The sequence below is a fragment of the Clytia hemisphaerica genome, unplaced genomic scaffold (assembly GCF_902728285.1).
Source record: "Clytia hemisphaerica strain Z4C2 unplaced genomic scaffold, Clytia hemisphaerica genome assembly, whole genome shotgun sequence".
Classification (NCBI taxonomy): domain Eukaryota; kingdom Metazoa; phylum Cnidaria; class Hydrozoa; order Leptothecata; family Clytiidae; genus Clytia; species Clytia hemisphaerica.
In genome coordinates, this window is record NW_027104261.1 from 187,510 (window position 1) to 258,971 (window position 71,462).

The 71,462-nt window shown below is 35.2% G+C and overlaps 3 protein-coding genes across 4 annotated transcripts; all 3 read left to right on the forward strand.

Annotated features, from left to right (window-relative positions):
• The first annotated feature begins 6,880 nt into the window (after positions 1-6,880).
• LOC136816628 (DDB1- and CUL4-associated factor 7-like) lies at positions 6,881-17,736 on the forward strand. The gene is made up of 9 exons (XM_067072966.1): positions 6,881-7,044; positions 7,368-7,469; positions 12,212-12,310; positions 12,693-12,806; positions 13,462-13,527; positions 14,396-14,487; positions 15,038-15,155; positions 15,599-15,716; positions 16,443-17,736. The coding sequence occupies exons 1-9, from the start codon at positions 6,901-6,903 to the stop codon at positions 16,613-16,615; spliced, it is 1,026 nt and encodes a 341-aa protein (XP_066929067.1). The 5' UTR covers positions 6,881-6,900; the 3' UTR covers positions 16,616-17,736.
• A 1,769-nt stretch (positions 17,737-19,505) lies between these two features.
• Positions 19,506-45,853, forward strand: LOC136816629 (tyrosine-protein kinase BAZ1B-like). Its single transcript, XM_067072967.1, has 27 exons — positions 19,506-19,662; positions 25,096-25,698; positions 26,045-26,112; positions 26,275-26,352; positions 29,556-29,603; positions 29,856-30,108; positions 30,406-30,577; positions 30,862-30,962; positions 31,718-32,008; positions 32,789-32,851; positions 33,118-33,186; positions 33,585-33,673; positions 34,145-34,259; positions 34,550-34,872; positions 35,440-35,494; positions 36,429-36,550; positions 36,879-37,019; positions 37,370-38,144; positions 38,431-38,622; positions 39,098-39,247; positions 40,448-40,501; positions 41,187-41,344; positions 41,941-42,020; positions 42,211-42,815; positions 43,417-43,500; positions 44,752-44,895; positions 45,661-45,853. The coding sequence occupies exons 2-27, from the start codon at positions 25,108-25,110 to the stop codon at positions 45,751-45,753; spliced, it is 4,914 nt and encodes a 1,637-aa protein (XP_066929068.1). The 5' UTR covers positions 19,506-19,662; positions 25,096-25,107; the 3' UTR covers positions 45,754-45,853.
• A 1,745-nt stretch (positions 45,854-47,598) lies between these two features.
• On the forward strand, positions 47,599-58,589 carry LOC136816630 (heat shock protein DDB_G0288861-like). Of its 2 annotated transcripts, XM_067072969.1 has the most exons (3): positions 47,599-47,897; positions 57,332-57,886; positions 57,944-58,589. In XM_067072969.1, exons 1-3 carry the CDS (start codon positions 47,768-47,770, stop codon positions 58,576-58,578), a joined length of 1,320 nt encoding a protein of 439 aa, XP_066929070.1. In that variant the 5' UTR covers positions 47,599-47,767; the 3' UTR covers positions 58,579-58,589. The 2 variants fall into 2 exon arrangements, with proteins under 2 accessions (XP_066929070.1, XP_066929069.1); XM_067072968.1 differs by having other exon boundaries at positions 57,332-58,589.
• The last annotated feature ends 12,873 nt before the right edge of the window (positions 58,590-71,462 follow it).

Genomic DNA, 71,462 nt, shown 5'->3' on the forward strand with positions numbered 1-71,462 from the left:
TTTTCGTAAGGCTCACGCACTGAGCAGACACGCATTAATATTGTCGAACGTATCCCGAAACTCTTGACATGTGATTTGCCTGTGGTGTTGTCGATCTACAAAAGGCTTCGACACAGGATCACGAAATTTACTTGAAAACGATCACTACGGAGTCAGAGGCAATTGTTTAACCTGGTTCCGAGCTTACCTCACAACCGCTCCCAGTATGTTCTCTTGCAGGCTCAAATTCCCTTTAAATAATTTATCATGGAGTTCCTCAGGGTTCAGTCTGGGGTCCCTGCTGTTCTTGTTGTATATAAACGATCTTACCGCTGTATAAGAAACCTGAAACATATCATTTTGCTGATGAACTCATTTAACTAAATTTTTTCAAAAACTTTGGAGTCTTTGTGGGAGGTTTAATGCTGATCTCAGAGTTTGTCAGCTGGCTTAATGCCAAAAAAATTTTTTGAATGCTAGCAAAACTGAGTTTTATTTTTTCGTTCCACAGAGGATTCTTACTCTTCAAAACAACTGCACTACTCATGACCTTTAGTGGGCCAAGAACGTCTGCCCCCCGTTTGCTGAGCTTAAATTACTCAAAATCTTTGATCGGTGAAATAATAATCCTTATTTATTCAAAATACCTCCAGGGTAATCTCCATCTGATGTCCTATCAACATAATTTTGATGAAATGATCACAAACTGGCACAGGGGCAAAGCTATTAACTACTAAAACTTCTACGTCAAAACCACAAATTTTTGGACTTAACTCGTTCCTCTCGTCTTTCGTCAAAACAATGGAATGAGTTACTAATAAATCACCTGACACTGATTTTCACAACCTTGATACTGATGAACTAAAATCTTAGCTACAAAAATTCTAATTTAGACAAATACAAAGCTGAAAGACAAATAATCTTCGGTGTGTTGTGTGTGTGCGTATATTGTGTGTGCGTGAACTTAGTGTGTTCCCAGGGTGGGAGGGTGGGTGATGTAACAGGAAGACTTTAGATAATCTACTCAGAATTGGTTTTAAATAAAAGTAAAATTTCTTTATATTCACTATTTTGTTGTCTCTTGCTATTATGATCATCGTTTATTCTTTTTTTTTCTTTAGTTCTGTAATAATTTTCAGTTTCTTCTAGTTCCCCATTTGTTAGAGATCTTTTTTTTTTTTAAGGGTTATCCTGCTGTTTGCAGCAAAAATATTCATTCATTCAATTCAATTCGGAAGCTTTTTGAACTTTGACCCTATGCTGCACCGCAAGCACAAAGCCAAAGTCCGCAAAGGCGGGAAAAAATCAGTTTTTGAATTTGCAAAAAAACGCTCATAGTCTATGTCATAGAAGATCATTCTATGTTTCTATGTCAAATCTTCAAATTAAATGAAAAAAAAAAAAATTCAACTTTTCTATTTTTCCTTTTTTTTGCAAAAGGGAATGAAATAAAGGGATAATGATTATTGAATACTATCCATTGATGATCTGCGGCACTATCGTACAGCTAGAATTGCTTTGCGTATATATATTCGCATGAGAAAATGATTGACAGATTGAAGTTTTTCACCCGCACGAGAGCTTGCGTGGAGTTCTGCGAGCGTTCTCGGCTCAATCCCCGGACCGTGCTAAAAATGGTAGACTGAGCTTTGATCGATCATTTCGCTCAATGGAAGTTGTTGGAATGTTTACAAGGCCCTTGACAGAAAATCGTTTGTTTTATTGTCAATGATGACAGTGCGGTTACTTTAATGGGATAAACTTTCCACGCGTGTTCCAAAAGACAAAACAACTGCGTCAATCCGTTCAGCTGACCAAAATGACACAAAAATAACAAAATGACCTGTCAAGACATTCTAATATCTTTTTGTTTGGCAAAGAAACCAATTTTCAAATAAAAAGTATCTTGACAAGGAATAAATAAGCTTTTCATATAGCCAAACAGAATTACCATAGCTTTTACCAAAAAAAATATATCAAAGATTCAATTTCAGCCATTTCCAGCCAAATCCAACTTTTTGTTCTTGCTGGGGCTTCGTGGAAACTTATCCTGTCCATGTGTAAACATTCCCGTATGTTTGTTATGTACTTGACTACCCGTTGATGCTAATAAAAAATTAACCCCTGCTTTGTGACATTTTTGATGTCATCCACTATTTTGCTCATAGAATGAGGCCATCATGTGGCTTACATGTCAAAATACATCCATGGTTAAGCTGAATAAGCATTTTTCTTGAAACTGATAGAATTCCAAATAAAATATCCATCATATCTTCTCTGTGACTTCTTTTCTTTGCTTGTTTATGCTTGTTTGCAACAAGCAAGCCAAAGCAACCGGTCGAACTCACAAGTTTCTTATGACATAAAAATCTAAAATCAGGACTCACTAAAACTGAAAATGTTGTGAAACAGAACAAGGCTATTTTCCGAGTATTGCTTTTAGATCTTTAGTGTCTAATTTCTTCGAAAATCCCGGGAAACATGCAAATCAACCTCAATGAGCTCACTTTTGCAAAAGTTTGCATGTTGCATGGTAAGCAAACTCTTAGTACCACAAAATTAAAAACAAAGACTCGAATTCACAGACCTGCTAACACAACGTCTCTTACGGCCTCATTATTTTCGGCAAAAAGTCAGTAAAATAAATCTCAAGACCCTAAAGAATGATGATTAAATACCGTAAAGTTTGACTCCGGATAATAACATAGACAGAGCATATTACTTAAGGCTCTATCTACAGTAAAAAAAATTCAATAATGCATCGAATACATCTTCCACCCCCGTTTTTTATTTGCGACAAATCACTCTGGTTGGCTTACCATGCAGGCGCATGTTATGCAGGGGTGTCACACTGCCTCTGTTGATTCCCATTAAAGAATCATATTCTGGTTTTCATGTTATTAGATATTGTTTTAGAGCTTTGAGCTAGCCTGCCTTAAGGTGAAAAGACTTCTAAAATTTTAGAAAAGTGCTCAAAAACGTAACCAAGGTTCTAAGCTACCGTGAAGTCGGGTAACTTTCATTAGGAGAGGGAACTTTGCATAGCCATCAAATGACTGACCAATCAAAGCAGCAAAATTTCAAAACAAATGAAAAACGCCAGCAGGCAAAATCGTCGATTCTGTAGAAGTCACGAAATTGCTGAGTACAGACGTCGAAAAGAAAAATTCAAAATGGCTGCCGAGCGAGCACTGACAAAAACAAAAAATCAGGAGTTTTCAATATTGCCTACTCTGTATAGCAGAGAATAGAGACAGAGAAATGATGCAGTAAAATAAAAAGTAAGGTAGCAATCACAAATATCTTCGTTTCGCGTCGCCCGACTGACTCTCGAAAATTCCGTAGAATTGAATCGGTTACCGTAACTTGGTCTAATGTTGACATCCCTCCTCTTATTTCGACACTATCAGCTGAAATTGATAGAAAAGGTCAAAACTATTTTCTTTGCTCAGTGGTCAGAGAGGAATAATCCTTTCTCAATCAGCGATTCAAGCCCTCATATTATCCCTGTCTCTAAAGAAGGATGTCAGAATTAGACGAGGGATGTCAATATTAGACCAACTTACGGTAGTCGGTAAATCTATCAGTTAGTCACATAGCGTCCCGCCGAAATGCGTATCAAAGATAAATACTGTGAAAGTGCTATATTGTTTACTGGACTCGCAAGCAAAAAATGCGCCGCAAAACTTTTAAAGGGATTCATGAAAAAATAACCTGGCGCTTTTTAATGAAATTAACATTTTCAAAAACTATGAGAAATTGCGTAAAATTTGAGCCATAGATTAAAAAATTTGAGCCAAGTCAACCTTTGAAACTAATTTGAAGATCAACTTTCCAAGAAAAAATCCTACGGGGGAGACGAAACCCACCTAGACCCACGCACCGCCCGATAGGCTATTTCCCGGAAATTTTGCCGGACCTCAAACACAGGCCCATTTACATGTGCGGAATTATTTTTACTTTAGCGTATAAACAAGGCCTTAAAAATTGGGGTGCATGTCACTAGTCCGACACTTTCTAGTCCGACAGTAAAATAGTCCGAATCTATAAGATATATTTACAATTTAGAAGTCTTTTTTCCAACGTCACTTTTGTCCGAAAACGAAAGATTTTAGAGTGTCGATGTTGAATAAGGGTTTTTCACTGAGATAAATATTAATATGTTCTTTTTGGCAGCATTTTGACATAATTAGAAACAAAGGAACAATCAAATTTGCGTAAAGATAATTTATAACAAAAAGAATGCACCCTTTTTGCTTGTTCAGAATTATGCTATAAGGATTGTAAAGCACAAACTTTAATTTCACCCCCCCCCCCGCCAAAAGAAGGGTCGTAAAAACAGCTAAATCCAATTACTTGACTCTTGAAAGCCTAAGGGGCCCAACCTCAAAGTCAGAACTTTGGATTTTTATAAGCACGTGGTTGCTTATAAAAGATGTGCCTCCTCTTCGGCGATTCATATTTCGTTTTATATGTTATTTTGGACTCGTTGTCGGACAAAATTGTTTTTGGAATACTGACGCATTCGTCAAATCCAACGTCGGACATTTTACTGTCGGACTAGAAAGTGTCGGACTACTGACGACCTCCCAAAAATTGAAGCGCTGTCTCGGGAATTGAATGACAAAATTTGGTTGGTTGATGCTGCACGTTCGCAATCAGTGATTTTGTCTCATTTTAAGTTTTCAAGTTTTAATTAATTTTCTTGAGAACTTGAACACTTGAACTTGATTCAGGTGATTCTCATCCTTGTTGTTGCAAATACATCCTGTAGATCACTGATGTTGTTTTTCTGAAAGCTTGATTTCCTAGTGTGACTAACTGCCTGTCGGACTTTTTCTGTCGATCACGTTTCCTTCGTTCAAAAATTTTATTATTGCTGATTTTTTGCGAGCAATTTCTAGCGCACTCGTGGCATTTTGACTTTGTTTATCATTACACGCGCCATTTTGGGTAGGAGGTCACAGTGTGCAAAAGTCTTAATTTGAAACCACTCATAACACACAGTTGTTTTGGCTGACTGGCAGTTTGCTTAAAAAATACACTCCAAACCGACCGACCGACCGACTCACATTTTGGACCCAACGAGGACGGGAAATGAAGATATTTGTGATATCTTGCCGCCTAAACAAACCTTGAACCTTTTGTTTGTCAAAATAAAGAAAACATTCTAGCTGTAGTAATGTTTACATTCCGAAATAAATCCATTTTCCACCAGACCTACAACAACCACCAAGAAGGTTTCAAACCACGCTGCGGCATTACAAGCAATGAATTTTGACTTAAAAAATGTTGAATCCAGTTCCCTGGAAAGGGTATGATTACACTTCCAAATGACTTTTTGTTATAATAAAATTTGTCTTCTCACAAATCCAAAAATATATATAGGTTATAAAACCAACATGGGGGTCAACTTTCTTTACAACAAACTGTCAAATCAAACTTTATAAAGATCAACTATGTAAATAACACTTCTTGCTTTCGTAAAATTTAGATAATATTAAAACCTTTATTGTTTATAATTAGTTCTTCAAAACCATTTCCCTTTCCTGCAGCAGGCTTTAAAGTTCATGTTGACCCCTGGGTTTTTTTGCATGATAATCTAGAAAGGCCTTTAGTGCGGAATAAAACAAATGATTTCATTGGTTTAAAAAGTCAAAACATCAAGCTATATCACGTGATATAGCTATACCTTTTTATGTTTCATCTTTATTTTATATATGTTGAACAGTGAAAAAGAATGCGGCTATTATATTATAATTTTTCCCGACATGTTTCGGATTCGGTCCGTTCTCAAGGGAATGATATTTCTATACATAAGTTTTTATACAAAATTTTTTGATGTCAAATTGGACAAAATAATGTCATTTTAGGCGATTTTGGCATTATTTTATATAGTATTTTCAACACTCTCTCTCTGATCTTCACCATATATATCACTATTTTTGTTTTTGATTTAACTTTGTATTTTAATGACCAGTCTGGTCATTTATTCATTTGAGGGATATGCATGTTAGCCTCCACTGGTGCAAATGGTGCGATCTCACGGTAATAGTTCAGACGTGATTAATCAAACCAATCGAACGGTATTCTTAATTGAACTTTGTCAAACTTGTTAAAGTTGGTTTGATATTCTACGTTTGACGTTTGATATTCGTTTGATATTCTCAAATTTTCTTTTTGAAGTTCCTGTGATTTCCAGGGTCTTTCCCAAACTAACTTGATGAACGGAGGTTAGACATCATGTGTGATACTCTGGCTACACTTCATCATAGCAAGTTCAAGCCATTGGGACAATTAGTTTTAGCTAGTAAGTCAAAATTGATCAATTTGCAAAAAATATGAAATCTAATGGGCTGAGCATTGAGATGTACTGCATGAATAACTTTCCTGGTTAAGAAATTAAAGCCTCGGACATACCTTGAAATTTGTTTTCTTGTCAGTTGAGCACGCTGTCATCATACCGGGTGTTTCAAAAGAAGTGTACAAGTTTGAATTAGATTAGACTTTTCACCTTCAGAGAAAGCAAAGGCTAACTTAAATTTTGAGATTATTTTGCTTTAAATGTTCAAAAGTTATAGAGAAAATTTGAAGAAACTCTCTAAACTTTCAATTTCTCTAGAGGAGGTTGGTATCTATCAAATTGTGGTGCTAGTTTGGGAACATGCGACTTTTTGTATTTCTTGAAAAATTCATGAAAATAGTCTCACTTTCCTAATTTGGAAAGTTTTCTTTCCGATTTCTTGTCAATTAATAATGGGAGTTATTTCAAATTACTAAATGACATCATATTATAGTCCTTTAGGAAAACTTAAAATGCATTAACCAGGATATTGATAGAACAGAAAAAGCGATTGCTTATGTAGATCTACATGATGATACAATTATGATAATGTTGTTTTTCAGAGTAAAGGAAGAAAAATGTCTAAGCCTCAAGTTGGCAAAAAGAAAGAAATTTACAAGTACAATGCGCCATGGACAGTTTATGGTATGAACTGGAGTGTCCGTCCTGATAAAAAATTCAGATTGGCTTTGGGTAGCTTTATTGAAGAATATAGTAATAAGGTGAGTTAAAGAGCTACCTAAATTGATGCGGCTAAAATTCTGCTGTGATCTGACAAAAGAAAGTAACCAAAAATTTAAAATTTAAAATCTATGTTTTTTGCAAAAATTAACTCGTACGAGTCCTTCATTTATTCTATGGTACAAAGATGGGGGAGGGGGGTGATTTTGTCTAAACTCTGGACTTTGAAATCTAGAAGTGATTACAAATTAGATAAAATGCATAGCGTAATGTTCCTACTATAATAGTTACAATGTTTTTCACACCACTTTTCAGATGAAATTTCAATATCATATAATTCATAATTAATTTCAAATCAAAATAGGTACAAATTGTTCAACTTGATGAAGAAAGTGGTGATTTCATACTCCGCTCAACTTTTGATCATCCTTATCCAACAACGAAGATTGTTTGGATCCCTGATGAGGTGAGATAACATCCTGTTATATGTGTCATCACAAACAACTTTGTACTAGTAATAACATGGTTTAGAGGGTGATTTGGGATTAATAACCCCGAGGTTCATTGAAAACATTTCAAAATAGCCCGAACGGACTATTTTGAAGTGTTTTCAATGAAACGAGGGGTTATTGATCCAAAATCACCCTCTAAACCATGTTATTTCGCATTAATTACATGGTCAAAAAAAGAATTGAAGAACACTCAATCGCTATTCTTTTCGAAACTTATAAAAACATTCGAAACTATAAAAAAACATTCGACTGACACTCTTATTTTGATTGGGTTAAAAATTTCGTACGATATTTTGTTAACCAATCAAAATATCGTACGATACTTTTATTTCAACCAATAGAAATTTTTGTTTACATCAGGGCGATTACAAAAAAGCGGGGCTATTACGGATTTATCGCCCCGCTCGTCCTTTACAAATCTAAGCTAAATTTAATCAACCATATAATTAAAATACAAATAAAATGGAGCGTTCCAGTAAAGTGAACGATTTTGAACGTTCTAAGAACACTAGAGGTTCTTGAACGCTCGGCTCCTGATCATTCCTTTTTATTTACTAGTTTAAGAATGTCTTAGAACGTTCGGGAACATTGTAGAACCTTCAATAACGTTCCAAAACGTTCTCAAACGTTCTTATTGAGTTAGATATTAACCTTTGGACGCAAAGGATCATTCGCAAACGTTCATTAACGTTCCTAAACGTTCTGAAACATTTTTGAACATTTGGTAAGGGATCTTCTCAAAAATATAATCGATTTTCGATTATTAAGTTCGATTAATGATTCGACTATTTAATCGAATAGCTGCCGTCGTTTAGTCGAATAGGTTCGACTATTTAATCTCCTATATTCGATTATTTAATCTCTTTTATTCGATTATTTAATCCTTGTATTCGATTAATTAATCCTTTTTTGCTTATATCTTAGGGATCCTCTCAAAAATACCGAATTTCGGTAAAATGGTTTTCGGTTAAACTCGGATGTTTCTTTTGGACAATTTTCCCACCCATCGCAAGTGAAGAGGATAAAAAATGCTAAAAAATGATATATAAAAAAGTACAGGTTGTAATCCAATTTTCATCGATATTTTTGCCTTGAAGTTATATCTTTTTTCAACGTCAATTTTAACTTCACGTTTCAATGGAAGCGCAATTTCGAAAAAGAAATCCCTTTATTTTACAAATCATCGACACATATCTACTCATTCTCTTTAGCATTTTTTACCTCCAAAATAAATAAAACTTACTGGTTATCCTTGGGAGTTTTTGATATCCAAAAATGAATCACCATTAATAAAAACAAAGTTTAGATAAATAAAGGCTCCCATCGAAAACTGAATTTCGAAGGGAGGAAAGTCTGTAGTGAAAACTGAAGCAAACAAAGCATTCCATTTCCATACATACATACCTCTTACAACCATATCTAAATGTAATAAATTTTATAACTTTCTGTTTCAAAGTCTTTTCAAAAATACAAAATATGAATAAAATCACAATATTTTAGGTTTAATTTTTAGAAAATGTTTTCTTCTCAAAACCAAACTCACAAATGAATTCAATGTTTTGATTGCAACATTTTCGAATCTTTCGAATGCGTGACGCAATTTGATTGGCAAAAAATAGAACTCGCGCGAAAAACAATGCAACGACTTCATTTTTTAGATGAGAAAAAGTGCAACAACATCAATAATTCTGCGCGATGATTCGATCTCTTATCTAGCCATTAAAAAAAACCTGGATGTAAAATTCGAATCCATTTTTGCAAACAGAATAATAGAGCATGACGTAACTTGTAAGAAAAATATGTTGCATTGACCAATCAAAATGCCATGATTGACGTTTGCGAACAGAACAATAGAGCAAAAGATTGTTTTCTTCCTGCTTTTATATGACGTAATGACGTATTCTTGATCTTGTGAGTGCTCTCCCTTTTATCCTTTTATCTTTTTTTTGTTTTGCCCTTTTTGATTTGAACATGAACACAGCGATGGAGTGCTATTTTCGAATCGAAAAACAATAACAAAGACATAAGAAGCAACTGTGTTGAGAGGTAAGTGCACAGAGGAAAGTGTGTGGAAATTAAAAAGATAGAAAAAGATAGAAGTACTTTATCGTGGAGAGATCGTGGAATTGTTATCCAAACATTAAGAAACTTAAAGATGATGCGATAATGTGATTCACAAAAGGATTATTCTATCATTTCATAATTTATGATGCCCCTTGGTAGATCAAAAATCCTTAAAGGTAAGAAGAATTATGCAGTCATTGGTTGATTTGACTACGGCTTTTTGAAAATATTTTTTCTTCTGTCTTTCAAATCCACAGTAGACTTGTTTGCGCTGTTTTCGATCTACGTAAGAAAAAATAACCGATATTCGACTATCTTTTGGAAAAAATTCGATTATATTTTGGAATCAAAAGGATTAATTAATCGAATCATAAGATCAAATAGTCGAACCGAGGGGACTAAATAATCGAACTGAGGGGACTAAATAATCGAACTGAGGTGACTAAATAATCGAATTTCGATTGTTAAATAATCGAAGTACTTCGATTATTTAAGCGAATTTTTCGCTTAAATTCGATTATTTAAGCGAATTTATTTTTGAGAAGATCCCTAATGTCTCAAGAACGCTCTATTTAATTTGTACTCCAAATCGCTTGTGATGACAATGTATTTGCCCAAAATGAGCCCTTCAAGAATAATGAAAATCCGTTCATAATTAGTATATTATTATTAGATCTACCCTGAGCCAGTCTGGAAAGAAGGAACTTTTATGCTGGAGATATTTTTTCGTATCCAAGAGCTGTGCCACTGCATAAAAGTTTTTGAGGGAAGTCAGAGATTGAAGAAAAAAAACTTTTTTCGCAAAAAACGATTGACCTCATGGATGTGCTTTAGCCATGGAGAAGCATTAATCACTGGACACCCTGCTGGGGAAAATTCACTAATAGTCTTTTAACAAGGGTTGTAAAGACGATTACATAGATGGTAATGGAATTGATTGATATTGTGCTATTCTTTGTTGAAAACTTTTCAGTCCCTCTAGCGGATATTTTGTTATCATCTCTCAAAAAAACTGTCTGGAACGTAGCATTTCATTATAAAAATTTGCTTTTTGCAATTTTTTTCTTACGTTTTCCTATTAGAGATTCTACTTGTAAGCTCTTTTAGTTGGGGTTGATTTGGTAAACAGTCAACTCTCTCTAATTCGATCATCTCTATTATCTTTCTGTAATTCGAACTAAGATATATTGGTTTCCTCAGCAGGAAAATGGTTTAAATTAATCTGTGTTATTCGAATTTTTCTGTAATTCAAATAAAATATTTGGTCCCTTGACGATCGAATTAGAGAGAGTCGACTGTAGTTTTCTTCTCCCTTCAATTATTTTAACTTCCTCCTCTTTCTATCATTCCCAATACACTTTTTGGACCTACCTCCGGGTACCCCGGTGGAGGTCCTTTAAATTAACCCATGTCCGTTCGTTCGTCTGTTCGTCTGTTGCCAGCTTTTCTCGAGATTGGCTCATTAGTTTTTCAGATTTTTTGTACAATGATGCAAAATAGCAATGCCCAAAATGTGACGGAGCCCAATTTTCGGAAAAAAAATTTTTCCGGCCGAAAATACCGGAAATATCCCGGAAAGACTGTTTTTTTTGGCACTTTCTCAAGATCTTATCATTAGTTTTTTCAGATTTTTTGCTCAAAGATGCGTATTAACAATGCCCAAAACATGGCCGAGTCAGATTTTTGAGGAAAAAATTTTTTCCGGCCGGAAATCGCTGTTTTTCTGGATTTTCATTGGACTTTTTCCTTATAATTGGTTGTTTTTTCATTCAAAAACATTATTAATAGCAATGCCCACCATCAAGCATGTTTCAATTTTCAATAAAATTGATTTTTGAAGCCGGAACTATTCAAAAATCGCCGGAACAACCTATTTTCGCCGGAAAGACAGTATTTCTTGAATTTCTCGAGCTGTACTTTATATTTTTTTATGAAATTTTGCACACTGATGCAAAATGACAATACCTAAAATGTGACGGAGCCCGATTTTCGAAAAACATTTTTTTCCGGCCGAAAATGCCGGAAATATGCCGGAAAAACCGTTTTTTTTGACATTTTCTCGAATTTTCATCCTTATTTTTCTCTGATATTTTGCAGAATGATGCGTATTAATAATGTCCAAAACATGGCCGAGTCCGATTTTTGAGAAAAGCCGGAAATTTCCGTTTTTGCAGATTTTCATTGGATTTTTTTGTTTCATGTCTTGTTTTTTTTTCAAACAAAAACATCATTTATAAGAATGTCCACGATTAAGCATCAATTTTCAATGAAACTGATTTTGGTACAGGAACTTGCTAAAAATCGCCAGAACAGCCGAGAATCGCCGGATTCTATGAATTTCTCGAGTTGCTCTCGTATTATTCTGCATTTTCATACTATTTTTCTCATTTTTCAATTGTCTTATTACATCAATCTTCAGGTAGGTCCATTCAGCATGTAGCTTGTTTTTATAAGAACAAAATTTTTGAAGCTTTTGGATGTTCTTACTTAACTTATTGAGTTTTAAGCCTAAAAATGTTCTTAACATGTTCTTAGTTTGACAACTTGTTCTTAATCTTTTGGCCATCAAAGCCTTATGTTCTTATATACTTTGTTCTTATAAAGAAACACGTGTATTTTTCTCATCTCATAGAGAGGACATTATCCAGATTTAGTGGCAACATCTGGTGATTATTTGCGAGTGTGGAATGTCTCAAATGATGAAGTCAAATTGGAAACACTTTTGAATAATGTAAGTGGAGCTTTATAATGGGTTGTTAACCTGGGAGTGCTTCAGCAAAAGAGAGAGTTCTTGGTGTAGTTTTTTTTATAAACTTTTGAAAAGTTTCAAAACTAAGTTTTAAGATATGACTTTGACTGGAATAAGTTCTTAGGTTAGACTTTTTAGATTGGGCTGACCTTTTTGTCTGTCACACCTGAAATTAAACAAGTGATGTCATTTCATATACCTTTAGTATAAAATTTATTGATAACAGAAGCTTCTCGTTGTTCATCTTTGAAATGTATAGATATATATTTTGGTCCTCAACCATCCTAAATAGAGTAAAACTACTAAAAGATGTTATACTTTTTTCGCTCTCTACAAATATTCAATCTATCCACTCTTTTTTTAGAATAAGAATTCAGATTACTGTGCACCATTGACCAGCTTTGATTGGAATGAAGTGGACCCGAACATCCTGGGAACTTCAAGTATCGATACCACATGCACTATTTGGGGATTGGAGGTATGGAAAGTTATTTTTGCTGATTTTACCATTATTAATGTTTAGGGTCCGAGATTGACTGTCGCCTTGGATGGTTAGCAATACGAGAGGACAACCCCCCCCCTCCAATTTTATTTTTTAGGATATTCCATCACGTTGTAAAAGGCTCGTTAGTTGAAATGCTGATATGATTTTTGGACCTTTCTGGAGGTCGTATTAATTAACCCATGTGTGTCTGTTTGTCCGTTACTAGCCTTTTTCTGGATTGAACAATATTTATACGTATACTCAAAATGAAAAAGAATTCGGGGTAAATTTCAGTCGAAAAAAACGCTAAAAATGGTACTTTGTGAAATGAGCTTTTTTGGCATCAGGTCCCATTTGATTTTACGAAATTATCATAGATTTTCTTCAGATAACATTTTTCATCATCTTTCATGGTCAAGTGTCCCTTAGAATAGTACAGTCTTCTGTAATTCCCTCTGTTGGAAAACGGTTTAAGTTATTCTCTGTAATTCGAATCTTTCTCTAATTCTAATAAAAATTTTGGTCCCTTGAAGATCAAGTTAGAGAGAGTCTACTACTATAACCTTGTACTTTTGTTTCTCTAATTTAATCCCTTCACTGTAAGTGTGCACCAATTCTTTTTTTAACGTTTTCTAAACTTTTGTTTTAGACTGGTCAACCGATTGGGCGAGTACAAGGCCATGTAAAAACACAACTGATAGCTCACGATAAAGAGGTAACCACGGCAATACATTGTTTTCCTCTGCTCTTTTTACTCGTCATGTGCATAGCGTCAGCCTGGGTTTAGGTCCCAGGCAAAAATTAGGTCCCCCCTGAGTTTTAAGTCCCCCCAAAGATTTATGAATTTTTTGTTAGTTCCCAGGACTTTTGACCCTAGACACTTTCAAAAAATAGCTGATGTAAATTGCGTTCAATTGTAAATTTAAGATAAAATATTTTTTTAGATTTATGAGCTTCAATTTGGGTAATTGAAGCCAACTATTAAGCTGAATTATTTTAGCCCCCACGTTAAGTGATGAGATTTTAGCCCCCCCCCCCCCAATTGCATAGGTCCCTCCCCCCAAAAAAGTGGTGTACTTCCAGCTCCCTCCTTTTTTGGGAAAAATTTAGGGTGTAACCCCCCCCCCAACTACACGTGACCAGATGTCACACAGATTTCCAATACAACTATCAGCTCTTAAACGCGCGGTCGGCTTTTGAGGGGACTGGTAATGAATATAAAATGTTTTTCTTTGAGAATGTTAATGCAGCGACTTAAGACAATTTGACGCCCTTCTTTCCTTTTAAAATTCAATCCAGTCTTCTCAAGATTTTAAAGGTTGATGGGTGTATAAAGTGGAATTAAACTTGTTTGTTGTTTACAAACAAAAATCTCTAATATTATCTACATATTCAAAATATTTTTGGGAGCTGCGCCCAGCTTCATCAATATACAGCTTTGCTGAGAAAATTCCTTTTCAGGCATATTAGAAACTCAATCTAAGTTTACAAAAACAGCCCCCAGCTCGAGGTGCTTAAAAAAATCCCTGCGTACTCATACCCTCCGAATTTTCATTTTCAAACTAATGATTTTGTCGTTGCAGGTATACGACATTGCATTCAGTCGAGCGTGCAGCGGTCGCGATACGTTCGCTTCGGTCGGTGGCGATGGTTCTGTTCGGATGTTTGATCTCAGGTTAGATTGATACGATTCATTAGAAATGTTCCTGTAACAGTAATTTGTGGACACGATCTGTCTAATTTCAAATTAGGTCTCTCAGAAATCTTGATGTTCATAACATAGGTTATGCTTCTCTAATAGGATAAGATAAATTCGAAAAAATTTAGATGAATTTATCAAGGCTGAACAAGTTCATTGTTTTTTGTAACAAGCATATATGGTCAATTTTAGACAGAACATTTTGTCATTAGTTGATTTTTTTACAATATTTGACTTGAAAATGTGACTGAAAATCGCCTTGAATGAAAAGATGGTGTTGTTTGTTATTATTTGTGATTGTTAACTCCGAAAAGTTCTAGATTCTAGGCCGAAGAAGCAAGCCCAGTGTATTGATTAGCGTGAATATGTACTTGAGGTGGTGAACCGAATTTTTAGACCGGCGATGGGCAATTTTTTTTCGTTCTTTGGACAGGTGAAATTTGCCGTTCGCCGGCCCTGAATAAGACCCCCCCCCACTCCTTTGTCAAAGATGTAATATTTTATGCTCTACCTTTTATTATCATAGACACTTGGAACACTCGACTATTATTTACGAAGAAGCACAACACACACCTTTATTAAGACTGGCCTGGAATAAGCAGGATCCGAACTATTTGTCTACATTTGCTCTTGATAGCATGGAGGTAAGTTGATTTCATATTCTAATACTGTCTTGTTTTTCTTTCTTCAAAAACAGTACATTTTTGTTTGGGCTCTTATTTTCTGGTGCTTTGACCCTCAAATTGTTCTTACCCCGCTCTTATCTTTGTGTACGCTCACATGAAAGCTTTCACTCGGCTAGACACATGACCTTCGAAATTTTAGTCCATCATAGAGCGCGGTGTTTCTGATCACCCATGATTCCTTTTCACTATGAAATGGCATGTTCGGGATTTCTACTACAATGTCTTCTGGGAAATCGAGTATAAAAAAATTATTCATATGATTTCGTGAAGTCAACGCAGTGGTGCATATAATGATTTGCGATGTTATTAGGAGGCATGATTGAAAAATGTTAACGATGTTACGCACTGATCAATTTTCTGATAACTTATTCTCTATTTTTCTTATCTTACTTACACAATAGACGATCATTTTGGACATGCGAATGCCGTGTACTCCAGTGGCTCGTTTGAGTAATCATCGTGCGGCGATCAACGGTATGGCATGGGCACCACATTCTTCATGTCATATTTGCACATCAGGTACGTTTCTTTTTGTACTGTGATTATCAGATGGTTTTGAAGATATATGGCCTGAAAAAGCTAATGTTGTCCTTAATAAGACCTTCAAGCATTTTGGTGTAACTTTTTTCTAATGTTGATATATCACAATCCAAAAAATCTGAAAATGGGTTCTCGTATGTTTCTTACGTTGTAGTTCTATTACTTTCTTACTAAAAGGCGAAAACTTGCAACTTAAGATATTTCCACTTTGGAAAATATTTGGGGAAAAGTATTTTGAATTATGTAGTAAATCGAGTATCCGAAAAGAGATTCTGATTTAATGTTTGTCGATCATTTTCTCTAAAGCTGGTCAATTAGAGCCCAATCCTCTTTCCATGCACTTTTTGACATATTGGTTGATTTTGTGTGTTGACTGATGTATTTCGATATGCAAGGAGATTTGAAAGTCGCGCTTTCCATAGTTCGAACCGGTATAAACGCTCTATGTATCTATAAATACTATGGCCAGGATGGACTTTTGCCAAATATTACAGTGCAGTCTCTTCAACTGAAACTTCTATAACTCGAATATCTTCTTAACTCAAACAAGATTCATGGTCCCTTATGTCAACAATGCCTTATCAACCTTACTCCATAACTCGAACAAATTTGTGTTCTGCCTGTGTTTTCATGTTATTGAGACTCCAATTATTTTCAAAAATCTAATCAAAGTGATTACAAGAAATTTATTTTTATATCTTCAAGCTGACGATCACCAAGCATTGATTTGGGACATCCAACCCATGCCACGTGCAATTGAGGACCCAATACTCGCTTACACAGCTGAAGGTGAAATCAATAATGTCAAGTGGGCCACAAATCAACCTGATTGGATCGCTATCAGCTACAACAAAAGTGTTGAAATCCTACGTGTTTAAGACAATGGACATTGGATTTTTTTAAATGGTTTATTTTTGATAAGCTTGGGTTATCGAATAAAGCAAAAACCAAAGTCGGTCGAGATCCTATGTGTCTATGGACAAAGGACATTGGTTTTTGAAGATGCTTTATTTTTCAAGTTTTGGTCAAGGCGCATCCAAAGGCGAGTGGATTCTTTGTCCAACTTGCCATCTGGCTCGATAATGCAAAGGTAGTTTATCGCTATCAGTTACAATCGGTTTATTGAATATAGCAAAAATCAAAGTTGCTAAAGATCCTCCGCGTTAAAGACAATGGACATTGGATTTTGCAGAAAGCCTTATTTTCTGATAGCCTCGGTTGACTGAATAAGGTAAAAGCCAAAGTTGCTCAAGACAATGGACAATGGATCTTTAGGGATGTTTTATTTTCTGACAAGCTCGGTTTATCGAATAAGGCTGTCTTAAGGTTGTTGATTGGTTGATGGAGCTATCTCCAACACAACATCATTGGTTACTAAGATTCTAAACATGAAAACAACATATGCTTGAGAAACTTGGACAGGGGCGTTGTAAATGAAGAACTCTGAACGCGGCACATTTTTATTGGGTCGTGGCCAGGTCCCACAAAACGTTTAACTTTTGTTTCAAAATATCCTCGAAAGTATCGGTAAATATGTTTGTACGTATTCGCTTTTTAATAGTGTCCTCCTGAAAAAAGTATGATTGAAATGTCTTTCTAGCGTTTTCATCGGACGATGGTTTCAAACATTCAAATTCCAATCTCTCTCTCACTATCCTATTATTTTTTTCAATCAAATGTTAGTAAAACTATGCCAAATTTGGATAATAAGTTAGCATTGAACCAAACTAAATCTCAAAACGGCCATTTTCATCACGTCGTTGTTCACTTCCAAGACAGGTTTGGCCTAAAAGTAGAAATTTCTCTCGGTTTTGCATGGTGTTTTGTTACTGATTGATACTTAATTTTTATCCAGTTTTTTACGGTTCGATGCGTGAGAGCAGAATATTTGTCATTTTTACGCGCAAGCTTATGTAAATAGTCAACAATTTATGTAAATATTTTTCTTAATTTCATTTTTTTCTATGAAGAAAACAATTAGCTTTGAAAATTTACAATATTTCGATTTTGTTTCATTTTTCGTTTTCTTTTTATTTCATTCCCGATTTTACTCTCTGGATTCCCTGCTCCCTCTCTCTTACGCGAGACTCGTTTCCAGGTCTCTTTTATTGCCAACTCTCCATCGCAGATTCATATTTTCTCCTCCGTTGTCTTATCTGGTACCAGATGTGGAAATATGCTACGACACGCTTTGCTCTGAAGGTCGGGCATATTATAACATCTGGAAGGTTTGCATTACGGAATTTGACTTGACCGCGTTTGAACATTTTGTGAGGAGCTTGGAAACGATCAACATAGCAAGTTAGCATCTAATTCCAATTCGGATGCGGGTGCTAGGCAGAAAATAATAACAAATCTGCTGATTCGCATCAGATTTGTTATATTTTCTAGGCTAGCACCATATGCAAATCAATATTAGCACCATATTCGATATGGCTCGGAATCATATTCATGTACCAAACATAAACAATCATCCCTAATTTAGCTTCATTTACATGAAAATACAACTTAAAACATGAATTTATTGCTTTTTCCTACTTACCTAGACATACTCGATAAATATTACACTAACCTTCATAGTTTTCAGGACCTCAAAAGTGAATTTTCAATGAATGTGCTCTGTAAAATTACAAAATTGGGCTGTTCTATTCTGTTGGTACACAAATAGCGAGGTTAATCGTTAGTAAGATGAAAACTACCTATACAGAAGTCTGTAGATCTTTCTGAAGACAAAATTATCTATTTTGTACACATGTTTGTACTGCTGCTAGAGACTTTGACTGTTGTCGGTCAGTCGGTTGTACAGTTGTCTGGCGGTCAACAGTCGTTTTGATAGGACCGCACAAGATTATACCAACATGAAACTTACTGAAAAAGCATAAGGAACATACCTGTTACTGTTTCTTTATGATCTTTGAGTTTGGATTTGAGAAAAATCAGTAAAAGTCAGTCCACCAAAAAAAACAAAAAATAATCAACATTTGTGTGTAAAAAACATCTTTAAAAGGTTGGTGCATTTACAGAAATTGCACTGAATACTAAAAGTAATACTAAGAAAGCATAAAGACATTTATAATGTAAAAAAGTCCACCAAAACAAACCAAAAAACAACCAAAATCCAACAAAAGTTCTTCACTGTACTTGCCCTTCTTGAATCCGAAATTTGCTTTGTCATTGAAGCGCCAAAACTATATAAATAAAATTAGTTTTTGACGGTCGGCGCAGCAGACATTTTCATGCTATTGCAGTCGGGACGAACAATATTCTTGCCCAAGGGAAGATTAAGCCATTGAACCCGACTGTTGTCGGCACATCAAAGGGCCACTACTAAATCTCTCCGATGGTATATTGGTCCGCTCCTTTAGAGCTTTAGCGTGGGCGGCCGCCAATACGCCATCGGAATATCAGATAATCCGTTGTCGAACGCGCATGCGCACGCGCAAAAAATATCACGTTAAAAAGAAAACCTCGAAGCAACCTCGGGCCTAGGCCCTTTTCGTAAAACGTAATTTCACTGACGCTGTCAAAATAGCTAAACGGATTTTTACGGTGCTAGGAAACATTTTTTAATATTTCTAATTGTATTGAAACTATTAATGTGAACAATTTTTTCAAATTAGTTTAATTTTTGACATCAAATATCATATCTGCGATTGTTCAAATTTACGTTTCTTGAACCAAAGAATTTCTTGAACATGGTCCGGCCCCGAGAAGCCGGGCACGAAATGTTGTTCTTTCATCATAACCTTTTCTGTACTTTCAAACTCTGTAGTCAAACTCTGCGAGCGCATCTGGTTAGGATAAAACAAGTACCGCTAAAAGCTTGGTGAAATTTTTCTTGACTGGAAGGAAAGCGCGCACTTCGAAGTTTTTAGCAATGGCGGACCAGAAGTCATGCTGAAGATTTTTTTGGAATGAAATTTAGGTAAAAGAATTTTTCCTTTACTAAATAATTAAAAAAAATATTATGCAGCAGTGGTCTGCAAGGAACTCAGGAAAATCGATTCCAGAAATCTGATCAGGGTCTATTGAAAAGAAGTCTAGCTAGCGTATCAATAACAATACAAAAAAAAATTATCTTTTGACCATTTTTTTGATAAGATTATTAGGTCCAATTTTGGAAAATTTTTGAAACCAGGAGGAAATTCTTGAAATAGACTTTCAGGAATTTTTTCCTGCAGGAAAGTAGCTGGCAGCATGCCAATTGCCCAAAAAGTCTCTTGAAAGAAAAGTTTGGTTGTAATTGTCGGGTGAGTTTTGGATTTTTTGGAAAGTTAAGGTTACAACCAACAGTATGGCCTTAAATTTTGTGGGACACTTGACAATTTTGAACTTGATAAAATCCTGAACATGTGATCTGAAACTTTGCCCGCACATGTCCAGACGATCTCAATCGAACGGAATATCGACGATTGAACCAGTTGAACCAAATCGAACGCAATCGACCGATTGAAATTCAATTGTTGAACGCAATCGAATCTCAATCGAACGTCAAAATTCTGGGTAATATCCGATTTGTTGGATTGTCGTTCGACTACATTCGATTATTGTTTGACTGCATTTGATTATCGTTCGATTGCATTTGATTATCGTTCGATTGCATTTAACGTAAAGCAAAGAAGAGTGTTTGACGCCCTTTGATGTCCCGTCGAGACCAACTACCCTAAGATGAGGGTTATGTTACGGAACTTAACTGTAAAATCTGTGACACAGTAAGGCAAGGCAGAATTCTGTAATGTAGTCGAATCCTAATCAAACGCAATCGAACGTAATCAAACATCAATCAAACGCAATCGAATATCAATAGAATCTGAAAATTGCGGTAATATTCGATTGAGATTTGATTGCGTTCGAGCATGGTTTTATCATTGTTTTTCTGCTGGACTACATAATTATTCAATAGGGTGGCCTCTTTGAAAAAAGGTCTATTATACGATTATAGTTCCATCGCAGTTCGATGAATACGATTGAGGTTCGATCAGTTCGATTAAGATCGATGAAGTCGATTGGTTCGATTAAATTGATTTATACCTTGCCGCTGAATTTTTATTTATATTCCGAGGGCGTATTGGTGGCCGCCCACAGGCCATTCTTGCGGGCCATCCTATACCGTGAGTGGTCCTAAATCCGACAACCCTGCCTAATTCCGACCCCCCAAATAACTGTTATGAAAAAAATTCTATGTTTACAAACATTCCCTCTCCAAGTTGAACAATAAACTTTTGCAAGAACTCTTAAAAAAAAGCATCTAAACAAGATTGTCAAAATGTCAATCAATGTAATTTTAAAAAGTGTGAATTGTAAAAATAATTACTTTTATGATGCTGTTACTGTTGTTGTCATTTATGATGTACATATTGCAATAAAAAATTATGTTTTGTATAAAAAGCAATTATTGAAATTGTTATTTGGTTCAATGTATCAAATCTCGTTTAGTTGACACTTTGGTATCTTCGTTGCGTCACAGCGAAAGGTTTGTTTTTGTTTTAGTTTGTATCTTTGAAAGACCCCATCGGATTTAGGCAGGACTGTCGGATTTAGAACCACTCACGGTATCTATCCCATCGGATAGGACAAGCTGGAGCTTTTACAAGCTCTTTGGTCCTTAATTTGTAGAAGGAAAAGATTTTAATTTTTATTACTTTCTTTAAAGAAAGTGTCATCTCTATCAGTTAGGAACATTTGGCGAGTTCCTGTACGCGGCCGCAATCAAAGAAATCATAAAAAAATTGTGTTTGTGTCTTTTTTTACCGTTTTTTGCCTAGATGATATAGCAAACATAGTAAGTATAAGCAGACTGTGCCTTTAATTGACTGTAAAAAAATTATGTGTTGGTAGAAATTTCTTCAACTTTCAACAATGATAGAACACACCTATTTAAAAAAAATTAACCAGCGCATTTTTCATCTTTCTACTTCTTCATCTTCCATGAAGCTCTCAAAGTCAAATAGAATAAACCAGCTGCGCTGGAAGCTCCGGCTTTAGAGATTAAAAGATGTGAAAGATGAGCTTGTTGAGTTAGTTGTGTTCGAACGTTTCCCACAAACTACTAATCAGACACAGAAAGCAAAGCAATAAATCTATTGCAGAGTGAGTATGAGAAATAATCTTAACGAATAAATAAACCAGCTGGAAGTTTAGCTCTTCTAAGTTATTACACATGCACTTTCTTGCTTAAATAAACAAGCCCATCTCCCGCCCACTCATCCTCAACTAAAAAGTTCAAAATTGGAGCTAAAGGAGATAAACATTTAGAAGTCAATATTTCCAAGTGCTTATAAATTTATTTTTTTCTAAACTTGCCAATAGCGAAGCCATGATGCGCCGTTGATTTGATTGTCTGGATAAAATTTCGTTAATGGGATAAACTTTGCGAGGATTTAATTTCGCGATTGGGCCTACCCGCGAAATTAAAAAATTTGCGGGGACTTAATTTCGCGGGTGGCATTATTGGGTGGCAATATTTTCACGATTTTGTGACTTTAACTGTCAAATCGTGCATTTCGGTTGTTGAAATACACATTATTAGCACTTCTTTGATGCCAGTAAACATTCAAAAAGTATTTGTTTGACAAATTTTAAGTTTTGTTTAGAAATATTTCGCGGATGGCGGATGAGGCCTTTTCAAATTTCCATTGTGACTTAATTTCGCGGATGACACCCAAATCCGCAAAATCAGCAAAATTTAATCCCTGCAAAAGTTTATCCCATTAAGCCACGGGTTTTTAGCTAAGCATTATTTTTTCTGCTGGGATAATACTTGGAGAAGAGTAGGATAAACCAAATAAAATGGTACAATAGTGTGTATGTAATAAATAGTGTTATATTTGGAAAAAACCTGTTTCGGGTTTGAAAAATGTTCAAAAGGAACGGTCGCCCCAGCCAATGAAATTACGACAAAGTCCAAAAAATATCATTTTCAGTTATAACACTGTGAAAATTTCTCCGATCTTGTTCAAATTTACACAGGAATTGTGTTTTAGTATCCTTTACTGAATTCTCATAGTGATATGTTTGTAAAAAATCTGTGTCGGGTTTGGTCAAAAGGAACGGTTGCATGCCGCGACGAAATTACGACAAAGTCCAAAAACGATCATTTTCAGCCATAATATTGTGAAAATTTCTCCAATCTTGTTCAAATTTACACAGGAATTGTTTTTTAGTATCCTTTACTGAATTCTCATTGTGATATGTTTGTAAAAAATCTGTGTCGGGTTTGGTCAAAACAAAAGGAACGGTCACCAGCCGCGATGAAATTACAACAAAGTCCAAAAATGATAATTTTCAGCCATAACACTGTCTGGCTGTGAAAATTTCTCCAATCTTGTTAAAATTTACACAGGAACTGTGTTTCAGTATCCTTTATTGAATTCTCATAGTGATATGTTTGTAAAAAATCTGTGTCGGGTTTGAAAAATCAAAAGGAACGGTCGCCAGCCGATGATGAATACGACAATAACAAAGTCCAAAACAGGATCATTTTCAGCCATACATAACACCACAAAAAATACTGTGTATCAATGGCTGTGTGTTTGAAAGTTTCATTGTCAAGTTTGAAAATCCAAAAGGGACAACCACCAATTTTAATTATATCAGTATATCATCATGAAAAATGACCAAAAGTCCAAAATAGATCATTTTTGCAGCATAAAATCATGAGAAACACACGTATTTGAATTCAGTATACAGTACAACGTACAACGCACCATCAAACTTCTCATAAATCATGTCCAAAACATCATGAATAAGGATGAAAATGATCAATTTCTCACTGAGATTTGACAGTATTTGCTACACAGTCAGCTAGTCCACACTTTCGATAGCCATCTTTTTCTAAATACTTTTCGGCCAATCAAATCACAGTATTATCGGAATCAGTGATCCGTTTTTGTTAAATCGGAATAGATCATTCATCGGATTAGATAAACAGACAAAAAATGTCTTAACCATTGTCGGAAGAGAGAATTAAAGGCTCCTAGGCCGGAGCAATTAAGCACATAAGATATTCTTATGATTGTGTCGTTCGCGCTTTCGCTACGGTGGAGTGCATGACGTAACTCGCGCGGCAAAAAAGTTTACAAGTGTCATTCAGTTTTTACTGGCTGATAGAATGGCAGGATCCTGGATGGTTTCCCTAACTGTCTATTATTTCAAATGAGCAATAATGAGTGAATCATACGGTGCCTGTGTTTTGATTAAACAACCTCGTAATTTTTTGAAAGGTAAAGAAAAGTAGAATCAATCCGACACAATCATCGAACTTTCATCAAACCACATCGAACTTTCATCGAACCACATCGAACATAAATCGAACTCATCGAACAACAATCGAACTTCATCAAACAAAGAACACTCATCGAACTAAATCGAACTTATCAAGAAATTTTGGTAAAGTTCGATAGCTGTTCAATTGAGTTCGGTAATCAAACAGCTATCGTTCGATTTTGTTCGATAAAGTTCAATGGTTCGATAACGAAAATCAGTTCGATAGGGTTCGGTTGACACCGTCTGGTTTGGGCCAGGTTTTCGTAAGGGGTCTTCGACAAAAAACTTTCTAATGTCTTATCTGCATTATTAGACAGATAAGCTTCAGACCCCCTTCCCCCTTGCTCTTATCAGCCAAAATTTTCAAAACAAACTTTTACCTTTTCGGAAAACACAATTTTCTCCAATCATGTCCGTCATCACGTTGATCTCGCCTTTCCCACCTGTCATTGACATTGTTAATCAAAACAAAAGTTGATGGATGGATCCGCAACATTTTGAAGGTAAAGGCCCTGGCCAATGGAAAAAGAGTTTTTTGTATCAAAACTAATTCAAAACTGTACTTCACGTGCGTTTGCGTAAGGTAATGGCATATTTTCTTGCCCAGTACGCTGAAACTCTAAATAAAGACTTTGGGCAAAAATATTCAATCTGAAAAATATGTATGCAGACCGTGTAGAATTTTATTTTAGAGGAACAGGTCCTAGTGCAATGTCGGCAGGGAAGGGTGTCATGGCCGACAACTTTTGGGTCAGGAGATAGATATGTCAAGTTCTCTCAAAGTAAATTCAAATACAAAACTTTTTGGGAAAAGAAAGAAGTATGCAAAACATTATCGTATTTCACAAACAACGTTCATGGATAGGCTCAAAAAAGTCTTAATTTTGTGAAGTTCTTCTTCAAATTACTTTTTAAGAGGCTCAAAATTCAAGAAATTTTTCAAGGATCTCTTCTAGCAAATCTTATTGAAAAATGTACCGGTTGATTTTTTCATAAATCCTGCAGCAGAGACAAAAAAGACTGCAGATTATTGAGACAGACTTTAAATTAGACATCAAAACTAAAATACATCAAAGAATTTTTATGTTTTTAGTTAATAACAGGGATGTCATCTACAAAGTCCAAGAAATCCAAAAAGCTAAAACAAAGCTGTATTAGCTTCCTACCCGCAGCAAACAAAAACATTACGCCAACGCTTGTACCAAAAGGTGAATCTTCCAAGCTTGATACCAAATCTGAAAAGAAAATAAAGGATGCAGATTCTACAAAGATGGTTAAATCTAATAAGATTAAAAACTCAAAAGCGAAATTATCATCTGCAAACAAAGTTAAACTGAAGGAAGTTATCAGGAAGCAGAATTCAAGTTCAAAGGTGAAGGTTAATGGGACTTCCAAATCAACAAAATCGAAGCCAATACTTTTAAGTGATGATGAGGAAGATGTACCATTATCTAAATTGAAGGATAAAATAATGACTCCTACAAAGAAATCCTCGACACCAACCAAAGTTGTTTTGCCACCAAATGCAAGTGCATCCAATATTACTAAAACTTTGAATAATTCTCCAATAAAATCAGTATCTCTTTCTCAAGTCAAACTAACAGCTTCTAACATCCAGAAACTGCTACCAAGTTTGAACATCACCAATGCACAGCAGAAACCAAACACACCAATAGGGGCTGGTGTTATACCACAGGTATCGTTTATATAATTGGCTTTTTGCTTCTCTTTGTTGCTTTTATGTGTTTCTAAAATAATTGTGCACTATGTTGTACCTTACTACAACTTAGTTTGCCCTTTGAAATTTTTATGCAATCCTTGTTTTTTTATTATTATTATGATCTGTTCCCTTTTGATTTTCAACTTTTGGTGATTTTGCCCAAAAAGGTCCCCTTTTATAACATCCTTTCATTCTCAGCAGTCTAGAAACAGGTCTCGTCTAGAAACAGGTCTTGTTTTCTTATCAACATGCTCCTTTGTGATAAGAATATGTATGGCTATAATTATACATTAAAGGATTTAACATTTTACTTCTTGTTCAGGCATTACAAAGCTTATCCAATTCGATCAAGGTACCAATCAAGTCACCAGTTATCAATGGACAACAAGTGTATGTCATAATAGATTTTTAACTCAGAAGTTTCTTTGGAATTTTGATTATGACTATTTCCTTTATGGGAGTTCTCATTTTAATACACAGTGTAAACCCCTGCCATTATCTTGAACAGGCTTCAATCATCTAATCATTCTAAATATACTGTCATTTTTCTAGGCTGCTAATGCCAACAAAGCCTTTACAAGTTCAACCCAAAAACTTGATCATTGCGATTGATATGGATCCAGAACAATGGTAGGGTCACAAGTTTTTATCAACAGCGGACTTGATGTATTTGTTTACTAATCTTTTTATTCATTCATTCATTCATTCATCATATAATCTGTCCTGGTCTGGAAAGTCTGGAAGCCTATTGTTGTATGCTTTTGTTATTCTTTTTATTTTTCAATAACAAAATTTGAAGATTTACTTAGTGAAAACTGATTTGCTGATGCAGATAATCCATGATTCAATGTTTTGCTTAGCTGTAACAAAGTCTCAAAGAATTTTTAATTGAATTCTGAAAGGTTCAGACATACTAAAAGCTGCAGTAAAAAGTATAAGCTTGTATATAGTGAAGATATGTCATTGTAGACGAAGAAAAGTATTGATAGGGTGTAAACTGGAACCATGAAAAAATACTTTTTTTGGATTTTCAAAATTGTCACAATTTTTTATCAAAATTTATCATATTGTAAGACTTCTTGCGCAATTTTGAGGTCCATACGTCAAAAATCCACTGTTTGCCCCAGGGGTATCTGATTCGCGGTAGTAGCAAAAAACGGCAAAAATGGCATTTTTTGTCCATTTTAAGATTATTAAAGGCCAGGAAATGGTCAAAATGGTTTCTAAATGGTGTCTTGTACTAATATTCAACACAAAAAGACAAAATAACCCCAGCGAGATCGCTCAATGTTTCAATTTCAGGCTAAAAGGGCCGATTTTCTCGGATTCTGGGTAGCAAAATGCATGAAAGCAGCATTTTTGAGGACCCACAACTTTTAAACTTTTTAACGTACACACTTGAAATTTTCAGCAATGAAACACTTCAGAGAAAGCTCCAGGAAAAATCAAATTTGAGTTTTCAAATATTTCCTATAAATCCATAATGGCGCCCTATAAATTGAGTTTTCATGCTAAATGCCAATATTTCAAGCTAAAACTTGGTTTTCTCTGGCTAAAATCTCAAAAATGGTTTCAAATGGTGTCCTGAAATCTTTGGGTGTTGAAAGTATTCAGGAAAAACTCTGGGAGAATCAAAATGGTTTGGGTTAGAAATTTGCCAAAGTCCGCCATATGGAATTGCATTTCCACTTAAAAACGCGATATTTAGAGTTAATGTCTAATTTTCTCAGACTAAAATCTCAAAAATGGTTTCAAATGGTGTCCTGAAATCTTTTGGTGTTGAAAGTATTCTGGAAATACTCTGGGAGAATCAAAATGGTTTGGGTCAGAAATTTGCCCAAGTCTGCCATTATGGTATTCCATTTCCCACTAAAACGCAATAATTAGAGTTAATGTCTAATTTTCTCAGACTAAAATCTCAAAAATGGTTTCAAATGGTGTCCTGAAATCTTTTGGTGTTGAAAGTATTCTGGAAATACTCTGGGAGAATCAAAATGGTTTGGGTCAGAAATTTGCCCAAGTCTGCCATTATGGTATTCCATTTCCCACTAAAACGCAATAATTAGAGTTAATGTCTAATTTTCTCAGACTAAAATCTCAAAAATAGTTTCAAATGGTGTCCTGAAATCTTTTGGTGTTGAAAGTATTCTGAAAATACTCTGGGAGAATCAAAATGGTTTGGGTCAGAAATTTGCCTAAGTCTGCCATTATTGTATTGCATTTCCCACTAAAATGCGATTTTTAAAGTTAAAGTCTAATTTTCTCAGGCTAAAATCTCAAAAGTGGTTTCAAATAGGGTCCTGAAATCTTTTGGTGTTGAAAGTATTCTGGAAATACTATGGGAAAACCAAAATGGTTTTGGTCAGAAATTTGCCAAAGTTCGCCATTATGGAATTGCATTTCCCACTAAAACGCAATATTTAGAGCTAAACTCTAATTTTCTCAGGCTAAAATCTCAAAAGTGGTTTCAAATAGGGTCCTGAAATCTTTTGGTGTTGAAAGTATTCTGGAAATACTCTGGGAAAACCAAAATGGTTTTGGTCAGAAATTTGCCAAAGTCTGCCATTATGGAATTGTATTTCATTCTAAAACAATGTTTTGAGTAAGCTTGAGTGTTTTTCCTAAAGAAATGAAATTCATAATGGCAGACTTTGGCATATATATGACCATTGTGAACAACTATGATTTTCCTTGAGTGTTCCCAGATTAATTTCAACACCAAAAGATTTCAGGACCCTATTTGAAACCATTTTTGAGATTTTAGCCTGAGAAAATTAGACTTTAACTCTTAAATATCACGTTTTAGCAGGAAATGCAATACCATATTGGCAGACTTAGGCAAATTTCAAACCCAAACCATTTTGGTTCTCCCAGAGTATCTCCAGAATACTTTCAACACCAAAAGATTTCAGGACCCTATTTGAAACCATTTTTGAGATTTTAGTCTGAGAAAATTAGACATTAACTCTAAATATCGCGTTTTTAAGTGGAAATGCAATTCCATATGGCGGACTTTGGCAAATTTCTAACCCAAACCATTTTGATTCTCCCAGAGTTTTTCCTGAATACTTTCAACACCCAAAGATTTCAGGACACCATTTGAAACCATTTTTGAGATTTTAGCCAGAGAAAACCAAGTTTTAGCTTGAAATATTGGCATTTAGCATGAAAACTCAATTTATAGGGCGCCATTATGGATTTATAGGAAATATTTGAAAACTCAAATTTGATTTTTCCTGGAGCTTTCTCTGAAGTGTTTCATTGCTGAAAATTTCAAGTGTGTACGTTAAAAAGTTTAAAAGTTGTGGGTCCTCAAAAATGCTGCTTTCATGCATTTTGCTACCCAGAATCCGAGAAAATCGGCCCTTTTAGCCTGAAATTGAAACATTGAGCGATCTCGCTGGGGTTATTTTGTCTTTTTGTGTTGAATATTAGTACAAGACACCATTTAGAAACCATTTTGACCATTTCCTGGCCTTTAATAATCTTAAAATGGACAAAAAATGCCATTTTTGCCGTTTTTTGCTACTACCGCGAATCAGATACCCCTGGAGCAAACAGTAGATTTTTGACTTATGGACCTCAAAATTGCGCAAAAAGTCTTACAATATAATAAATTTTGATAAAAAATTGTGACAATTTTGAAATTCTAAAATTCAAAATCCAGTTTACACCCTAGTATTGATGTATAAATAACTCAAACTGATAAAACGAAAAAAGTGAAGAATATATTTTTTAATTATGTATATTATATATGTCAGTTTTTAAGTTACCTGTGGCTGCATCAATTCTTCATGAAATATAAGGCTGAAAAGTAGCTTTTTGATTTTTAGGAAGAAGCTCCCTCTGGCAGAGCAACAAAAAATAATTGCTCAAAAAAGGTAAATTAATTTGTAATTATAAATTAATTCTGTTCTGACTGATCTATTTTTACATTATAAAAACTCTGCCAATGAAAGTCTTTACATTTCGCCTAATAACCCTTTTATCTGCCCTCCCTGCTCGTATAGAATAAATTTATGGCAGATCAGATTGGGTCGGAAGAGCAAAAATGAATAAAATTTTTGTTTATTGTTATAAATTTCTTGTTTGAAGTCTGGCTTAAAGCTGATGTTTTTTATTAAATACTTTAGGGCACAACTAAATAAAACACAACAACAGTTGATCACTATTGCCATAAAGAAACCACCAACCCCAATTGTGCCTGGACAAAGAGTCGTATTGAATTCAGCTTCAGGGTCCATAGGGCCACAGAAACCAAAAATTTCATATCCTAACAAACCACTGGTTCAGCCTCCCGGCATGCCAACTGGATCTCTACTTCCAAAATCAGGAGGTCCTATTGCAAATTCTGGCGCTTACTCCTTTACTGATCTCATTTCTGAGGTAAGTTTAATTTCCATTCTGGGAAATGTGCTTCTAGGTCTCACCCTTTGGTCCCAAAAGAGAGAGATGTAACTTGCTCTCTCAAAATAGCTCTGTTGCAGAATATTTATAATTGCAGAATCACTTCCATCTATGAGGTAGAGACAAGCCACTTGTCCTACTATGAAATAATCAAAAAACAAAAAAAAAGTGATGAGATCAGATTTTCATTTTTCCAAGACCCTCATTTTAAGACCGAACATTTAGTAATGTGAACACAAATTGAAAAATCCTTTTTATCACAAACTCTTGTTCTAGAAAAAGCATGAGAGTGAAGTTTCTGGTTTAAGACCACTACCAAAATTGAAGAAAGTCCATCTACCAGAATCATTAGAATACAAAAGTTTCGGCAGTATTTTAATGATCACAGAATTTGTTGACATTTTCAAAGGATTTCTGATGACTGATGAAAATTTTCCCATCAAAACAGGTATGATTTGTGAAGAAATGCATCAATTCTTGTTTTTTCTATTTCCTCTTTATTTGCTATAGGTTTCTTTTTTATAGGGCTACATTTTTCTTTCTGTTTATTGAAATTTGGTCAGTCAAAATTTGTTACTAGGAATAGGATTGACCTTTTGAATAAGATAGTTTGTAAATTAATTTCTAATCTTCACTGTTCCTTCCAGATTCACCAAAGGATCTAAAAACTCAAGACATTGCATGAAATCCTTCAAGTAACACTGATTTTATTTGCTTTTTGTTGTTTTTCAGATGAGATCATTGAAGCTGTGTCTCAAAAGAAGGAATCAGAAACAGTGCTCAAGATTTTATTGTACTTCTTGAAGGTTTTGTTAGGAAATGAATGTTACAAAGTATGCCCCATGAGTCATATGTTTTTTACTATAAAATGAGAATTATTTCCTCTGAACTGTAATAGTTTGTTGATTCAGTATAACATTTCATATTTTTGACATTTTTCTTTTTTCTTACCTTAGTTGCCTTTTATTTTACACGTCTAATTTTAATTTTGATAAAATAATTAATAAGAGATTTAAGGTATAATCGCACGATGGGTTATTTTTTCTTATTTGGCACGCCTTCAAAGAGAGCAATTAATCGTTAATTGCATCCTGTAGAGAGCAATTAATCGTTAATCACACTCTCCAATGCCGCGCCAATGTTTACAAAATTGATTTTAATGTTTTTTCTTACATTTTTTTTGCTTCGAACGTTTTAATTGCATTCGAAATTTATTTTGTGAGAAGGAAAATCAATAAACAACAATAAAAGAAAGACATAAAGAGAAGAGAAAAAATATAAAACTCTCAGTGTAATATCTGTAATTTACTTTCCTAACTGGGATAAAGTAGTGAAAGCCATTGTGCGATTAGCTCGTAATCACATGATAACTCGTACAATTCGAAAATTGCACTCGTGATTTTTTTGTTTCGAATTTTCCTCGTCCTTTCGGACTCGGAAAATTAATAACAAAAAAATCACTCGTGCAATTATATTCGAATTGCACTCGTTATCATGTGATTACATATACTAATTCTAAAGGATGAAAAACAAAGAAGAAAAAATGGTAGATTGATAATTACCGAATACAAAATATTATTTGCTTTAGATCAAGAGCCTGAAGATTGAATTAGCTGATTTACCACTGACCGAGTTCACAGTATCCTTTCTGGTAGAGCAATTCTTAAAAAGTTACATAGATAAGAAAAAGAAGCAAAAACAGGCTGAAGAAATGGCGGCTAAATATTCAAAGATAACAGAAAGTGGAGAAGATACTGAAACAGATATGGATGGTGACGATGAACCATTTGAACCACCAACCGATGAACCCATTTTCTTGGATAGTGAAGACGAAGATGAATACTATGGTTATAGCCTCAAACCGAAACAATCGAAAAAAGTGAGAATTTGTCTGAATTGGGTCTGCTTGGAAGGGTGATAAATAAATGACTTTAATTGTTAGGGGAACTGGTTTTTGTAACACCCTATTTCGCGAATCACATGAAATTTAGTATTAAAATTTAATGAAGTTTTTTAGTAATCAACCTCCTTTTTAAAGATTATAAGTTTTCAACCTTATTTAGAAAGGATGTTTTAACTTTTGATTTGTTTTATAATGTCCAGGTGTTGGGATGCCACTTTGAGAATGGCAGGGCCTTGATATAGTGACTAAGGAGACCATGGATAGAATTCTAAAGTTAAATATATATTAAGATACCTTAAGGGAAGAAGTTTTTGCGGAATTTAATTTCGCGAATCAGATTTTCAAAATGGCAAATTTCGCGGAATTTAATTTCGCGAATGAGCCGATTTCAAAAGTTTAACGGAATTTAATTTCGTGATTTAGAAGAAGTTATCAACTTAGATTAACTTTTAAGCATCACGGAGTTGTTTATATTTGATAAAAAATACACGTTATAATGCTTAAAAATCAATTGTGTCCATCTTTTTTGGTAACACCTGGTCAAAAACAACAAAATAAAAGAAGAAGAAAAAAATCGAAATTCGCGGAATTTAATTTCGCGATTTAACAATTTTGGTGTGTTTCGCAGAATTTAATTTTGTGAATTACGCCCCAATTGGCGAAATTAAATTCCGCGAAACATTCTTCTCTTAAGGTAAGCTTTTTTATCAAAATTATTCTGACGTTTGCCTAACAACAAAGTGTGTTGTTTTACAGAAAAAAAAGCCAAAGGGAACGCTTACCAGATATATGATTGAAGAAAATCGTACCTTGGAAAAGGTAAATCTTTTAATATTTCTTGTTATTATTTTAAATTTTAAACAGATGCTTTAAAAGGGATAACAAGTTCAAACTATAATTTTTGATTTCAGTTCTAAATGAATAAAATTTATATTTCAAATATTTATATGTGGGCCTCTAAAAGTTTGTTCTGTGTAAAGTTATTCTAGGTCTAAAAGAATCAATTTAATTTTGGACAAGAAATGATGAACTTGTATAATAATCTGTTATTATCTGTCAAACTCTCTGGTTATTTTCTTTGTAAGGTTACGAATATCTCAAAGTTTTTGGAAAAGTCTGAATTTCATCATCTGCCACCTGACCATCAGATTGAGGTGAGTTGATATTATAGCTACAGGGGTTATCGATAAAATTGTCGATTCAGGGGAAGTCAAAGTCAGTCGATGTGATGAAAGTTGCGTCCGAGATAAAAAATTCTGTCGGATTTTTAAAATTGATATCTCCTTGTTTACCAAATCAATCAAATCAATAATGCAACATAGCAAAATCAGTGCTTAGTATTGGTTACAAGCTTATCAACCATTGCAGACCATTTTGAACTGTTTTGAATTTAATCAGTCAAGTTTGAGAAGAGATTGATTCTGCGATGATGCCACTTTACACTAAGTTATAAATTGGATATAAATGATTTTAATGAATAACATTTGAGAAGAGAATTTTTCAAAATGCCAAGGAACGAATGTTTAATTTTGTTGTTTCTTTTGATTCTAAGACACTGGCTTTCCTGATGCAATTGGTGATGGACAGTGAGGAATTCTTAAACTACCACGAAGAAATTGCTAGAGATCGAATGGACGCCATGTATGTCAATTTGATTCTCTCGCTATATTACTTGACAATGTTAAAAAAACAACAAAGAAATTTTTCCAAAAGCAGGGATCGAATTAGCGTATCACATTTCGCAATTCGCGATGTGTTTTTGGATTACTTACAAGCTAAAAATTGAAAATTGATCCATGTTAGGATGCAAAATCATGCTTATCAAAAAATTGCGATGCACTTTCTATCCCTTATTTCGATGCCTGAAAAGTTGCAGAGGAAGAAGAGTAGAGTGTAAATTCATACAAAAGATCTGACCATTCTTGGCATCCCTTGAACTATGAAATTATCTCTTCTTTTTTTAACTGAGCCTTGTTTTTATGTCACAATGTGGATTATGTTGGATTACATTTATATTAAAACTAAAGTTAATACGATATTCCCACTACGAATGTCTGAAACGAAGAGGGTCTGAATCCAACTATAATATGTAAGATAATTTTATCTTTTTAGTCGGGACTTGGAACTTTACCGAAGAAAAAAGAGAGAGGAATATGTGGCAAAGCATCCTACTCCCTCAACGCAAACACTCCCTATCAACAAGTTCATGGTCAACCCCACTATTAAAGTATGTATATATGTGAAAAATAAATGAAAACAGGCTCTCTTATGGTTATTTTCAAGCAACAAAAATTCTGAAAGTTTATTGTCTTCTTGAGAACTAATTTTCTCAAAAAGGGTTGTTTTGGAAAGTAAGAAATGTGGTTTTCGCAAAAACGTATTAAAAAGATATCGTTTTCTATGGTATACAGACTAGTATTCTAGGTCGTCAAACAATTCATATGAAATGATATTTTGTAAGTAATCAAATTATGAATAAGAAATAATACATTTTATTTTATTTTTAAAATATTTTAGGAGCCACAAGCCAATAAAATTGTAGTCAATTTGGACGGCACAGTAAAAGAAAAACCTAAAAATGAAGAAGCAAAGAAGGATGATCAAGAAAAGAAGGATGTAAAAGACGAAGCGAGCAAAGATGAAAAGAAAACTGATAACGAAGAAAAGAAAGACGAAAAGATTGAAGAAAAGAAAGACGAAAAGATCGAAGAAAAGAAAGACGAAAAGATCGAAGAAAAGAAAGAGGATGACGACCTGTATGCTGGCATGACAGAACGTCAAATTCAAGCGATCAAAGACGAAGCTAAAAAAGCAGAAATGGACAAAATGGAAAAGTTGAAGTATGGTTTTTCAACGAGTTTTCCTAGCATTCTGAACGTTCTGAATTCAACTCAAAATCCTGGAGGGACAAACTGGACTTTTTAAAAGCTCTTCTTTGATTTGGTTGGTTGTTAACCTGTAATAAAACAATTTTGTTGCTTATTCATAAGAAAGCGTCATCTCTTTTACCTCGAATGACCAATATTAGTCAAATATCTTATAAAAACTCCAGCTCATCCCTTCCCAGAGAACTTCATCTTGTAGCCTAGAACTTTGCACTTTTTAGAATGTTGAGTACTCAAAAAAACTTCAAATATGTAAACGCAATAAAATCACAGAATGTAAACATTTTGCTGCTTTCCTAAATCTCTATAATACGACTGAAACTTAACTGATTGGAACTGAAAAGTCTCGTTGCTCTCATTTGATTTAAGATGCAAACAGCAATAGATAGGACAAGAATTTGAGCGACAGTTTATTGGAACTTTCCTCTCATCAGCATCAATGAAGACTAAAATAACGAAAATTTCCAAATAATCAATCGTAAACTGTAGTCCCTAACAATCTTAATGACTACTCTTTTTTAGGGAAGATTTGGAAAAAGAGCGCTTGGAACTTGACGAACTCAAGAGAAAAATCAAGGTAAGACATTCCTTTACATTGCGAACCAGAAAGCCTGGGATAGGAGGATACTTACAAAAATTCTAGGAGCTTTGAAATAGTTTTTTCTGTGATACTGATATACAGAGATTTAATCATCCATTTTCATACATTTTTTTGAAATTTGGTCTATTCTACTCCATTTAGTTAACCCTTGTTATAACACTACATTTCTACCCTTCATAAAATATCATAAGAACATTTGAAATAAAATATTGGTGAAAACGCCGTTTTGGTAAGACTCAAGGTAAGTACTGATGCCAGTCAAAAATTGTGTGAGGTTTTAAAAATTTCAAAAATTGGTAAAAAAACTAATTTTGGTCATAACTTTTAAAGAATTTATTTTTTTCAAGTGGTATTTTTACTGCAATTTATCAATAGACAGCCCATCAAGTTAAAACACTAAGTGTCAGTCGCCAGGTTTGAAGCCACCAAAATGACTCACAGTTTAGACTCTGTTTTCTGATGATATTGTCAGCCACTTTTTATGTAAGTTATATCACCATAAAGCCAGATAATTTATCTTAACCATGAATTTAGTTTAAAATGTCAGCCACCATTCGGTCTCATTTTATGAGCAAAAAGGTGGCTGATTTTTCAAACCTCACATTTAGGGGGGGTATTTTTGACTGGCATCTACTTCCCGTACTAAGATTCCACTGCCAATTTTGTAGTAGTTGAAAAATGAGCTTCAGAAAGTTAGGCGGTTTCCCTAGTCAACACAGGATTTTCCCTACCTTTAGAAAATAACTTTTTAAATCACATGTTGATTTTCCCGGGGAAAATAGCGGTAATTTTTTCCGTAAAATCTCACTCCCTAAACGGCAGTGACCTCTGTTTCCCATCAATAGATGTCCCTAGAGAAATATAATCCACATCTTCTGATTTCTTATGTCTATCGATTGTTACTTTATAGGTAGCAACAGACCTGTGCAACGATGCACAACGTATCGAACCACTTGGTTATGATCGCCACGATCGTTCCTATTGGCTTTTCTCCAGAAACAATCCTGGAATCTACGTCTCCTCTTTAGCATTGTATGTATTCATTTTTACCCTTAAATCATGGAACAGTGGCCAGAGTTTTGAGGGGTGACGCAAATTCGTCGAAAACTGTCTACTGGAAGAGTGACCTTATCTTTCCTTACAGGTCCCCGGAAAAGACATAACCCATAAATAGTTAAAAACTTTCATATCCTCGAGTAACAAGCATCTAGGTGCACCTCGTGTTTGGTGCACTTACCTTTTTTTCTTTGTTCTTGGAATTATAAAATTCAATTGAGATTTTAATGCGCCTCGATCTTGTTCTGCGTCTTTTTTATTTCAAATTTTTTGAAATCATTTTGTTCAACATTTCCTTCTGTAGATGGTATATAATTGACAACGGTGAAACTATCAAAGACCTCACGTCAGCGCTGACTGTCCGCGGAATAAGAGAGGACAGACTAAAAAGAGCCCTTCTTAGATTGCAACCAGAAATCAAAGAATCTATTCAAGTTTTGAAAGAGTAAGTTTTGTTAATTTCACAATTATTTGTCATCCTTGCTCTTACTCTTTGTGGCAATTGAAGTAGAAAGAGGATCCCGCCGACGCGGGTGACATGGGCCTTTTTATGGAGTAGTTGCATATCCTAGGATAGGGTTATCATTGCGCTTACCAGACACCGTTGACACTGTTTTGGAGACTCAACAAAGCCATTGTGTATTAGTGACATTATTCGAAAAAGCATTGGAAGATTGCTCTCGGAAGGATATACAACGCTTGCTAACTTTCCAAATTTCTAAACTTCACTACTTCTTACAACCTTTCTTGGTATGTCCAAATCATTGTTTAACTTGCCAAGTCTTTTTTTCTTAGGAGCGGGACGTCAATTTTAAAAGATGATTTCAAAGACATGCAATCAAAAGGATGCAGCATTTCAGTTATCAAAAATGACGGCACGCGAACGATATACGGGAAAACTGACGTCGACAGAAGCTCCGATTCGGATGGCGATAAACCGCTTGTGAAATCAGTAGAGAAAATCGACGAGTCTAAAGAAAACAATAAAGTTGTTATGAAATCAATCAAAGAGACTGACACCTCAAATGATATTTCTTCCTCGAAAGATGCCGAAACTGTTAAGGAAAAGATCACAGAGAACGGTAGTATTAAAGACTCCGAAAAGGAGGAAAGTGAGAACACTAAAAGTGATTCTGTTGACAAAGATGGCGAACCAATTAAAATGGAAACGGACTTGAACGAAACTAATGAAGTTAATGGAGTCATTAATAAAAAGGAAATAAATGATTCCACGAACAAATTAGTTAAATCTACAGAGAAGTCTAGTGATGATGCTAGCGACAAGAAAAATGAAAATGCGGACAGCAAATTAAACGGTGACGTTAAAACTAGTAAAGAACCTGAAAAGGCTTCTTCCATTGCTACTGCTGCTGAAAATAAAAGTGAAATTAAAACGGACACAGATAAAAAATCTAAATCAAAAGGGTCGGACTTTCCGACATCCATTGAAGCTTTGAAAGCAGATATTTTTGAATCTTCCGAACGGATAGTGCAAGGGACTCTTGGTCAGCTCAAGCGTTATGATGAATGGACAGCTTCCTTGACCGCGGTTGAGGAGACCAAGGATTTGGTAAGTCGCATGTGGCCCAGTGTCCTGACGACATTAGTTTAAACAATTTGTTATTGTTTCCATGTTCTAAGATATACGTTAAGATATTCGAGCTGTCAGACTGGTGTGAGATTCTCACTCAATTTCTTCTTGCTTTTCGTGAAATCGAAAATTTGAGGCAAGTCTAAAGAGCTGAACAAATTCAGCATTCCTTGTATTCCCTTTTTTAGACTATGCTCTAGACTAAGATCTCCTTAAAGTTTCTTAGATCTAGATCTAATTGGATACTATACTATTCACTTTTTAGAAAACGTTTATCATTGATCTACAAAAATCAGTATTCGAGAAGAGCTTTTTATCACCCTTTAAAGGGTTCGATCCAGCTTTTGTGAAAGAGTGGTTGAAATCTGTAGAACAAGCAGAAACACTATCTAAACTGCATACGCTTTATGGAATCTTGGAGAACAGCATTTCATGGGAAAAATCCTCCGAAACCTTGGTGAGCTTCTTGAGTCAGATTTTGTGAATTTCATTAATCGAAAGTCCACCTTTTATGGAGCAAAAAAAAAAGTAAAGCAGACGTCGAGCGTTTAGATACCATATTCTATTCGCGTGAAATTCACGTGGAGTATGAAGGACCAAAAAAGTTATGTAATGTCAATAGCTAAAGTAAAAACATGGATTGAATACACCTTTTCGACCGTAGCCGCCAATTACCGCGCGGGCATTTTTTTGTCCGCTTTATCCCACTAAAACTGTCCCAGTCCTTTTTTGACACATTTTTCTATTGTCTATAGTCGCGAAAAAAGGACTGGGACGGTTTTAGTGGGATAAAGCGAGGAGAAAATGCCCGCGCGGCAACTGGCGGCTACGGTCGAAAAGGTGTATTCCTTCCAAATTACAAGTTAAAGTGATATTTTACGCTCACAGAAACCACTGATTAGTAAGAATATTCTTTTCTCTTTGTTTTATAGAAATGTAACGCGTGCCGTCGTAAACAAGGTGTTCGAAATTCTACACCGATGGTTATTTGTGATGGATGTCAGAACGCGTATCATATGAATTGCATACGACCTCCTCTTCTTGAAGTTCCTGAATCTGTTTGGATATGTCCTCGTTGTGTGGTAAGACGATTCCCGGTTTACTGACACTATTTGAAACATTGGAGTCTCTCTCTTCTGTAGCTCGAATGTGTCCTTAACTCGAACAAATTTTCTTGTCCCTTCAGTGATCCTCCATATCCTGAAATTTCCTTAACTGGAAAAAAATCTGCGTTCCTCGTGCGTGTTCGAGACACAACCGTGTACATTAAATTTTGACCGAAATTCATATTCGCAACTAGAACTTATGCATGTTGTCGATATTTAAAGTTGATCGCCTAATAATGTAGAGCCTTAAGTCTTTCAATTGTTTTCACGGGGTTCGGTTAACTGTAAATTGAATAGAAATTCGGAAGGAGCGGAAGTTCGAGCAAGTCGTGACGCCCAGACCACTTGGTCATCGCTCCTTTAAAATATCCCTATATCATCGGTGATGTCCCTCAAGAGTTTGAACTGACGGAAAAGGTTTCAAGTTTTTGTACTCTTAATTCTGGTTCATTGGCCGGTTCGAGGCCTTTTAAACTAGCCATTCTATTGGCTCCTTATTGTGTGTACGTCAGTTCTAACCAATAGAATCAGGGGGGTCGGTAGTAAAATCTCAGACATAATGACGTTTACTACGGTGGTGGTGTGACGAAAAATCGAAATAAAAATTTACTACCCAGGGTAGTTAAATACTAAAATGGGTGGTATCTATAAATGTTGAAAAAAAATTACTACCTGGGTAGTTAAAACTGGTAAATTTAGCAAATTTTAGCTATTTTTTGTAATTCTTTTAATTTTTTGCATGACTTTTCTGAAAAAATCTGAAAGTTTTTATAATTTGAAAAAATTTTCTGTTGCAAGTTGTTTGCTGCAAACAAAAAATTCTCGAAATTTTTTGTCAATATAAAAAAGACTTTAATTCTAAGGGAAAAACATTAATTTTTGCACTACGTGAAAAATGTGTCACAGAAATAATCATTTTTTAGCTTTTTTTGCAAAATCAGTCCGAAAAGCAACCAAAAAATAGGTGGTCTCCATGACAAATTGTCCCAAAAGCTTTTACTACCAGGGTAGTAAAATACCTTTTCCAAGAGTCTGGGTGGTGGTATGTAAAAATTCGTAAAAATCCTTTTACTACCGACCCCCCCTGATAGAATAACTTCATTTCGGTTTCCGAACGGAATGGCATTGTTTTGTGTAAACATGTCTAATACTTACTCTTGCTTTTGATTCCCACAGCCAAAAGAAGACAGGAGAGGCCGTCGAAAAGCTGCTCAAAGCTACAACGAACAGGTATAATACTCTATACACTTTTCCCGAATTGTTTGGTATTTTTCGAAGGTCTTCAAACCATATTGAAAACTATATATTTGTATTCCTCCTATAAAGACAAGTGCATGCTGAAAATTTGAGCTCAAAAGCTTTTTTCTACCATTTTTTATGACTGTTTTTGTTCACGGTGAAATCACTTATAAAAATTAAAACATACAGCCCGGCCTCGTTTCCATGTATTTCTATTGTTTATAAAGAAATTCAAATCAAAATAACTCAAGAACCGGAAGTGCTTTTTTCGTTTCTTTTTTTATTTGTTTAGTTTTGCGACATTCAATTTTATGAAACTAAATAGAAACATCCAAACATTAAAAGTAAAAAGTCAAAAAGCCTAAATAACAATTCGGGAAAGGTGTATTGCAACTCAAACCGGCAACTCAAACTCAACTTAATGATAATCAGGATTTTTTATTGACTTTGGAAATCAAAGAATCTATTCAAGTTGACTTTGACTTTGGTTCTAGGCTGTTTTACATAGTTTGATAACTTTCACACAGATAAAGAAAGCGCTACTCCAGGCTTTGCTAGATAAATCAAAGAATTTTGGAAGCCCAAATTCTACAAGCACAATTTCTAAAATGAAATTAGGACTATGATTTTCTGAAAATACCGTTTTGATTTAAGTTTTTATTCTCTGATCTTTCAGCTTGATTCATCACAACAATCTATCGATGATACGGAGGCATCAGACCACGAAGATGCGTGCCATGTTTGTGGTGCCGATGGAATGGTCATTCTATGTGATACGTGCCCTCTAAGCTTCCATTTCCAATGTCACGACCCTCCTCTTAGACGAGCACCCAAGTGAGTGAAATTATCTTCATCCTGCTTACGAGTTGCAAAAAACACCCCTTTGTCGCAGACCCGGTTGACCCCCCCACCCCGGTGGAAAAATAGGCCAAAAAATCGTCCCCGGTGGAAAAAATATCCTACAATTTCAACCCCACTGCGAAATTGCTCTATGATTTTATCCCCATTGAAAACTGAATGTAAAAAATTGCACTCCAAAACCATCCCCACTGGAATTTTCGAGCTGGAAACAATAGATTTTCTATCCCCATTGGCATTTTGATAGAAATTTTCATCCCCACTGAGGGAAAAAGTTCTACCGGGGCACTGAGACAGGGGTGTCAAAAAGCTTTGTCTATTCCACCAAAGTTGACCAGCCAATTCGCTCAAAAATTGAGTACCTTTCTGCAAAGAATTATTTTCCTTTTTAAAAAGTTTGAATGTTTTTAAGTATGTTTTACCATGTGTCTCTTTTTTACTTTATGGAGAGTATTTTATATGACTTTTCAGCTTTGGGGCCAATATTCTAGAAATTTGAATAATAAAGGTTCGAATTAGCGATAGTTGCCTGTACTTATTTTCGAACTATATTTCAATACTTTTACTCATAGGGGTGCGTGGAGCTGTTACGTCTGTCGGAAAAACTTCGTCAAGAAAAATACGGAAGAGAAGGAAAAGAAGAAGAAAAAAGGTATATGTCATTTAATACCTTAAATTTTTGGCGGAAATGAAATTTGGCGAGTCAGGCCATTCGTAAAAACTTTCGCATTTCGCAGGAATTTAATTTCGCAAACTTGAATTGATAAGATATGTAGCAGGAATTTAATTTCGCGAATCATGAAGATGGAGTAAAAAAATTTCCTGATTATTTATTTTCTTAGCTGTCGGTGAGAACACGTCATCGGAAAGTAGCGAAAGCGAGAACGACTCGGAAGCGGAATTCCAACTAACGACACATTACACTAACAAATTAAAGAAAACAAAGAATAATGATGAGAAATCCACCAAAAATACGAAAAAGTCAAAATCCTCGATTAAGAAATCACAAAAGAAAGACACTGTAAAAGAAAGTACATCTGAGCCTGAAACGAACGTCGGCCGGAAAGGCCGTAAACGTAAAGTCGTCAGTTACGATGAACGCGTCACGGACGACGGCGACGAAAGTGATCTTTCTTCACGTGGCAAAAATAATAAAACCGGCGTCGGTAAGAAACGAAAGAAAAAGACGGACGGCGATGAAGAATGGACGGCGTCGTCTGCTAAAGGAAATTCATCTTTGAATCTTGGTATTAAGAGACCTATGTACTCTAAGGACAGATCTAATGATAAAAAAAGACAAAACGTTGCTGCAGCAACGGCTGATTCGGCTTCTTCAGACGTCGAGAAACCAACGACGAAAAAAAAGAGGTCACAAAAGAATGAAACTAAAGATACCGGGGCTGCAACGAAACCACGGAAAAAGAATCGACGCGAAAGCAATTTTGAGGTATCTTATTATGGTGAAATCGATGTTTTCTTAAACTTTTTAAGTTCAGTTTTTCTGTCCCTTGGCTTTCACTCTAAAACTGAGTTTAAAATAAACTGCGACTCTCAAATGGGACCTAATTGTCAGGGGCGGAATTCATTGGAGATTAAGTGCAAGAAGGGAATTTTCTTTTGAAGACAGACAATATTTTCTAAAATTAATAAGTGGAGATCCTTATGAGTTTCTAAAGTTTGGAAAAAGTAACGAACGGGGGGGGGGGGGGTTGAGAGTACTTGTCAACAGTTTTCCATTATGTTGTTTATATTATAGCCTTATTCATGATATGCACAACTGCAATGTCTTCTGACATTACATCACGGACCCAACAGCTGACTGGTTGTAAGTGACGTAAAATCAGTCAATATGTCACTTGCAACCAACCATCAGCTGTTGGGTCTGTGTAGGGCATTGAAATGGTGTATAACATGGATTCGCCAGCTTCCTACCCTCCTTACCCTGCAAAGTATACTAAAGTTTATTTGACAATTATATGAATCAAGTCTGTAATGAAAATCTTTGCTTTGACCACGTTTAATATTTGTGACATTTTATTCTTTCCTAGTTGAAAGCATGTCGTATCATTTTGATGGAGTTACGCAAAGAGAAAGATGCTTCACATTTCCAGAATCCAGTTAGCCGTCGACAGGTGAGTCCGCAGAATTTTTAGAGCTATATCTGTCATCTTTACTGTTGAGAGTACCACATTTTAAAAATACTCTTAGCCACGGTTTTTGTTGACCAAGATTGAGAGTCTGTCTTCAGGGTTTATAAATCTCAATGGGCTCTTCTTTGTGTAAATTTTCCTTTTTTGAAAGTTTTATGCTTATATTGATACTAAAAGAACCAAAAACTTAAGTATGGATTTTAATGAAAAAGACCCTCATTTACCTTTTACTGTGATGATTGTTTCTTGAACATATGAATGTCGTCTGAACGGATTATTTTTAACAAATTGCTTGAGTTACACCCAGAATGTCCATGATAAATATTATAGAAAATAGGGTAATTCAATCGTTTAACATAAGCAAATGTGAAATTTCGCACGATGATTCTATAGTACTTTATATGATTGATTCGGAATGAATTAGTCCTCTTCTCCTAAAATTTTCGTTTACATGTGAAGAAATACTTTGCTCTAAATATACAATATGTCCATTGACAGACAAAATCCGTACTGGCACTGGGGATCCTCTAGCGAATTAGGGTTCTTTAATAGTAGGGTTTTGTAAAACCCATGTTCACTAGAAAAGCCATACTCCTAATTCATTATACGAGAGATAATATTTTGGGGTAAATCTTTCTTTGAATCTATTTTGAGCCATTTCAAAATATATCTCATAAAGAAATAAGATAGTATCTGTTTATAGCACAAAAATACTTCAGATGGGATGAATTTTGAAATTTTGGCACAAATAAACCTTTATCAAATCATCGTAAGCCCTTTCGGGCCATTTTGTCGGACCTCAATGAATGTGTTCTTCATTTTATACCTAATACGTCACTTGCAACCATTAGCTTTTGCAAAAGTCACGTTATGCTAGAGGACATTGTAGTGGTCCAAAGCCTGTAAAAGAAATGAGCAAATGATAATCAAAGAGACAAATTATTGTTTATACAAACTGATTTATAATGATTTTGTATAACAACATCCAAAACTTTTAAAGCTTTCGGATGTTTTAAACATACTCCTATTTTCACCATTTCCTGGGTAATTTTGCCCATTTTCCTACGAAATTGGGTGTTTTAGACTCTGCCTAATGTTCTTAACTTGTTCTTAATATTTTGGTCATCGAAGCCTTATGTTAGAGGAGTTTTTTTATAAAAAAACGTGTGAACTACTCCAGTCACGTCTTCACAAAATGTTATAACCTCGATGATCATTTTTCCTTTACCACAGTTTCCAACTTACTATGGCATCATCACCAACCCCATGAACCTCTCCAACATTATGCGCAAGCTCGATGGCTTACAATACGATAACGTCATGTCGTTCATTGATGACGTCAATCTCATCTTTGAAAACTGTGAAAAGTTCTACAAGGTACTTTTATTGTTGTTGTTATTATTGTTGTTTTTTGATATCTTCTTATTCAAATTTTTCATTAACTCTCAGCAACAAAATTGCCTGTATAAAGACCCAATTTATACATAGAGTTCAAAATTCATTAGCGTAGAGTACAACGTACTTGAGTTCAGTTGTTTTAAGTATGTACTAAATTATTGTTTTGCCTGCAATTTGGTAAACAATACTCAACTCTAACAAGTTATATACAGTTGAATACACGCTTTTTTATAAGAATATCAGGGTGAAAATTAGCCAAATCGTAAGAATAAGAATAACCTCTAGGGTGAGTTTCACAGAATTTAATAAGAATACAGTCATTTTGTATTTGGTTAATAGAAAAAAACTGCTTCCTTTGTTAGACTTGAATTTAAACTTTGAGGCAGAAATGTAATTTTAGCTTCAAATGTTCATTCAACTCTCAAATTGATCATTTTCTCATGTTTGTAAAAAATTCAAGTCAGAAAAAGTAAGAATACGTTAAGAATATTTCACCCTTAATTTGGCAACTTCTTAAGAATACCTGATCCTCATCCAAAGTACACTATTCTTATATAAAAAAGCGTGTATGTAATTCAGAGCACTTACATTTTTGTGAAAAATAATTTCATTGATCTCTTTTTGATTCTCTTGATTCGTGAGATACTAAAAATCCTTCTTGTCACTACGTGTAATTCATTTGATGATGGGCTACTGAACATTTTCGTTCTCATTATCATTTTTCGTTTTCATTATCATTTTCAGGAGACGGACAACGAAGTCAAAGAATGCGGAGCTCGTCTTAAGAAGAAATTCACAGAATTATTGACACATCATTTGCCTGGTATTGCCTCCTAAACGAGGAGAGTCTTTTTTTCATCTTTAAGTGAGATATTTGCTAATCAAAGTGCTGGTATATTATACTCTGGCTTCCCTAATTCCCACAAGTTTTCAATTCCTATCTTCTCTTGTCAACTCAGTCATTGAAGTCCATTCGCTTTAAGTGAGCATGTAGAAACCACGTCAGTGTAATTAGAGTAATTCCCTTGAGGGTGGTTTTCACCTTGTAGCAAAAAAGTGCACACTTAAAGTGAATAGACCTTAGTACCAAGTCCCACCTTTCCCAATTTTCAACCCAGAGCAACATCCATTAAGGCCCCACGCATCTTTCTTGGCAAGACTTTCGACTCTCCTTTTTGCTTGATGTGGAAGTCTTTGGGTGGCAAATTCATATTCAAGACCTGCCTTTTTTTTACTGCTGCCCTTATTTTTATTATTCTGTAGTATATAATATTCTTCAGTGTTCCATTATTTTATTTTTGGCAAACAGTGCGTCTTCATTTTTTAACTATCCTTATTATTTTGTGTATATTACGGTGGATTTCATATTAGAATATATTATATTAGATAAGAAACAAATGACAAATTCGTTCTCATTCGCCTTCCCCGAAGCGAAATAAATATTGACCAAACAAATTTGCAAAATCATGAAAAGTTAAGCCTTAGCTTTTATGAGGCTTCTGACTTCCTTTTTCCTGTAAAAAATGAATAACGGGCTTTTATCTTACCGTCGGCAAAAAAGTGACGAAAAGATAGTTTAGCAAGTGGAATTTTTTTGGCCGACAATTGTTTTTACAAAATGATTTTCGATAAAATATCTTCTCTGAAAACAATAGCTGTATGGTTAGTTTATGGCCCTGTGGGGGTCGAATTATATGAGTTCTACAAACCCTGTAAGCAGAGACTCGATTGCTGTTTTATGGTTTTTGTACCCCAGTGTGGGACTTTGGAGGGTGTTGAAACCCGGGGGGGCACTCGATTTTGAAAACGACCGTACGTTCCGCCAAAAATCAGGTCTCTAAAATCGGACCCTTACAGTGCAGGAAAAATTTGGCTGAAAATCGACCCTTATAGTGAAATCTTTGGAAATTTTTTGCCCTTTACAGGGCAAACTTTTTGGAAATTTCTCATATTTTACGTCAAAATTTGGTATTTTCCCAAATTTTACACCCTGACAGTGCACTTTTTCCCACTTGCTCACAAATCAACCCTTACAGTGCACTTTCCAATGCACTTTCCAAAGTCCAAAAAAACTACCCTCTTAAGGGCCGCACGTCCGGTAGGTCACTTACCTGGAGTGCCCCCCCCCCGGGTTTTGAAAAGGCACCTTGCACATTCATACCTGACACCCATTTTGTACACGCCTCCTCTCTCGCGGTACCCTGGGGTACCAGAGGCCAAGTTTTCATCATAGAAAATATTGTCGATCTTTATTCGAGCTGTGACTCGTACTTCAACGAACGGCTAAAACTTTGGTGAATCGGCTTAAAAATTCTATAAACGAATAAATCTTATCTTTTTTTTACCATCCTTCTAGGGGGTTGTAGGGGTTCAAAATACCGTTTTGCCGTCAAATTTTTTTGCTGAATCCCGAAAATTGAAAAAAATGATAGCACAGGTTAAAATACTGGCATAATAGCGACAAATAAGGCTAAATACCGTCGCACTGCCTGATAAAATACCGTATTCGCGTCTCTTTTTTCGTCAAATTCCGTAATACCGTACTAAAATAGGGCAATCCCGTCACACCGTAAAAGTCAAAACCCCCTTGTTCTATCTCCAATAATCTGGTCCATCGCTTTTTACGTGTGGGCGGTAAGGGTGTCCACCCGCCCACATTTTGAATGTTATGTCAACGAAACATATTGGAAATAGAACCTAATCGAAAGTGAGAAAAAAGTGAAAGAAGAAAAAGGGCAAAGCCCACATTTTTTAACTTTTTTTATATCCATATATTTAATAGAAGTTTATCGAGTTTTATTCATCTCCTATCAAAATACTTTTATGGTAGATAATATATCTAAGATTTAAAATGGGTGAAGATGTTGGCTTGGTCAAAGCTCCCAGAATTTGTGAAATGATCCGAGAGGAGTCGGGTTATGGATTCAATCTTCACGGAGAAAAAGGAGTTATTGGTCAATACATAAGTGCAATCGACCCAGGTATATAACATTTTTGGACTGACAAGGATATGTAGGGGGTGACAGATCTTGTTTCTGAACCTTTAGGATGACTGAACTTTTTGATATTTTAATACTTCCAAATAAATTTATATGGTTATATGGGCTACCAGAATTCAACATAATTGCAAACTTAGTCTCAAGTTTCATTAATTTATTGGCTTTTTCTCAAAAAACGTGTTTTTTTCATGTTGTTTTTTTTGACGTTACAGGTCTGTAATTTTCTGTAAGGAGCTTGCAATATGAAAGATTATTGTTTTCTGTTTAGCCCTTTTACTAATGTATCTGGAAATGCATATTAACACTTAGTTTCCCATAAGGAGTATAACTGACACTGCATTTTATGAAATTGTGGGTTTTGGGGTACCGCGTGATTTTGGGGTGCAACCACCTGTACCAAAGCCAAAGCAAAGGCAAGGGAGAGGGTTATCATATCCGAGAAAGTGCAAAAATTAGGCACATGCAATATTTCAAATAGACGATTTTAAATACTATGTCTATTTCCAATATTTGTGTGTTCATTAAGTCTGCTAAATGACCTGCCCTACGTCAGCTTGGTAAAATCCGTGTGTTTTCATATGTAAACAAAAGTACTTACACATAGTTGTGACGTCGAAAAAGTCAAGGCTAGAGACAAAACGCTGAATGACGGAATGCCGGAACCGGAATAGCTGTTCCGGCCGGAATAGCTATTCCGCGGAATATGATTTTTTTTTATATTTTGTATTCCGCGGAATATGACTTTTTTTATTCCGCAGAATATGATTTTACTTATATCATGGATTTATCATAGAACTCTGGATACACAACGAGCTGGTTTTTCATCGATTTCTCATGTTCTAGCCTTGTCCGCAGTAATGACACATTATTGTTCACCCTCCTCCATTCACTAATAATCTTTCGTAAATTTTGTTATTGCATTTTTCATCAAAACACAGCTCTATACAATTCCCAAATGAGACTTAAACATCTCTCAAGAGAGTCAAATGCATCAAATTGATTGCTAATGATATGTCGTTATGATGTTTCAAGCTGTGAGAAAGATGTGACAAACATGCTATGTATAAGAAATTGAATGTTGACACCAGAAAATTTCAAACTTCCACCTCGCCAAAACCACCGTGCCACCGCGTGCCTCCAAAAGATTTTCATATCACTATGAAGCCAAGATACTCCAGTCTAACATATGTCAATCCTAGCTCTTCCCAGGAAAAAATTGGAAAGATAGATATTGCCAACCTTATTTTCAGCGTCATTCTAGGCTTTTTACTCGATTTTTCTTGTTTGATGAAGTTTTTTTCACATTTAATTTCATAAATGTATTCGTTAAGCTTTCTTGCTTTCATTTTCAAAGTTGCATCCGGTAAATATACAAAAACAAGAAGTTACAGGACTTTTTAGAAATGGGATTATTAATCATTTTTCAAAATCAGGGACCTTCGAGCCGCCATGACAGTTGTCCTTTGCGGACAAAGCTAGAACATCAATTGTTTTCTAAAACAATGGAAAGACAATAGTTCGCTCTCCACCGTTTTATTTGATGTTTATCCAGAGTTCTATGATAAATCCATGCTTATATCTTTTCCTCCATAATCACCTACAAGGTGATTATGAGGGCTGTAGTAGAGGCCTCAATTGGTCCAACCAGGGAACTTCGCCTGACTGCTTAGTCGGCCTTGAGCAAGGTATAAATAGCCAGAAAAAGTCCCTGAAAAAGCACTCCATGGCCTCCATACATGCTCCACATCCACGGTTCGGGTCAAAGTCCCAATTTTTGACCAGATTTTGATAATTTATGTTTTTTTGGGTGTAGATTCCAAAATAAGTGGTCCGAAGTCCTGAAAAATTCATGGCAAGGCTCTAGAGGGGGGTCAGAACTCATCGTACCAGACCACCAGCTTGGAGTCCCCGCCGGTGGGGGATGGAAAGCAGTGGGACGTTTCTACAACTCGTGAACCACTTGGTGCTGACGCACATCTTCAGCCAAGTCTAAAACTAGTACATAGCTTACACTAACATGCCACCGCAGCAATATAATATTTAAAGAATTCTATAATAAATTGTATAATCATAACAATGTCAATTGCAAGATTATAAGAAATGCATGGGGACAAAAAAATAGTAAGTAACTACACGTTTGCTTAAACGAAGAAATAAAAGATTTTCTTTTTTCCTGAAAATAATAACAATAACACTCCATCTAAATAAATAAAAACGATGGCCTAGTTATAATTAAGGTTTCGACGAAGCAAGACATGAAAAAATCTAATTAAAAAGAAATGACTCTTATGTTTTGCAAGCTAAAGTTTATTCCACTTAAATTGGCATTCATTTTTGCTATCATGTGGAAACCATATCAGAGTAATTAGACTACTCGAGTACCTAATAAACGTACAGTAGCGAATAAACGTACAGGGTCGAAAATGGAGGCATGCAAACCCGGGGGGGGGGTACTAGGGCAAGATGGGTTACGGGGATGCTCCGCTGGTCAGGGTACCTTTTCTAACCTCCACGAGTCCCAGGTAGGGTCGCAAAAACACCAAAATGGAAAAATCATTCCCTCGTAGGGTGCCTTTTTTTGGAAAATTTTGGGAAAAAGTAGAAAATTTGAGAAAATTTTGGAATTTCAGTCCCATTCAGGGTCACTTTTTTCGCAAATTTCGAGTCCCACGTAGGGTCCATTTTTCGAACCTCAGCGGAGCACCCCCGTCGGTTGACAAGGGTAGTACCCCCCCCCGGGTGCAAACCTAATTGAAGGATCTTTTTAATGAGGTTAGGGGGTAAATATTGGGTAATTTGCTTTCTTTTGACGAGTAGAACAAACCTCAAAAATCAAAGATGGATATTTATCATTAGAAACAAAAGTAGGCACTTGAAATTGAGGAAAATTTTTGTTAAAATTAATAAACGTACATGTACGTTTATTAGAGTATCCTCTTGAGAGTGGTTTGTACATGGTAGCAAAACAAACTTCCAATTTACATGGAATAGATTTTAAATGTAAGACGGGTTCAAGAAACGAGCTTGTCGGAACAGGTTGACGAGATAAAGCTTTTAATGCTTTAAAGATTGAAACATAAAAAATAATCAGGAATAATTAATTGATTTGATTATTGATTGATTTAATTACTGATTGATTGATTGATTGATTCTCTATTGCTACTTTGCCTAATAAACAATAGTCAAGAGGATACTGCGGATAAAATTTATCAAAAAGTTCTGCGCCATCTTAAATAGGGCGAAATAGAAACCAATCCTAGCTAAGGCCCGGACTCCACTCGCCTACGCTTTGATTGTACTTCTCAAGCAAAATCTTTTATGTTGTTGGTCAAAAGAAAAATAAAGATATGCCATTGTGGTCCATTCAGACGTACAGTCGAGAAAAGTTGAAATGCGCCTAATTTTTTTTAAAGTGCATAGTACTTTTTCATGATACAATCTTTTCTCCAAACTAAAAGCTGATTGAATCCATTAAGATGATCGCAGCGCAGACAATGAAGAAACGTGCCTTCAGGAAGCTAGACTTTTTGAGTTTATAGCTATATACTTTCACTTTATGGTGTTTCTGTATGACTGTCTGTGTGCCTAGTCTAACCACCGTTAAATGCCTTCGGGAAGGTCCCTCCTAACTTGGAAAGCCAGAATTGGAGCTATTTCACCAAACTACTGGAGCGCAAGTTATTACGTAGGCTATCACAACTGAAAAAGTTGAATGTATGCGCCTATACAAACTTTTTTCAGGTTTTTCAAATAGATTTACCACACTGAACAAACAGTGAAAACACTCTAAGTGAGGTAAATCTATTTTGAAGACCAAAAAAAAAGTTTGTTTACATCGATTCACATTCAATTTTGGATTCATATGCTACATTCTACTTTTTTGTACTTTGCCGGTATCTTGTTTTACCGTTTCTGTATGACTGTCTGTGAGCCTAGTCTAACCACCGTTAAATGCCTTCGGGAAGGTCCCTCCTAACTTGGAAAGCCAGAATTGGAGCTATTTCACCAAACTACTGGAGCGCAAGTTATTACGTAGGCTATCACAACTGAAAAAGTTGAATGTATGCGCCTATACAAACTTTTTTCAGGTTTTCCAAATAGATTTACCACACTGAACAAACAGTGAAAACACTCTAAGTGAGGTAAATCTATTTTGAAGACCAAAAAAAAAGTTTGTTTACATCCAAATAGATTTACCACACTGAACAAACAGTGAAAACACTCTAAGTGAGGTAAATCTATTTTGAAGACCAAAAAAAAAGTTTGTTTACATCGATTCACATTCAATTTTGGATTCATATGCTACATTCTACTTTTTTGTACTTTGCCGGTATCTTGTTTTACCGAGTTAAGAAAGATATTCCCGAGTTACGACCATATAATGGTCTTTAAAGCTTAAGAAGCTCTATAAACAATAAAGGTAGTTATTAATAAAATAACAGACAATATAAATTACAGTTTGATAAGTTTGAACAAAAATATCAACAAAATGTACATTTGAAAACTTGAGCAAATTTCTTTAAAGATTCCCGAAAAAGAATTGAAATCATTGCTGAAATGAACTTCTGACTAAATTACAGTATTTATTCAGTTTTAAAGACAAGAAACAAAATTAGACATACAAAACACTTTTTCCATTCAATGAATCGAATCAGCTCATCATCATAACCAGTCTGCCATTTTGTTTGTTTTGATTTGCAAAAGTAATATTGTAATCCTTGTTATGGTGTAATTATATACTTTTTCTATAATTTGCATTTATAACACTCGCTTCAGCTTTTCAATCCTAAATCATAACTAATGAAATGCAATATATAATAACGGTAATAGCATATAAACGTAATATGAAAATGTGTATAACATTTACCGCTGTATAATTTACCGCCATATTTTTGCGGAACACTTAATTGGCCGGAACATACAATACGAACAAACGCGCGCAAAGATTCGAGATTCCTGTCCAATATCCTTGCGTGAAGCTATGAAGGCCTCCTCACTCGCTACGCTCGTTGCGGGGGCAAAAATACTCTGAGGGGTCCCTATTAAGCTCTGGGCCAAGGCAAGCTAGCAAAGGTATAAGACCGCTGAGAAATAGAACTCCACATAGATAAAGTTGGCCCAGTGGTTTAAGGTGTCGGGTTGACACACTAGGGATCCCCGGTTCGAAGCCGGTCAAAGCCAAATTTAAAATTTTTATCCAGGTTTTGATTTTTCATATTTTTTTGGGTGTAGATTCCGAAAAAATAGGTCCGAAGTCCTGAAAAGTTAACGGAAGGGCGCTACGAGACCGTAAAGGACCCGTCCGGGACGGTAAATGACCCCTTCCCCTAGCGCCGGACTGGGTTGCAGGACGGGGGTACAGACGATTGCCGGGTCGTACAGCGTTTTTAGCCGGTCAAATTTTCTGTGAGGTAAAATTAATCTAGTTCTATCTTAGTTATATGTAAGGGAAACACTCAAGCATAAAATCCCAAACAACACCCCGGGAAAGGTGTATTCGAATGACTTCACAAGCGAAATTTTGGACAAGTGACGAATATTTTCCCCGACGAAAATTTTCCCCGGCCTTAATGCGTTCACCAACTGCCAGCAAGTGACGAATTTTTCCCTGACGAAAATTTTCACCGACGAAAATTTTCCCCGACGAAGTTTTCCCCGATAAGGGTGAAAAAACAGCCAATGAGGTAGCCCGATTGCTGATTATATGTGATTATGGGTGATTGATTATGGATGATTATGTACATAGATATACCCTCAGGGGTGATAAAAGAGAAAGATTATTATATTATAATACGATAATAAAAAATCATATTCCGCGGAATAGCTACATTACAAAAAAAATATATCTATAAAAAAATCATATTCCGCGGAATAGCTATTCCGGCCTATTCCGGCCGGAACAGCTATTCCGGTTCCGTTATTCCGTCTTTCAGCGTTTTGTCTCTAGCCAAAAAGTCAAAACGGTAGAGAACATCGTAACTTCCTTGTCAATTAAGTAGTACAGTTAGGAACATTTGGCGAGTTCCTGTACGCGACCGCAATCAAAAAAATCATAAAAAAATTGTGTTTGTGTCTTTTTTTACCGTTTTTTGCCTAGATGATATAGGAAACATAGTAAGTATAAGGCAGACTACGCAGTGCCTTTAATTGGCTGTAAAAAAATTATGCGTCGGTAGAAATTTCTTCAACTTTCAACAATGATAGAACACACCTATTTAAAAAAAATTAACCAGCGCATTTTTTATCTTTCTACTTCTTCATCTTCCATGAAGCTCTCAAAGTTAAATAGAATTAAGCACATAAGATATTCTTATAATTGTGAAATGTTGTTCCCGCTTTCGCTACGGTGGAGTGCATGACGTAACTCGCTCGCCTTCTGTTGGCTGGTCATATTGGGCGTTTTGGCGTTACCACCTCGAAGTGGGCGCCTTCGTCATTCCGCAACTCTGTCTACCATTTTAAATGAGTTAACAATAGATCCAAAAGGGTGCCCTCATCAAGAAAGATCATTTGCTTTGGTCTCCGGCTTTGGGAAGCAGTAATGTTTTATGATTGTTTTCGATGGAAAATGGTAAGAAACTTAAGTTTACAAGTGTCATTCAGTTTTTCCTGGCTGATAGAATAGCAGGATCCTGGATGGTTTCCCTAACAGTAGTATATATAACGAATCAATCGTAACAGGCATAGCAGGTTTTGTTTTCCCAGAGGAGAACTAAAAATGACACATCACATTTAATGTGTGAGTGACTTTTTTAAGCTAAATATTTCACATTTCTTTACATAATGGACATAATTCTGTAACTTTTTTGTTACATTGTTTTAATTGATTTTCAGTTCATTTACTCCCAAGATAATTACTTTGCACTTTTAACAACTTTCAAATCAACAGTCACTGTTTGTTACAATCCATTGCACATCGTGTCTTTTAGACGATTCCTATTTCAGATAACTTGAGCTCCACCGCAGATGATTGAAAAAGTCAATTCTTCGTGTGCTTCAACTTCACAAACTTCGCCAATCCTGGTGGTGATAAGATTTATATGAGAGTAATCGTCACGAAAAGCGCTAATAAAATATCGAAAAATGGAGATTCCCAAGATTGGCGACGGCATCTTAAATCTTGGTTAAAGAAAATCTCTTTGAACTTTCTTTTTTTTCTTTTGTTAATTGCTTGCGTCATTGATGACTTGCAAGGTATTTCTCAGGCCATATTTTAGAAAGGCAAGGCAGCGTCCGTTGGTGGCCAAAAAAGGCACTTTTTCCAGTGTTTTCCACTAAAAAGGCTTTTTTTACCAGTATTTTAGTCATTTCAAGAGGGGCAGCGCCCGATAACCGGACGCTTAAAGGGCATGAAAAATGGCCTGTTTCTCATAATGAAAACACACGGATTTTACCAAGCTGTACGTGCCCTCATTGGTTTGACGTGCCTTTGTGGTGGCCCTACGTTCCTTACTTACCTACGTGCTTGCGTGCCTGGCGTGCTCGCATGCTCGCATGCTCACGTGTCTACGCGCCCTCCAAAATTTGACCTGCTTTACGTGCCCGAAGTTTTGACGTGTGCTCAAATTTTGACGTGCCCTCGAATTTTGGCATGCCCTCAAATTTCAATGTACCCTCAAATTTTGACGTGCCTTGCTTAAGTATTGACGTGCCTTCAAATTTTTACATGTTCTGGAAATCAAAAATTTGAGGGCACGTCAAAATTTGAGGGCACGTCAAAATTTGAGGGCACATGAAAACTTGAGGGCACGTCAAAACCTGAGGGCACGTCAAAATTCGAGGGCACATCAAAATTTGATATGAAGGCACGTCAAATTTCGGAGGGAACGTAAGCACGCAAGCAAATAGGCACGTAAGGCACAAAGGCACATAGGGCACAAAGGCACTGATAAAAATGAGGGCACGTGGGCACGTAGAGCACGTCATTTAACAGACTCATGTTCATTGCAGGAAATTGTTATTTTTGTTATAAAAGTTATTATGCAAAATAAAGAATCGGTTGGTCTAAAAATATTCTTCCAATATGGGGGTAACCTCAGAAAAATTATTATATGATTATATGATTATATAACGTTATCATTATAAAAGTCTATGCTGGAGTAATTACCGTGAGATTGGGTAACTTGCATCAGTGGAGGCTAACATGCATAGCCCTCAAATGAAAGACCTGGTTGGTCATTAAAATACAAAGTTAAATCAAAACAAAAATGGTATCAGTAGAGCTGCGAGCGGAGCTGCATAGTTCATTTGTTTTGAAATTTTGCTGCTTTGATTGGTCAGTCATTTGATGGCTGTGCAAGTTTCCCTCCACTGATGCAAGATACCCGACTTCACGGTAGTTATTCAAAAGACTGTTGTTGACTATAATTGTACTGTTGCAAATATATAAACGACAGCCTACGTTAGCTTTGGCCAGGATGGAACAATCTCTCCACCCCACAAGGCCTACTTAGGCTTGTGAGAGATTATTTCATACCAGACCTCCCTAATTTCTTGCTTCTTTCTTCTTTTTGACTCAGACTCCTCTAACAGAGAACTTCCTTTCATGAAGACTAAATTTAATAACAGTGCTTGAAAATAATCTACAATATATATGTAAGCCCTCCTTTTTAAACTATCCCCCTTCCTTCCTATCTCCACCCTTTTTCATGAAAGTTTCTGATCCCCCTTCTTTATTCTTTTGGAAGGAATCGTCTGAACTATGATGGGAAAGATAAAAGAGAAAAGATTAGCCTAGTTTCTAATCCTGATATCCTTTTGATACACCCTGAGAGCTGACAGTAAAGCTAGGCTAGACTTACCTCTTTTCTCCTTCCCATTTTAACAATAGACCTTTTGCTAGGATATCATGTTGAATTATTAAAAACTCCAGCATCAAAACAATGATAAGAAAAATACACACTTGAATTAATTATGCAATAAAAATGTGCCATTGTTTTAATAATGATGGAGTTTTTAATTATTCAACATGACATCCTAACCTGCAAAAGGTTACATACCTATATAAAATGCTTACATTAGTGGACACATAAAACACATTAACAGAATTATTCCCCATTCAATATTTATATTGAAATCTGCAATAAAAATGAAAATTGTCTCTTCTAATCAGTGCTTCCGTTAGGCACTCCATGGGAAAGTCTTTTTTTAATTTCAACCAATGAGATTGCCACATATGATGATGAAGGTTAACAACTAGCCCTAATTTTGGCGCTACGGCTTTTGCGTTTTTGGCAGAAACTCACTATTTTAATTTTATATGCAGAATTTTTATTTTCTGGGCAGTTTCAAGTAGATATTAGATACACTCACAAAAAAAACAAAAGAAATTAAAAATTTTGGGGGGAATTCTGTGATATGATAAATGTAGTGCTAGAAGCCACACAAGGGTGTAATATCTTGCCTCTAATTTTCAGGAAGCGCAGCTGAGAAGTCTGGATTATGTGTTGGTGATCGCGTTGTCGAAGTCAATGAAGTCAATGTTGAAGCAATGTCTCATGGAGAAGTGGTCCAACAAATCCGCACTGATCCTAAAAAAGCTATTCTTTTGGTAGTGGATAAAATCACTGATAACTATTTGAAAAAGATTAACAGACCTGTTACATCTGCCCTTGCCACTTATACTACTGTTCATGAAATTACAATAGAAGAAGCTGAGAAATTACAGGAGTTGAGACTCCAAGCTGAACAACAACAAAATGTTACTGATGATGCTGATGATGATGGTAATACGCAATTGAGTGTTGAAGATGAAAATGTTGAATTACAAGATTCAGATTCGTTACCATCAAATGGTGAAGAGCCAGAAAATGAGGCCCCTGGAGACACACCTGAGTCAGAGAAAATTTCATCTGTCCCAGGAGACATTGAATCTCCACCTCTAAATTCACATACATCAATCTCACCAGAACCAGAAGAGCCTACTAATCAAGATCCGCCACCTGAAGAATCCCAACCTGAAGAATCCCAACCTGAAGAATCCCAACCAGATGAAAATATATCACAACCAGATGAAAACATATCACAACCAGATGAAAATATATCACAACCAGATGAAAATATATCACAACCAGATGAAAATATATCACAACCAGATGAAAATATATCACAACCAGATGAAAATATATCACAACCAGATGAAAATATATCACAACCAGATGAAAATATATCACAACCAGATGAAAATATATCACAACCAGATGAAAATATATCACAACCAGATGAAAATATATCACAACCAGATGAAAATATATCACAACCAGATGAAAATATATCACAACCAGATGAAAATATATCACAACCAGAAGATCCAGATTATGCAATTCTAGAATCACCTCCCCCAGAAAAGAGATCTGTGATAGAGTCTTCAGCAGAAAAGAGATCTGTGATAGAAGCACCGCAAGATGAACCAACAATGCTAGATTCTCCTCAACCAGAACGAGAATCTGCAGAGCCTGTTGTTCCGATTGAGCAACAATTTAGTGTTCTTGAAGGAAAGAGCAAAAAGCAACCACCAATCGATACAAAAGTTGTTGAAAAGGATTCTAATAAAGAATCTAAGAAGGACTCTTTTAAAAAGATGTTTATGAAAACACCGAAACGTAAAGAAGTCAAACAGAATTCTGATTGGAGATCAAAATTGGATGAATTTAATAATTTGTAGAAATGTTGATTGGTGTGGCTTAAGTCTTGATTATTAAATGGTATAAGACTACTAGAAAATTGGAATATTCTTGTTTGAGATATAACTGTATTTGCTACAGTTAGATTCATAGAATATAATATCAAAGAACTAATTTATCTTTTAATACTATTTTTTAGACTTTTAATTAACACTAGGTTTGAAGGTGTAGACCCTAACATTATAATGTGGGGTCAAATTATTTGGAAAGAGAAGGAATTGTAGCAATTGAATAAAATTCTGTCAAAATGGTCAATGTGCTATGTAGTAGTTAAAATTGTGATTTTTGTTTGACATTTCTTGACCGTGTGACTTTCAAAGTCTGTAAAAACTGTTTTTCTGTCAACACGTATTATAAAAATCTTTCTTGACTTTCAAAGTCTGTAAAAACTGTTTTTTCTGTCAACACGTAAATTATAAAAATCTTTCTTGACTTTCAAAGTCTGTAAAAACTGTTTTTTCTGTCAACACGTAAATTATAAAAAATCTTCTTGACTTTCAAAGTCTGTAAAAACTGTTTTTTCTGTCAACACGTAAATTATTAGCAGTCTTAGCATTAACTCTTTTCTTTAGAACAAATTTAGAAATTAGAATTTATACTCAAAATAAGCCTAAACCAAACGGACTGACACAAAATGTCAAACAGCATAATATCTAACGTCCATTAAAACGTTAAATGAATGTTGAAACAACGTTATGTTCTGAAGTCAATTCGCTTTAGTGTGCACTCTTTTTCGCGACCATACAAAAACCATGTTAGCGTAAAGGCTGATTCCTTTCAAGCGGTTTCCATAATGGGTAGAAAAAAGATTGCACGCATTAAATAGCGAATGGTGGACTTCAGGTTAGAATGAAGTGGTCGTTAAAGCAACTACTTGGCCTGAGATTTGCCTTTAGTCATATTAATTTTACGTTTTTAATTTCGTAGTTTTACATAGTTTTCATTTTAAAGGTTTAAAATCTAGGGATAGATCTAATCTTCAAAATTTACTAGAAATCTTTTCATTCTAACATGTTTGCCAAATTACTGATAATTAGTATGTACGAATAGATGTCAGCTTGTTGTTAACAGATCTATCAAATCTCTTATCAGCACTGTTTTTAAATGTGTTTATTAGCATTATGTCATATTTGTCATCAGTAATATTTTCACAGGGAAGTTTCTGCTATCTCATTAATTATCGATCAAAGAGATTTTTTTTCAAGGTACATGAAAAGATGGTAAAATATAGTAGGGGCCACTATGTCGCGAAAAAGCTTCCCGTGTGCAACAGCTTGTGCAAAGGGATTTTATGATTGAATATTGTTCCTTGAATGTAGAAGATCAAAATTTGAGAGGTGGGGGCCGGGTGTGACCACCCGTTGCCATGGAAACTGACGTCATTGGTTACTATGGCAACCAAAATAAAAAGTCGTCAAAATTGAAAATTTTTTGTTTCATTTGAAAGAGCATGAAATACTGATAAAGAAAAAGATCACAACCTATGTCTGAAAGTGAATATATCAGGAGATATTAAGGAAATAAGGCAAAATGACGTCATAAAACGATGACGTCATCGAAAAATAAAAATTTGCCAAAATTCAAAACTTTTGGTTTTTGGAAAAAATACCTTCCAGTGAACAAAAAAATATTATTACGAAAAAGTCTGAAATCCTTTTAGAAGTCTATGAGCCAAAATTGATATTTTTAAATTTTGCCTGTAATGTGCTTGGGCAAGCTCCAACCTCCGACAGGCAAAAAATGAAATTGTAAATTTTGGCCAACAGACTTTTTTTAACGAATTTTCAAACGTTTTCGTAATAATATTTTATGTTCCCTGGAGGTCTATTTCCAAAAACTAAAAATTTTCGATTTTGGCAAATTTTTATTTTTCGATGACGTCATCGTTTTATGACGTCATTTTGCCTTATTTCCTTAATATCTCCTGATATATTCATTTTCAGATATAGGTTGTGATCTTTTTCTTTATCAGTTTTCATGCTCTTTCGAATGAAACAAAAATTTTCAATTTTGACGACTTTTTATTTTGGTTGCCATAGGTAACCAATGACGTCAGTTTCCATGGCAACGGGTAGTCACACCCGGCCCCACCTCTCAATTTTGATCTTCTACATTCAAGAACAATCTTCAATCATAAAAATCCCTTTGCACAAGCTGCTGCAACGGGAAGACATAGTGGCCTCTACTAATACTTCTGTTTGACAAGAATAAGCGAGAAGAATAGTTTTTAAGAACACGAACGAGGCTCAAAAGCGCCAAGAAATAAGAACAATTTGAGGACAATCCTGAGCCTGAATGATTGATTCTTAAGAAAATCTAAACTTAGTAGAATGAGTTAAGACTACTCAAATCACCCTTAATATAAGAGAATGCTGAGTAAAATTCGAGGCTCAAAGTGCCAATTTTTGAAGACCTTAGCACGTGAAGCTATATATGCTTTAGATATAGATAAAGCCATTTATGTTTTATCCAAGATAATATTTTTAACACCAATACTATATTGTTTAGCCAATGTATGATACTTTTAAAAATGGCTACTAATTTTTAATTTTCCATTATTCTGCTATTTAGACTCGGTAAAAATTTTAATGCGGGGGTAACTTTTCTTTAATTTTCAATTTTATGTTTTAAAGGTAATTCATTTATATTATAGGAAAATATTATTCCACGAAATTTTATATCATATAGATCAACAGTTATATATAATACATCTTTCAATTATTCGACTTTTAAAAATCTATTGAATCTTTTCTTACGAAGTAACATGTAGCACTTAACTCCAGTCCCTTAATTGAGTTCATAATTTTATAGAGCTTTAAGAATTTTGCTACAATCGGCGCCGAAAATTTGGCAAAAAAGGGGATTTTTAAGTGCTTTGAAGTACAGTTCGGAAGTAGAGTTTTAATTCTGAGTATTAAAATTAGACTTAAGCGTTTGGACCTTAGGATCTCAGGTTCTAAAAGCTCAAAAAATGTTCCAATAAGGCAGAGATATAGTCTGGAAGCCACTCCTAAATCGAAAAATTCCGATGAAGCAAAGTGGAAATACTGAACCTGCAATTCTCGCTTTGACCTTTAAAATCTTGAAAAACGTTAAAATACCAAAAATGGTCAATATTTTTCGGTGCTGATTGTAGCTACAAGCCCAATCTAACAAAAGGTATCTATCAAACCTTTAAACTTTTTTACTGGGGCCATTCCCTTTCATGCAAGAAAAATTTCCAGAAAAAAATTCAGGGGGTAATTACATGTGGCTTGAAAAGGTTAGTCCATCCCTCTTATGAATACTAAATGGAGTAGGACCCCTCACGAGACTAGTCTGTACACAACCCGATATCTACGGCTAATTTCAAAATTCATTGCACTAGGCTACGATAATCGTGAGATACACTCTGGTACAGATTTATCACGAGACCATCTCTTCTAATTTTTGGGTTTCGTCACGATTGCGAAAATTTCCTGATCCCGCATCATGCAAGAAAGAAGCCTCATCAGTCACGCTAATCGCCCTGGGATGGAGCGATTGTATACATCTTAATTACCTATTACTTCATTCTTGAATGATAAGAGATTTTGTAAATAAAATTTTTCTTTTGATTATTTACTACAAAAATCAAAATATATACATTTTAATACTTATAATATCTTCATAAAAGTGGAAAAAATAATACATCTTTGTCATAAGTTATATATTGTACATGATTGTTTCGAAAATGTCTATTTGGGGATACCAATTTGGGACACCTTTTTGATTTCAGAGTCACCCAAATTAACAGCCCACGATCTTTTTTTATTAAGAGCGGCAGCTTTTTGAAGTCTTCAAAAGTTATAAGTTATAACTTATTCTCATTTTTGGGGCAAATTTTTGGGTAATTTCCCAAGGAATTGTATAATTTAGGATTATCGCAAATTGTTAGATGTTCCTAATTTAGCCCTTTAACTTTTTACTCGTAATCTTACTGAATCTTTAACTTTGTTCTATAATAGGAAAAAAAGGTGTACTACTTTAAGTGGATCAATTTACGCGAGGATTATATTTTACGAGTTTTCCAAAAATTCGCGAAATTTAATGCTCACGAAAATTAAAAGGAGGAATTTTAAACCAAAATCATAGTTTTTTTGCCAAACCCTTAGGAAAATGAAAGAAATTAAATAAAAGGGATTGTAAAAAGTTCTGTAAAACCTCATAAAAACATCGACGTCTTCATATAACCGGTTAATATCCCTAAGAAATTTCATAATATCTAGGATTTGCACATTTATAAGATGTTCCTAAATTAGCCCTTTAAACTTTTGACTCAAAATTTTAATATACTTTGTTCTAATAGAAAAAAAGATGTATTTGATAAAGAAATCTGGAAAAACTCGGGAAAACTTCATTAAAGATGTCGTCATCATCATCCTCATTTTCGACCTCTCTCCAATAGCCGTCCTGGTTATTTGTTTGCGTATTGGTGCTTCTCTCAATAAACGGTTTGTTGTCCTGAAAAAAAAGATTTGTCTAAAGTAACGTGCTAACTGTCTGGCACACCACGTTGTTTTAACGTTCAAATAACGTTATTTGGACGTTATGAATGTCAATGGACGTTGTTTTGACGTTGTGTGCCGGCTGGTCTTTATGTTCTTGGACTTTAATAAAAATTCTTGTTTTTTTCCAGTTTAGCTTTTTTCACGTGTACGTAAAATTTTATAAGCTTACGTAGTGTTTTAAGGCCTTATGTAGAGTTTTGCTTACGTTCAAAAAAGTTTTTGAACGGAAGGAAAAGTCACGTAAGACCCTCTTAAACAACAAAGACTCTACATAATGTCGTGGAAATTCCCATAAGCGACAGCCTACGAACGATTTTCCGTAAGGTCTAAAGTAAAACTTTACGTACGTGTGAAAAAAGCTTTAACCCCGTTTTTTTCTCAGGAAGTAGATTCACGTGGAAATTTATCAAATTTATAAATGTAATTTTTAATCGCGACTATAATAATAGGGAAATAAAGGCCGTTGTCATTTTTCCAGCGTGAATATTTTAATTCTCTACTAGTGTTACTTTTTACCTTCAAACGATCATATTAATCGAACCCATGTCTTGACCTTGATACAAAAACACTGCATCCTTCTTTTATTTATAGAGCTCTTAAAAAGTAAAAATACTGGTGGAAAAACAAGCAATAATCAATCTCCCTGGCGACAGTTGTTATATCTGAAATAAAACGAAGGGAGAGTAGTGTCAAGATCAGTAAGTTCGATTTACTAGGGTCAGATACATCAAATGTTTATACAAGTGTGGACTCTCGCTCATTTGAACTTCTATTGTTAGATTTTTTTTTTAATTCAAACTAATCCCTCTCTAAATCGAATCTCTCTGTTATTCGAACAAATTAAATTCTCGTTAAAGGTCAAATTAGCAAGAGTTAAACTGTATTTTGTAACAATCTCGGACAACCCTCTTAAACTCTGACCCAATCTCCTTTCCTTGAGCTTCGGGATAAAGATTGATGCAAACAAAACACTATTCTGAAAATTACCTTCTCATCACAATTAATGACTATCATGTTGAATTACAGTCACCCTCTCAATTCGAATTTTTCTGTAATTCGAACTATAATATTTGTTCCAAAGCTGAAAGTGGTTATTACTCTCGTAATTTGAACTTTTCTTTTCTTTCGAAAAAATTTTTTATCCCTTGAAGTTCGAATTAGAGAGAGCCACTGTATTCATAATTTTTCTGAAGTCATGTTCATTGAATTTGCACTGTTCAAAGCAAAGTTCTTGTACACTGATATCCTAAACATCAACGAACGGTTTCAAGATACCTTCCAACAAACACCAGTCATTGCGTATAGACGCACACAAAAAACTTGAAAGATTCTATTGACAAACATCAATATCCAACAACAAAGTCTCGAGGAAAAACAACAAAAACTGAAAGGAAAGTGCCAGCCTTGCTTAACAAGGACAGGAACCTTTGCTGTAAAACAAATAATGTCAAACCTCAACCTTCACCAGCAACAAACCAAAAGGACGTACCAGATCTTCCACAACGTTAACTGCAAAAGCACTCGCATCATCTACCTCCTGGAATGCAACAAATGTCACATCCAATATATGGAAAAAGCGAGACCCAATTCAATCAAAGACTCAATAACCATAGAAGTATGCATAACAGACCACGACAAGGACAATCCCAGCGTGTAAACATTTCCACCAAACCAACCACGATTTCAACAGAGACGCAAAGTTCCACCTCATCGAACAGATCAACGAGACAGATATAGAAAGAATGAAAAGGATAATACTACAGAGAGAAAACTTCTGATCAAAGAACTGAGAACCCTCGCACCTCATGGGTTGAACCAAGAACTCAATCTTCTCCAACCGAGCGCCTAAGTCTGATTTACACGTTCATTTTAGACCAAATTCAACTTATCAGATGGCCCCATTTACACCAACCCATTTTCAAGCCGAAATCGCCTAAAATGACGTATTTGTCCAATTTGACGTCAAATAATTTTGTATAAAAACGCTTTTTTTTCTATAGAAATATCATTCCCTTGAGAACGGACCGAGTCCGAAACATGTCGGGAAAAATCAAAATACAATAGCCGCATTCTTTTTCACCGTCCAACACACTNNNGGCCCAGCTAGCTTTAGCGTAGTGGGCCTTTCATTAGCATTCTGCCCGGTGTCAGTGTGTAACAATTTACTAGGCGATACGCGTTTTCAAGCACAGCACAGGCTAGTACATATTATGAAGGATTTGATTGGCTGTTAGAACATGATTGACAGAATAAAAAACAATTGAAATCGTCTTTATTGGTTAAAAACATAAAAGGAGAAAATACAATTAACTATTAAGAATATAACAGATGTAGTACGTTTTAAGAAAAACAATGTGATTTACACAGAAATAACCGTAACAAATCTTCTCTTTAGGAAGATGTTCTTTTAAAAAAGTTGTTTTTACATTTCTCTATCATGTGAACAGTTCAGTTGTTCACGTGTTAGGAAAAAAACTAACATCTCTGTATAAGATTAAATATTATGAATTATTTCTCATTGCTGTAAAAGGGGGGGCGTACGGGGTTTCTGATTTCCGAAATTCCGAGCATTTTTGACCTGATTTCCGATATTCCGCAAAAATATTTCACTAATTCCGATACCGAATTTTTTTCTGTAGATAATTTTCACTTAAAGAAAAACTTGAATAAAAAAAGGAAGAAACTGCGGGAAAAGAATATTTTTGCCAAATACAGTACAACTATTATTAAACCCCGCGGGGACACGGCACGCTGCAAAGCGGTGGTACGACAAAGAGACCAGAGGACACAAATTTCAGTTTAACCCCCTACCTCAAAAAAGGAAGTTTGTAAAAGATAATGCAAGCCGGATGCGAGCGAAGCGAGCGCGAAAAATTTTCGTTGACTTTTGCTTTAAAATCCACCCTTTTTCCCTAAAAAAAGTGTTGAGAAGAGTATTTTTCCCTGACTTAGAAATGGAAAGAGAATATTCTTTCCTGACCAAAAACGTCAAATTTTTCGTGTTGTAGTAAAATAATTATTTCAAAAATAACCCGGCCAGCTTTACAATAGTCAAAGTGTGTTGACTTTAAAAAAAAATAAAAAATAGAGATTCAAAGATTGACTGAAAACCATCAAATTCAAGGCATTCTGGAAAAAAAGCTCCCTGACTTTTCCCTGACTTTTTTACGAAAAAAATTTTACGAAAATTCCCTGACTTTTCCAGGTTTTCCCTGACTTTTTCAAAAAACAACCCATTTTCCAGGTTTTCCCTTTCCCTGGTTTTCCGCTGGGAGCCCTGTTATAGAACTGGATTTTCATCGTTCCGAATGATAGGTGATGATTTGACTCTCAGTAAAATATTAACGCCTTATTATAAAAATGTTGACCTTCTCACAAAGCCCTCGAGGCATCGTGCCATTCATCGTACCAGCTTTGGTCCGTTTTGAAAAAGCTTTAATTTTTCACTGCTTACAAAAGGTCCGCGAATGAAATAAGATTGTGTTGTGGAGCAATCTATACCTATACCCATCATATGTGCGCGCGAACGCCGCTAGGATCTAGCGCGCTTGTGCTTGACGTCATTGATTCAGAAAGCGTCTTTTTGGGGGATAGAAATTAGTGAGGTTAAGTCCCAATTGTAAAATCACGACCATGAAATTAACAGGCTAGGAGTTTAACCAATCAAATTTCGTATTTTTCGTCGTCTCGTGATTATCCTGGTATGCTAACCTCAGTATTATTTCCGAAGCACACAATCGGATACCGAAAAACCGAAACTAAAGCTCTCAACCGAATTCCGCAGTAAAAAAAGTCATTTTTCCGAAACCGAATTTTTTGGACCGACCTACCGAGTGTTGAGTGATTACGAAATTCCCGCACAAAACAAGCCCATTTCCGAATACCGAAATTCGTACGCCCCCACTGAAATAAGAGTAGCCGAATGGTCTAAGGTTATGGCTTGTATTAGCGACTCAGGCAAATCCCCTCTGCTACTCAAGTCTTGTTAAGTTCATATTTTTATTCGCTGGGCCTTCATGCCCTCTGGGCTTCTTGTTTTAGTTTATTCAGCACGAAATCGAACACAATATAACAATAGGAGACATCGGTCAGATGTAAAAAATGTGTCTGATATGACACGGGAACACTTATTTAAAATCATATTAATTTTAAAAACACATTTAATAAAACAGGGGGGGGGTCGGTACTAAAATCTCAGACATCATGACATTTAGTGACGTGGTGGTACTGCAAAAAAGCTCAAAAATGATTTTAGTACCATGTGTACTAAAATACCAAAAAGGGTGGTACCTTAAAGAAATTTTTGAAAAATCTTAGTATTTTGTTCTAAAATCAGCCAAAATGGAGCATTTTTTTAAGAATTTTGGAAAAAACTTGATTTTTTTTTCAGGAATTTTCGAAAAAATCTTCAGAAATCTTTCAGAATTTTTAAATATTTTTTAAAAATATTTTTATGTACAGTTCAGCACAGTTTAGTAATAAAATTATATTATTTTGCAGATTGATGCACTAAATTCGACTAGTTTTGTAACAATGACCCCATTTTGGTAAATTTAAAGCCGTAAAAGGGCAAAAAATGGGTGGTATCTATGTTTAAATTGCTCAAAATAATTTTAGTACATTGTACTAATCCATTTTCGAAAAATAGGTGGGAGGTATGTCAAAAATTTTCGAAACTCCTTTAGTCCAGTGGCGAGTCCAGCGATTGAAAAAACTGGACAAGCAGATTCCGTGCTTTCGCACGCTAATTACTTTTGCTGCGTATCAACGTCATAAGAGAAGGAGGCAGTGAAAACGTTTAAATAGGGCGTTTGAATTACAAACATCCCGCTGCATTCACTCATCCTAAGCGTCTTGTGTATGTGTGGTAAGAAAAAATTCTTTTTAAAAATGTCTAAAAAATCAATGAGGAATCAAAATTACTGATTGTGGAACTACTGCTGGAATGAAACACTAGCTGTTACTTACGAGCAGTTTGAAAACTAGTTAATGTTTGTTGAAAAAGACTTTGGCCCCAAATCATGAAAAGCACCAAGGAAACGTGAAAGCTGCTTATGTACAACTGCTGAAATCAGTTTGACCAATCTGGCTAAGCTCAAAAGAAACTCGAAAAAGAGAGCCAACGCACTTTTACTCAAGAAACCGGCCATCAAGATCAATTTGCTCATAACACCAGTTTAGAACGATTGAGGATACCCTCGAATTCATGGAAGACGGATGTTGATGGGATGAGAAGCTTTGAATAAAGGTAAGAGATACTAGAGACTCGATTCAACATATTAGAGTCGCCACACATATGGGTGGTACTGTCAACGAATTTGGCAAGCGACTTACATCCGGAGACGGGAGGAAAAGAGCTTAAGAGGGCTATAAAAATGCAGAGCAAGTTAAAAGAACGTATATATAAAAGCCAAGAATAGAGGAACCTGAGAGAATACTCCAACGCATAATCTAGAACTGAACAAGGAGCCGTATGGATGAGGTGGTCTGTATTCAGCAAAGAGTAGGGCACTACGTCAGCCACTGTCTTTTTCTGATCTTCTTCACCTTTGACCCACTCGACAAAGTTAATGTCCTCAACAACAGCAACAAAAATTCGTCGTCCAATTCAAATCTAATCGTCAGGGATGAAAAAATTTAACAAAAATAGAGATTTTCAGATATTCAGAACAATTTTTCAACTTTTGAATACAGTAGCTATTTACGTTTGCGTTAGTTTTTAAAAATGATTACAAGTTTGTCTTGTTGTAATTAGATTAGTATTAATAGAGCTGATGATATAAATGTACCTGCTCTCATTCTATTTCAACTGTTCTTTTACCTTCTTTTAAATAAATGTCAAAAAGGATGATGCAACAAATTATCAAAACTTCTCTCCTTCGTTTTGCTAATTACCCACTGGGATAAAAGACGATTAATAAATTTTGCGTTATTCAAGAACTTCAATTTTGGCAACCCAATTTAAAAACGAAAAGCGTTGAATTAAAACCAACCAAGAATTACGAAGGTCATCTTTTCGGACGCAAGTGGTACAGGCTATGGAGGTGCGCGGGAGCATAGTATAGGAAACATCATAAAAAAGGAAATTTTGGTATACATGAAATACAAACTACTCAACTTGTCGTGAACTTTCACTGTTAAATATTTTGACGTCCTTTCCAAAACTTCTCGAAAACGAAATAATTGAGGTCACGGACAACGATGTTGTGAAAAAATCAGCCGCGGTAGCACAAAAAAACACCTACAAAAATTTGCAATAGAAATTTTTCAACATCTGCTATCTCAAACGTCGGAATTTACCCTACTTGGATCCAAGGGACATCATAAAAACAGCAGATTTAATTTCCAAATCTACCGACACCGATAATTGGTCTTCGATAATGAGATTTTTAATTATATAATCAAAAAATGGAAAATTAATATCGATCGAATTTCCCAATAACCAAAACCTAAAGCAGTGTTCTAATTTGTGAGTTTTACCCAGGAAATCCGCCGTCAACGTGTTTCCTATTCCACACAAAATTATAATGACGGATTTGCAGGCTTCTATCTGAGCATCATTTTTCTTTCATTTTATGTTGACAAACTTGGTGACTACATTCGCAAGATTTATTACATCACGATCAACGTTACACGTGGTTTTTTGTGTCAATGCCCTGTGCAAACACTCTTTGCGTCAAGTCTCTGTACAACCGCATTTGAGGAGTTCGTCTCCATCTGAAGCCATCGTCTTACAGATGGCAAGGCAAGGGACGAAATTACTATTTTCTATTTCAATTTCGACAGATCATGATCCCAAAAATTTGAAAGAAAAATCGCAACAATATAAAGATAAACTGAAATCCGATTCAAAATTTTCAATCATTGGGAATTTAACTTTAAATTATTTTTTACTACTTATTATGTAAAACTCAGAACTTTTTCTTTTTTATTCTCTCGTGTTATTGCAGACAAATACCAAACAAAAAGTAGCTATTTTGTGATTTATTGTTTGTTCATCGAAAAGGAAATAAAACCGAGAAGCGAAGTTTCAGCGATTGAAAAAAGCTGGAAAAGCAGATTCTCGTGCATTTCGCACGCTAATTACTTTTGCATGCGTATCATACGTCTAATGAGAACATGCATGTGAAACGTTTTAAATAGGGCTTTTGAATTACAACATCCTCGCTGCATTCACTCCATCAAATAAGCGTACTAAAAAAAAGCTGTCCAATTTACTAGGTTGCAGGATTTTTTAGAATTAGCGAAATCTTCCCATTCAGATAAAGGAAATCACTTTTGCATTTCGGTGCACAGTTTTTTACCAAAGTCAAAAACCGACAAGTTCGTGAAGGTAAATCGTTTTCATTAGCAGACAGGAACAAAATCTGTCATTTACTGGCTTCGCAAATATTTGTCACTATCCAAAGTAAATTACAACTCGAGGCTTACCTATTTGTCATCGTACAAAACAAGCAGTTTCAACAATTGCACGGAAAATTATTATGCATGCGCATCATTAAGTGATAATTATGATTCGTATGTCTTTTAAATACAATTCAAAATCTAAATCGCCTCGCTATTGCATTCACTCAAAATCATTTTAACATACTTTAGCAAACTTTTCCGAAATTTCCAGATTTTCTCGTACTATTTTAATCATAAGCCCTTGTATACCCGGTCAACCTTTCTACTTTATGCCATGGAAAACGGACAAGAGCTTTCCTGGACTTCAAACAGATCAATCAATGGCTTAGACGATCAACCACCAAGGATACAATAGAATAACTAAGACTATCGATTACCAAAAAACGCCGGTCATTAGAGATTAACGATCTTATCAACATTCACCACAGACAACTTATCAACTGGATCGTGGATGTGTTTATCAAGTTGATGAATTTGTATTTCTTAAACAAAATTACAAATAGATTGATACATTTTGAAGCTATGAAGCATACCTCGAAAATCCATTTAATAATTATAATTCAAATTTTGATCTTACATTGAGGGTCAAACACTGCAGTGGAATAATTTCTTAGTAAAATTTGTCATAAAGGGGGAAGACCTTAACCTCCGAAGGTCGGGTGACGGACGCCAGTGGTTCTGAGATAAGTTTCCTCCAGAAAAAACAGCCACTGGGGGTTTACGCTACACGCTTCGTCACAAAAATTCAGTTGTATTTTATTTGAGTTTATCCAACTTGTAATTTTACTACTGATTGTTAAACATTTTTTACACGAGTGTGATTGCAGACAAATACCAAACAAAAAGTAGCTATTATTGTGATTTATTGTTTGTTCATTCGAAAAGGAGAAATAGCCGAGAAGTCTTACATTTTAGTACTGACCCCCCCC

What these genes read in the sequence shown, in the direction of transcription:
- LOC136816628 (XM_067072966.1), top strand. Translation starts at nt 6,901, where the DNA reads ATGTCTAAGCCTCAAGTTGGCAAAAAGAAAGAAATTTACAAGTACAAT. An exon ending in GTTCGGATGTTTGATCTCAG is followed by an intron (nt 14,488 to 15,037) that starts GTTAGATTGATA and finishes TTATTATCATAG; the next exon opens with ACACTTGGAACACTCGACTA. An exon ending in ATGTCATATTTGCACATCAG is followed by an intron (nt 15,717 to 16,442) that starts GTACGTTTCTTT and finishes TATATCTTCAAG; the next exon opens with CTGACGATCACCAAGCATTG.
- LOC136816629 (XM_067072967.1), top strand. Translation starts at nt 25,108, where the DNA reads ATGTCATCTACAAAGTCCAAGAAATCCAAAAAGCTAAAACAAAGCTGT. An exon ending in TTACTGATCTCATTTCTGAG is followed by an intron (nt 30,109 to 30,405) that starts GTAAGTTTAATT and finishes CTCTTGTTCTAG; the next exon opens with AAAAAGCATGAGAGTGAAGT. An exon ending in AAAAATCCTCCGAAACCTTG is followed by an intron (nt 38,623 to 39,097) that starts GTGAGCTTCTTG and finishes TTTGTTTTATAG; the next exon opens with AAATGTAACGCGTGCCGTCG.
- LOC136816630 (XM_067072968.1), top strand. Translation starts at nt 47,768, where the DNA reads ATGGGTGAAGATGTTGGCTTGGTCAAAGCTCCCAGAATTTGTGAAATG. An exon ending in CATAAGTGCAATCGACCCAG is followed by an intron (nt 47,898 to 57,331) that starts GTATATAACATT and finishes TCTAATTTTCAG; the next exon opens with GAAGCGCAGCTGAGAAGTCT.